The sequence below is a fragment of the Lissotriton vulgaris genome, chromosome 11, assembly GCF_964263255.1.
Source record: "Lissotriton vulgaris chromosome 11, aLisVul1.2, whole genome shotgun sequence".
Classification (NCBI taxonomy): domain Eukaryota; kingdom Metazoa; phylum Chordata; class Amphibia; order Caudata; family Salamandridae; genus Lissotriton; species Lissotriton vulgaris.
The window spans coordinates 624811989-624884077 of record NC_141699.1 but is presented as its reverse complement, the minus strand read 5'-3'; the positions used below and the strand labels follow the sequence as shown (position 1 = coordinate 624884077).

Here is a 72089-nt window from a genome sequence, read left to right as displayed (position 1 = left end):
ATGTGTATGTCGGAGATGAAGAAATAACTGTACAAGAAGATAGTAACTTGCCATCTGGACAAATTAAAAAAGTAGATGTGTCCCGAACTGAAGAAACGAACATTACAGTGTTCATCCATTGCATTCCAAAGAAATGATGGGACATGCTTTAGAGTTATTTCAAATGAAAGAAGCAAAAGGAAGTCCCTTTAGTGTATGGGAAAAAAGCTTGGAAGCTTGTTGTTTCCCTCAGTTGTTTCCTACAGGAAAAGGTGGACGATATGATGAACGACCTGTGCAGATTCCTGCAGCTGAAAACCGGACATCAAGATTATATGTAGAAGATCCAAGATTTCGACAATGTATTCTGTATTTGTTTCATCCTTTGTTTGACCGCGATTTGTCTGGACTTTATTATGCAGTAAACCATATATTGAAAACAGGTGTATATCTGGAAAATGTTTCGGCAGAGGTATTTATGGATAAAGTACAGCAGAAAGATAATGTTTTGGAATCTCAGCTGATTAATTCGATGGCATGTCAGCATGGTACTAATGAGTACTGGTACCTTCGTCATGGAGAACTCAAATGTATGCTAAGGAACTTATGAACTCCTATATGGTTCCTTACTCTGAGCTGTGCTGAATATGATTGGGATGATTTACTTCAATTTCTTCGAGAGGCAAATCCAAATAAAATAAATATCGAATACAAGACACTTGGAGAATTGTGCTCTTTGGATCCTGTTAATGTATGCAAGTATTTCATTCATAGATTCGAAGCTGTGATGTCTTTTATCACCAATAAAAAAAATCCTCCTCTTGGAGACGTTCTGGATTTTTTTTGCAGAAAGGAGTATCAAGCAAGAGGTGCTCCTCACATACATATGCTATTATGGATTAAAGATGCTCCCAAAATTGGAATAGACTCAGATGATACTGTGTTGTCTTTTATTGAAGAATATGCTACATGTGAAGTACCCAAAAGTACACAAGTTAAGGACTTAAGACAACTAGTCTCACGATTCCAAAGCCATCGTTGTGGGAAATACTGTCGTCAAAAGTACAAATCTAAGGACAAATTCTACAGCAAATGCCGTTTTGCATTTCCTCGACCTGTAATATCAAAAGGAAGAGTGAACAGTTTTATGTCATTTTTGCGACATACTATCACAAGAAAGTCTCCTAAAAATGCCTACAACTTAAAAAGAAATGAAGAGTCAAAATACATAAATGACTACAACCCAGTCATTTTGTCCATGTGGAATGCTAATATGGATATTCAATATGCTGCAGACAATTCTATTGCTGTTGGTCGATATGTGACATCGTACATAACAAAGTCAGAAAAGACAGAATTGAAGGAAATGTGGGAAGAGATTTCCCATGAGAAGAGTCTAAGTAAGAAATTATACAGTTACAGTTTGAAGATGTTATCTCATCGAGAAATTGGAGTGTATGAATGCTTGGATCGCTTATCATCTGCAAGTCTGTACTCTAAATCTAGAAGAATCATTGGGTGAGTCTAGGTCTTGCTGCAACACGAAACCGAGTTCTTAAATCTGTACAAGAAATTGAATATTTAGCTAAAAAAGAGCCAGGGAGTACAGATATTGTGAAAACAAATATGTTGGATACAAATGATCCAAATAGAAGTCATCATCTTGAGAACATTTCTCTCTATGAAGTGCGGCAAAACTATATTTTTAAATGGAATATTAACGTGATTGGTTCCGAAGGATGTCTGGTGAAACAAAGAAAAGGAAATTTGATTAATCACCGTAAACTGAATTGCAAAACACCTGTCAAAAGGAAATTTTACTATTTAGCTCTTTTGCAACTTTTCAAGCCATGGCGTTTAGAATTGGAATTACTTGAAGTTTTTGAGAGCTATGAAGATGCCTTCAATGCAATTAAAGATACTATAGAACCGGGGTCTCCAACCGGTCGATCGCGAGCTACCGGTAGCTTGCGGAGACCCCGGGAGTAGCTTGTGTAGCCCTTCATGGGCTATTTACTTTTCCGGCTGCATTTGCCCGCTCTCACCCAAGCCAGCCGCTCAGATTGGAGCATAGCTGAGGGTGGGGGCGGGTGAAGAGGATGATGCTCCTCTCCTGGAGCTGCAGACTCTTCTCGTTAGAGTCTGACTCCTGTGACGTCATTGATGGCAGAACGGCAGGAAAAACAATGTAAACAGAGGGCAGAAGGGCACGAAAAACAAGTGGAAAACGAGTGAAACAGAGGGCAGAAAGGCAAGAAAAACAAGGGAAACAGAGGGCAGAAAGGCACGAAAAACAAGGGGAAAACGAGTAAAACAGAGGACAGAAGGGCACGAAAAATGAGGGAAACAGAGGGCAGAAGGGAACGAAAAACGAGGGGAAACAGAGGGCAGAAGGGCACAAAAAACGAGGGAAACAGAGGGCAGAAGGGCACAAAAAACAAGTGGAAAACGAATGAAACAGAGGGCAGAAGGGCACGAAAAAGGAGGGAAACAGAGGGCAGAAGGGCACGAAAAACAAGTGGAAAATGAGTGAAACAGAGGGCAGAAGGGCACGAAAAATGAGGGAAACAGAGGGCAGAAGGGCTCAAAAAACGAGGGAAACAGAGGGCAGAAGGGCACGAAAAACAAGTGGAAAATGAATGAAACAGAGGGCAGAAGGCACGTAAAAACGAGGGAAACAGAGGGCAGAAGGGCACGAAAAACGTTTGAAACAGAGGGCAGAAGGGCACAAAAAAAGTGGAAAACGAATGAAACAGAGGGCAGAAGGGCATGAAAAATGAGGGAAACAGAGAGCAGAAGGGCACGAAAAACAAGTGGAAAATGAAGGCAGAAGGGCACAAAAAATGAGGAAAATAGAGGGCAGAAGGGCACAAAAAACAAGGGGAAAACAGATGAAACAGAGGGCAGAAGGGCACGAAAAACGAAGGAAACAGAGGGCAGAAAAGCACGAAAAACGAGGGAAACAGAGGACAGAGGGGCACAAAAAACAAGGGGAAAACGATGAAAACAGAGGGCAGAAGGCCACAAAAAACAAGAGAAACAGAGGGCAGAAAGGCACGAAAAACAAGGGGAAAACGAGTGAAACAGGGCAGAAGGTCACAAAAATAGAGGGGAACAGAGGGCAGAAGGGCACAAAAAACAAGGGGAAAACGAGTGAAACAGAGAGCAGAAGGCCACAAACAACAAGGGAAACAGAGGGCAGAAGGTCAAGAAAAACTAGGGAAACAGACTGCAGAAGGGCCCGAAAAACAAGGGGAAAACGAATACAACAGAGGACAGAAGGCCACCAAAACGAGGGAAACAGAGGGCAGAAGGGCACGAAAAACAAGAGAAACAGGGCAGAAGGGCACAAAAAACGAGGGAAACAGAGGGCAGAAGGGCACAAAAAACAAGGGGAAAACTACTCAAACAGATTGCAGAAGGCCACAAAAAACGAGGGAAACAGAGGGCAGAAGGACGTGAAAAACGAGGGAAACAGAGGGCAGAAGGGCACAAAACAAGGGGAAAACGAGTGAAACAGAGAGCATAAGGCCACAGAAAACAAGGGAAACAGGGCAAAAGGGCATGAACAACAAGGGGAAACTGAGAGAAACAGGGCAGAAGGCCTGAAAGAACGAGGGAAACAGAGGGCAGAAGGGCACGAAAAACAAGGGGAAAACGAGTGAAACGGAGGGCAGAAGGGGACAAAAACAAGGGGAAAACGGGTGGAACAGAGGGCAGAAAGGCACAAAAAACGAGGGAAACAGAGGGCAGAAGGGCACAAAAAACAAGGGGAAAATGAGTGAAACAGAGTGAAACAGAGGGCAGAAGGGCACAAAAAACAAGGGGAAAACGAGTGAAACAGAGTATAGAAGGCCACAAAAAACAAGGGGAAAACAAGTGAAACAGAGGGCAGAAAGGCACAAAAAACGAGTGAAACAGAGGGCAGAAATGCACAGTATGGGCTTTGATGAAATTAGGCTTAAAGTCAATGAAACTGGGTGTGGAGGGGTCTCTCGGAAAAATGTAAGAGTTGCTTCGGGTTCAGTGGCTCACAACGATTTTCACTGGCCAGAAGTAGCTCTGACTACACAAAAGGTTGGAGACCCCTACTATAGAATGTCCTGTTTTTGCTAATTATGTGAAAATGTTGAATGACAAAATTGAGCAAGAAGCTACAATTGCAACTGAGATTGCTAGAGACAGTTCTCAAGACAGACAAACTTCTGCTCCATTGAGTCAGAACCCATTAGGAGAACCAATTGAAGCAGCAACTGCGATGGAAGAGGTGGAAACAGCAATGTATCAACGTCAAGAAGATGTAACAAACTTAGGAAACTTGGAAAAACAACTAAATCTTGAGCAGAAAAAAATATATGAGCAAGTGCTCATCATTTGAACCTATCCGTATGTATGTGAGTGGACAAGCTGTAACAGGAAAAAGTTTTTTAATTAAATGAATCACAAGTTTTCTACAGAAAAGAACTAAGTCGCATTTGTCTTCTGTTGTCTATGCTCCAACTGGATTAGCAGCTCACAATATTAAAGGAATTACTTTTCATTGTTTATTAATGCTACCAGTAGAGCATGACAACAAATTAGAATACCATAAGCTATCTGGAGAAGCTTCTTGTGAAGTTTCAAGAGTGTTGAGGAAAATGAAGCTTCTCATTATTGATGAGGTAAGCATGGTCTCAAACGTAATGCTTGCCTTTGTGCATTTAAGAACGAGCAAATTCTTAAAACAGAGTATGACGTATTATTCGGAGGAAAACACGTCATCGTTTTTGGAGATATTCTACAACTTACTCCTGTAAAAGGACAGCCAGTGTTTAAAATACTGGTACATGAAGATACTAGAAAGCCTTTGGGAAGTATTGGCAATGTAAACATTTGGTCATATTCTCAGTATAAGGAACTTACTACAAATATGCGACAGGCAAATGATGTTGATTATGGAACTATTCTTCAAGATATAAGAATTAGAAAATTAAACAAACATGGCAAACAAACTTTACAGAGACGAATATTTTCCAATTTGTTTCCAAATGCAAATATTGTAACAAAGAAAATAAACATGAGAACTGCAGAAAACAAATCTGTAATCCGCTTGATGCCAACACTGAGTGAATGTTCTATATTCAATGCAATAATTTTTCAACTTCATGAATTACAATTGAACATAAGGTTGTGCACCAGTCCTCATTTATCCTTCTATATTCAATGAACAAATGTTAAAGTTGGAAAATGAAGAAATTGGAAAATTGGAAGCAATTGATAAAATAGAACATGAAGGAATCAGTATTATTTTGAGTGAAAAGTGAAAGAGGAAATTGGATTGTTTAGCGAAATCGATAAGTAAAACTGCTGGTTTAGAAAAGAATTTATATGCATGTGTAAATTGTAGGGTCATTTTGCAATGTAATTTGAATGTGGAAAAAGGTTTAGTAAATGGAGCAATGGGTAAAATTGTTGACTTTGTTAATTATGGAAATAGAGGTGGGATTGAATTTTTTAATATAAAATTCGATGAAATTGCTGAAGTACATCTAGTTAGTCATTGTGCAGCTCGTTTTTTGCTTGTAAAAGATTTGTATGTCTGCAGAAAACAGTTTCCTGTTTGTTTGGCATATGCGGTGACCATTCATAAATCTCAAGGTTTAAGTGTAGTTTGTGCTTTAGTGAATATTGTAAGTACCGTGTTTAAAGAAGGTATGGCATATGTTGCTTTGTCTCGAGTCAGAAATTTATCTGGATTGTACTGATTGATTTTGATGAGACAAAGGTTTGTGCAGATGCAAATTGTGTGAAAGAGTATAATTGGTTAAGAAGAGAATATGCACCCAATTTAGGTCAATATCCAGTAGTTGAAAAGCGTGTGGTAGGTAGAAAAAAAAGATTTGAGAATATCTGTTGTGAAACTGTAGAGAAAGAAAAAAAACATGATGAAGTTGCGCTTGCACGCAAAAAGAAAAAGGACAGTGTTGAAGAAAATGTTAGTTATCGGTTTGAAAATAGTTGTGGTGTCAACTGCTATGCTAATTCAGTTGTTAATGTTGTTTTTTTTCTTGCAAATTATAGAAAATCGGGACAAAAGATTCTGTTCATTCTGTTTATGAGAAATGTAGTAGTGATAAAAGTAAAATACAAAGTGTTTCTGATATTCGAAATGTTTTGGACATATGTTCTGGATGTACTCAATTTACGCAGAATACACTGAGAAATTCATATATTTGACTTTACCTGACTGTAAATCAGTGGGGCATATTATCAAGCCCGGGCGATAAAATTATCGCCGCTTTATCGGCAGGAAACTGCCGATAAAGTGGCGATAATGGGCTTGATAATATGTTCTATGGAATTCCAATCGAAGCCCATGTTAGATGTCTATCACATTTAACATGAGCTTCAATTGGAATTCCATAGAGCATATTATCAGGCCCATTATCGCCTCTTTATTGGCAGTTTCCTGCTGATAAAGCGGCGATAATGTTAACACCCAGGCTTGAAAATATGCCAAAGTGTCTTTTAACAATCTAATTAGAGAAGCAAGTCAAAACATGGAGTGTAGCCAATGTAAATCAGAAATGTCATCAACATTACTTATACAAAGATATGGACAGTATGTTATTTTAATGCTGCAACATTGTAGAGCTGATGGAAGAAAATTGAAAACTTTAATTACAAAATGTTGTAGCTGGTCAATGTTCAATATCAGGAAGAACTTTTGTAGCTGTTACTATTATTTTTCATGATGGACCTTCTACCACATCTGGACATTACATTGTTTATTTAAAATGACTGAAAGGTTGGATACATTGCAATGATACTCAATTAGTTTTTAAGCAACGTTTGCCCAAAGAGTTACCAAATTCTTACCTAATATTTTTAAAGGCAAAATTTTAAGATCAAAATTTGCCCATCAGGATTACTGCTGTTAAATAGATTAGTCTGGTGTTATAGAGTATTTTGTAAGCGAGGGTAAGGAGCATGAATGTGATCCTTTTGTTGATATTGAGGCAGTGTAGGTGTATCAGGTGGTGGATGATGTGGGTGCAGCTGGAGACATTGATGATCACTCAGGTGGTCTTTTGGATTTTTTGTAGTTGTTGTAGGTGTTTGGCTAGAATTCATGTGCAGAGAGTTTTGCCACAGTGTAGTCTGCTGCTGATGAGGGCCTGTGTCACTGTTCTTCTTCTTTTGGTTAGGATCCACTTGTAAATGTTGCGGAGCATGTGGAGGGTGTTATAGCAGTACGAGGAGACGGTGTAGACTTTGTTACACATGGAGAGGGATGAGTTGAGGTTGAATCCTATGTTGTGGACATGGTTGGTAGGTGTTGGTACTGTTCACAGTGCAGTCAGGTAGCAGGAGTTGTCTGAGGCTGACGGGGTGGGTCTGAGGATGAGTACCTTCATCTTGTGTCAGTTTGTGTTTACAGTGCTGCTCTTTATTTAGTTGGTGACATCCTTCATTGTGTTGTGGAGGTTGCTTTTGGTGGTATGTGGCTTCTTGGTGAGGAAGAGGATGAGGTGGGTGTTCTTTGTTTAGGAGATGTTGTTGAAGTTGTGATGGTGAGCTACTTCTGTTAGAGTGGCCATGTAGAAGTTGAACAGCGTTGGACTGATGGATGAGTCCTGTGGGACCCGTAGATGATGTCGGTGGTTTTGGATCAGAAGGCTGGGAGGCGGACGTTCAGGATTACTATTGAACAACTTCCAAACAAAGGACTTGATGTATACTATTTGGCCATAAGGAAAAGTGTGTGAGACCATTACGGAGTTTTTGCTGTGTAGTTTGTCAGCATATATTTGTAAGTAACATTATTTGCAGTGTAAGAAAATTAATCATAATGTTTTGTTATTTTATGATTGTTTCAGATGTGTCATATTTACGTAAGATATTGCTCTTAGAAAAAAACATTTAAGATATGTTTTATCCCTATTTTTTTATTGTTATTGAGAATGTTGACTGTTTTTTTAAAGATATCCTTATGGATTGTCTTTTTTTTGCCCGCTGTTATGTGATGAGTACTATTGAACTCACTGTTTGTAGTGAAGTTCAATATATTCTGTGAACAGCAAAAAAGGCAAATGAAATGTTTTACAAATTATTTTGTGTTGTAAAATATATATTGTAACTATGTTTTTTTGTATCTTCCACAGGTGATAATTTTATGATATATCATTTTTTTATTATTTATTATGCTTAAGGTAAGTACAAGTAGCTGACTCAGCCGCGGCCCATGGATGGAGTAGTGGTGGGGTAGGCAGGTAGGGCGGGGGTTGTAAACAGCGGAATCTGGATGATTGCAGGTAAGTAAACAGTTAAATTAATAAAATGAATTTCGTATCCTGCGGCCTGCATTACAAAATTGGATGCAGGGCACGGAACGAAGAGGGATATTATCAACAAAAGGCGATACATTATCTGGTCTTGATAATAGGGCCTTGGAACTTCCCATAGCAGCCCAGGTTCTGGTGTTAACTTGGGCTGTTATGGGAATTCACAAGGGCCTATTATCAAGCCCTTTATCGCCGCTTTATCGGCAGTTTTCCTGCCGATAAAAGCGGCGATAATCTAATATGCCCCATAGTTTTACCACGTATTCTTTTACAAGTACTATCCATTTACCACGCATAATCTTAATAATGTCTTTGTGTTGATGAACCAACACTATAGGTTCAGAATGTTTCTACCCTGCCCCCTTTCCTTATTTCTCAACTTTGTTTTACTATTTTCTCTCGTGCCAAATAAGATGGCTGTCAACACTTCCTGGTTTGGAGTATTCACAGCCAATCAGCATTCAGCTCCTGCTCGTCATTGTACGGATTTCCGTACACGTACACCGCGATTTGTCTTTATATAAAAAAAGTAGAGCCCAAACATCCATGTAGGACCCCCTGAGCAAGCCTAGAGGTTCAGAATGTTCCTAGCCTGCCCAATTCCCTTATTTCTCAACTTTGTTTTACTGTTTTCTTGTGTCTCGGTTCTACCGAGGCACAAGATGGCCGCCAACACTTCCTGGTTTCGAGTGTTGACAGACAGTTCACAGCCAACCAGCATGCAGCTCGCGCTCGTAATTGAACGGGTTTCTGTACGCTTGCTGAACTCCATCTCTAGATATGACTATGATTTTACTTGCAATTTTCTCTGAAATTACTGAACGGATTTACACCATTTAACAAAAAGGACAATCTGCTTACTCACACAAAACCATTGAAATTTCATATATAGTTAGTTGCACTAACTATATATCGCGCACCCGCAATCCACTGCTGATCATGTCACATATTACATCATTCATGACATGATCAGTGACATCACTGATGACATCACTGATGACATCACTGATGACATCTCAAATGGTTTTGTAAATGGTAATTCCTAACTATAAATGGTCTATAACCTATAGTTTTTTCAGTGAATTACAATGGTTTTTTAATAGCAAATATCAAAAGCTTTAAAATGTCAAGTACGTGGTAGGTAAAAACATTTTCGTGTTTATGCACGCTGATGTGCTTTGAACGCTGCCCCCCCCCTCCTCTTTTCTTTTAGGAGTATTCTCTCTTTGCAGATAGTGAAGGGTAGGTAACGCAGGCCTTTGCCCCCGTTGTAATCCGTCGTGCCTGCTTCCCTCTCCATTTGATTGATTGTTATCCTAGCATTTATTGTTTTGGAATTGGTTCTCTTTGGTTCATTCTCTATTTACAAACAAGCACAGAGTCGCAATACTCTGTTTAGTCTTTGTAGATAGTAAAAAATCGTTAAAAAAATAAAAGGAATCAAGCAAAATCAGTAGGCCACTAATGGGATCTCTTTTTGACCTCGCTAAAATAGAAACATTATGAACAACCCCTCATGAGAAATACGATACTAGTGAGAGGAACTGAGCTCGACACCATGATGGCTGCAAGACAGCTCGGCTCCGCCGCCCACCCCACCCAAAATAACGACAAACCCTATGCAAATATTATAAATATATACAACACACCAGCAAAGTAACAGGGTAAAACGTTTTATTAAATAACTATTTACATGGCAGCCTGCTGCAACATCGATCCAAACAAGCCTTTGTATTTGGGGCTCAAAATCAACAAGTAACAGGGTAAAACGTTTTATTAAATAACTATTTACATGGCAGCCTGCTGCAACATCGATCCAAACAAGCCTTTGTATTTGGGGCTCAAAATCAACCATCAATAGTAAGATTTTCATAGGTGAGTGTAGGTCATGGTTTTCCATCCACAGACTAAAAGCCTGGAGTGGGAGTGAAAGAACAATAACTAGGTAAGAAGGAAGTCAGAGGCTGTGGGAAGGACTCTGGATATGGTATGTTGCTTGGTCCCTGAGATGCTTCGATGTCACTGCCTTGCACAAATGGCATAAGTCCTGGATGTTGGGTGCCATAGTTGAGGGTTCCGAGCAGCGCTTGTAACACTGTCTGAAGCTTATTTGCACCTGCTGCAGCTTCACTATTCTCAAAGTAAGTGGGGGCTATTTGTGGACCTGACTGCATTGGAAAACAATGTGATGCGGTGCCTCCCTGAACCGCTTGACGGAGGCCCCCGAGGGGCGGTGTGATGGCGCAGACTCAGAGGGGGCGCTTGGCTCCTGCCCCCTCCCCAAGTCTTGTTGCCCTGGTGTGGCCTAAGATCGCCCCGACATAGGCGGCCGGCTACCGGGGTCAGGCAGAACTTTTTGCCTTTTAGTGACTCTTCCATTCTGGACCTTGTCCCACAATCCGTTTGACCTGAAGACACGTCCTGCGGTGCCCTAGTCCGACCATCATATATTCCTGTGCCAGGAGACGGCGTGGGGTGCACTAGAAGGGAGAGGCGGCGCAAACGAGCCTCCCCCACCTCCCCAGGTGGAGGTTTCTCAGCTACACCCCAGCGCTTCACGCAACCAGCTGACTTGCGCCCGCTCTTCCGGAACAGTGCCTCCCTCGCCCAGCTGAATTGCGCCTGCTCCACACCTTGTCCCACAATCCGTTTGACCTGAAGACACGTCCTGCAGTGCCCTGGTCCGACCATCACATATACCTGTGCCAGGAGACGGCGTGGGGTGCACTAGAAGGGAGAGGCGGCGCGAACGAGCCTCCCCCACCTCCCCAGAAGGAGGTTTCTCAGCTACACCCCAGCGCTTCAACCGACCAGCTGACTTGCGCCCGCTCTTGCGACACAGTGCCTCGCTCGGCCAGCTGAATTGCGCCTGCTCTTGCTATTACAACGTCTCACCCGCCATCCAACGGAATTGCACCCAATCTTGCGGTACAGCGACAGACGGCTGCTACGGAGCTCACGAAATGGCGGTCGGCTCCACAGACTTGGTCCTGGCCTGCAAGGATGGCTCTGGGCAACCGTGGAACTCGGACGCTTGACTGCTAGGGCATGGGCCCCATTCCCAAAAGAGTCCCCTCAGCCTTGAAGATTCTACAACAGTCACCGGGACCCCCGACTCCCGCAGACTTCCGGTGGGGAGCGACTGCCATGATTGCTCGCGGAATGGCCACGACGTATCCACGGGGTGCTATCATGCTGATGCCAGCTTCAGTCTGAAACATCCAGAAACACTGTAGACTACCAATTCGATCAGTTCCGGTGGAGCCCCAATGTGACCCGGTAGAGAAGAACTTGCCCTCCCCTCTTTGACTGATGGTTCTTGTTGCCTGTCCCTTCTGTTGTCATTTAACAGAACTTTTTGGACTGCTGAAAGGGGTTGTGTTCCGACCGCTGGTTGGTGGAGACATTTTGACTATATTCTGGACCTGCGTTGTCGCGTAATGCGTCATATGACGCGCCGCGTTAGCGCAACCGGAAGTGCTCCGGTGTGCGAGGCGCAGCTTACCGGAAGCGATCCAGGGCGCGGTGCGCAGCGCGTAACGTAAGCATAACAGGTCATGTGACTTGTTAATAAAACTTTTCATTGGGTCATTTTACTTTTGTTTTTCTAATGATGGAAGGCTTGGTCATATGACCTAAAAATAACACTTTTCATTGGTTTAGTACATTTTTTTTCCCAAATGATGAAAGCCCCACCTTTTTTTCTCTCACTCTGACTTGTAAAGAAAAGGAGGTTGAAAAAGGTCTATAGCCAAGTATTCAAATCTCATAAAAACAGTATGATATTTCTTATGGTAAATTTCCAGTGTTTAAGTGAAAAAGTCACCCAACAGAGCCAATTTAGAAACAAATTATTTCATTTATTTATTATTGAAGTTAGTTTCAGAAATATATATATCTTTTTTTGTAGTGTTTTTGTTGTTTATAAAAATATTTTTTTTCTCTTATTTTTGTATAACAGTTAATTATATCATTGATAAATCATATACATTCATTCTTCAAGTAGTTATAAACAGACAGTGAATGGAAAGAGACAAAAGATATTAGCAATACGGCAAGGTGGATCACAAGACAAAAGATGTTAGCAATACGGCAAGGTGGATCACGACGCGCGTTTCGGCCAAATAGCCTTCCTCAGGTGGCCGTGTATTGCTCTGAAATTTTAGAGAAATATTATACGTAAGACTCAGACACTATAAAACACTGGACAATATAATACATACAACTATTTACATTATCTCATTAATACCACGCAGTTTATGTACATTTTTTTTAAAAACACAGAGATATAAATATACAGTTATATATTATCCACAATAGGTGCATTACATCATTACATCATAGCATCGTATGTACAAGTGCAGTTATTGTATTCGTATTCAGGGGCATATATTCGACAGTACCATCCCAGATAACATTGCAGAATATTTTTATAAAACTTCATTTTGGCACAACAATTCTATGTGTCACCATATTACCCTCTATATCAAGATTTGTTAATTTGACATAGGTTCTCTTTACCACTCTTTCATGCCTTATAGTAAGACAGATACAGTTGTTGGACTTTTTAATGATGGAGGTGATTTTGTTTACTCAACCAAAGTAATCTGCATCAGGGTACTTACCCTGAGATGGATTGTAAATGTATGCAGAAATTACTTACTTGGAGGCTATTTTAGGGATCTTCAAATAGCCACACTTAGCTAATAGTCGTGTTTTCTAGGTTTCTGTCTTAGATTGTATACCTATTAATAAGAGAATAAAAAGTTGCCATGTAATGACTGGATGTTGAACAATGTCAATTACAAAGGAAAAGGACCATTGGCCATAAGGAATCTACCTATGATATCACGAATCTGCCAGATTGTATGAAGATAGCTGTCCCAGAGGTAAGTTTCCGGATAGAGTGCTGTGAATAGATATAAAGAGAGGATACTTAAAATGTAACTGTGATGAGGGTTACTTCACATAGTTGAATAATATTGGTCACTAGTTTTTACCTGTTTTATATTGTGTACGCTTTCTGGGATATCTTTTATTGTGGGTAGCTTCTCTTTGTGGATAATTTGTTCGTAGAGATAACTTTCATTGACAGCAGTCTGTTAGTTTGTTCGGTGAAATTACTTTCTTTAACATCGGTACTCTAGGTATAATACCAGATAGGAAGCGTTAGGGGTTCACTAGGTAATTTGTAATACAGTTTAAGTACAACATGGCCAGGCTAATCTAGTTTGTTGTTGCTACTTAAAAGCCATTGATATTCTCTAGGTGTCTAGACAGATTCTGAGCGAGAATTCTATCGATAATAAACGATCTATTATCTAGTTCTTTGATAAGTATTTCACAATATTACATTATCTGATCTTTCATGTGGTAAAGGGAGAAACAAGCCAACGGTACGGTCCTACCGGCTATTTGGTTCTAGGTAAAAGTCGGCAACACTAAGTGCTATGTGGCGTGCGACCGGATTGAAGGTGGAAGCTTATTATATTTACCTAGATAGGCAGTGATTCGGTCGGACAAGAGGCTCGGTTCTATCTTTAAGGGTCCGTTTCTTAAACTACGAAGAAAAACATATGTGGAGGGGTACGTTAATAGTAGGTCGACAATTATTTAACAAACATGCACGATCGCGGAGGGGAGGTCTTACCGATTCGCAGTGTTGGTAAATGGCGGGAGCCTCTGAATTTAATGCCGCATCTCGGCGGGTCCGGCGTGATGTGTTGTTGCTCGCTGGATGTAAACAATTGTCGTTCCAGCGGCGCCTATTATATATAGGTCGTTCTGATTGGGTCATACATCGGTGGAGCGCCAGACAATAAGAGTGGACTAAAGTCGCGTCTGTGTGACGTGGCTTGGACGTGTTCACTTCGGTAATAGATAACGGACTATCAATTGGTCAATAAGATCAAAACTTGACGCGCCTGATCTATGGAAATAGAAGGCGGGCTGAAAAAACGGGTTTTATTACAAGAATAAAGACCGCCAGGCTGTTTCTTTGTAAATTTTAATTAAAGTCTTATTAGATGTATGATGGCAGGTAGTACATATAAGGTGCAGTTTAGCCCAGTACCAAACTGCTCCAGCGAGGCCTAAAAAGGCAGCCCCTTCAGAGAGAGCTGTCATTGGTTATCTGCCAGCCTTAGTTGTACATAATTGAAATTAGTAACGCTGAAAGCTAAGCGTCTTGTATTTTGTTTAAGATCAAAACTGTTTCTTTTTGGATCAGAAGGCCGGCCAAATCAATGATGGAACGTTACAATAGAAGAAGTGCCATTAACTATAACTTATGTAGCCCCACCTTTTTTTCTCTCACTCTGACTTGTAAAGAAAAGGACCCAGATGCATTTACAGTTTATCACTAACAATGTTCCAGGCTAATGTATTTTCCCGGTAAATTTACAACTGTCCTGCAAGTAAAATATTCCTATTTCGAGAAAAAGGGCGTTTCTTCGTCCCATGAGGGAGCCGTTGGACAAAAGAGGCTCGACCTGCTGTCTTTGTCGCTGATAGGCATGAATATCGGATTCTTATCGATCACTTTATGTTGCAGGAGTGGAAAACACAACAGCCCTTGACCATTTATCTTTACTGCTTTCCTGCGTATTATACCTTTTAACCGTCATGTAATCGGGCTGCTTTATTTCACTTGCCTTTTACTGATTCGAAAACAGTGGATATTATTCAAAACTTTACTAATCTAGGTACTACTACCATGTTTTGTTTTAAAAACCTTTATTGTGAAAATGTCAGTATACAAATATGGGTCTATAACCACGTGGGCCGGCCACGGAGCAAACTGTAATCGTATATGATGAGGGGATATTTACACTGTAGAAGAACGTAAAGGGCGGGCCATTAGGTTGCAAGAACTAAGGTGTCTAACAGTTGCGGAATCGGTGGACGTACATTTTATAATTAAAGTACGACAGGGCCAGTTACAATAAAATTATCTAGATATACATTTGCGGGCAAGTACCATGGGTGACGTTAATTCGAACTTTCAATAGTACAGTAATCAATAACACATCAGAACTTAATATCAATAGGGATGTCCAAATGTTCAATCAGTACTCGTCCCCGCCCGCCATGTGCTTCAAAACTGCATACGTATCTCGTGATATCAAGGCTGGGCAACCAGTACACAACAAGGAGTTACGAGTCCCATTTATACCGGCGCCATTTTGGGCGAGGCTGGGCAGGTCCAGGATATAGTCAAAATGTCTCCACCAACCAGCGGTCGGACCAGAACCCCTTTCGGCAGTCCAAAAATGTTCCGTTAAATGACAACAGAAGAGATAGGCAACAAGAACCATAAGTCAAAAGAGGGGACGCTTTCGGGAATAGGGCCCATGCCCTAGCAGGCAAGCGTCCGAGTTCCAAGGTGTCCCAGGGCCATTTTAGTGGACCAGGCCCAAATCCAAAGAGCCGGCCGCCATTTTGAGAGTCCTGTTGCAGCCTCCTATCGCTGCACCGCAAGAGTAGGCGCAATTCAGCTGGATGGTGGGCGAGACGCTGTAGCCGCAAGAGCGGGCGCAACTCAGCTGGATGGCGGGTGAGGCACTGTGCCGCAAGAGCGGGCGCAATTCAGCTGGATGGTGGGTGAGGCACTGTGCCGCAAGAGTGGGCAGAACTCAGCTGGATGGAGGGTGAGGCACTGTGCCCCAAGAGCGGGCAGAACTCAGCTGGATGGCGGGTGAGGCACTGTGCCGCAAGAGCGGGCGGAACTCAGCTGGATGGCGGGTGAGGCACTGTAGCCGCAAGTGCGGGCGCAACTCAGCTGGATAGCGAGTGAAACGCCAAGGGGCGCCCCACTGCAGCTGAGGAGCCTCCACCTGGGGAGGTGGGAGAGGCCCGTTCGCGCCGCCTCCCCCCCCCTCCTGGGGCACCCCACGCCGTCTTTCGGTGCAGCATTGTAGGATGGCCACACCAGTGCAACTTGCTGGACACCACCTCGGTGCCATCCGGATCTCGGCGCGTTGTGCTGCCTTCGGCCTATTCGCACATCGGTCCGCTACTGACGCCGCCTCACAGGCCAATGGATTTTGTAGGCTTTTTATAGCCCAAAGCCGCATAACAGGTCATGTGACTTGTTTATAAAACTTTTCATTGGTTCATTTTACTTTTGGTTTCCTAATGATGGAAGGCTTGATCATATGACCTAAAAATAACACTTTTCATTGGATTGGAACATTTTTTTTTCCCAAATGATGAAAGCCCCACCTTTTTTTTCTCACTCGGCAGTCCAAAAAGGTTCCATTAGATGACAACAGAGGGGACAGGCAACAAGAACCATCAGTCAAAAGAGGGGAGGGCAAGTTCTTCCCTACCGGGTCACGTTGGGGCTCCACCGGAAGTCATCGAATTGGTAGTCTACAGTGTTTCTGGATGTTTCAGACTGAAGCTGGCGTCAGCATGAGAGCACCACCATCTCATGGCTCCGTCGTGGCCATTCCGCAAGCAATCATGGCAGCCGCTCCCCACCGGAAGCCTGTGGGAGTCGGGGGCCCCAATGACTTTTGTAGAATCTTCAAGGCTGAGGGGACGCTTTCGGGAATGGGGCCCATGCCCTAGCAGGCAAATGTCCGAGTTCAAATGTGTCCCAGGGCCATTTTAGTGGACCAGCCCCAAATCCGAAGAGCCGGCTGCCATTTTGAGAGTCCTGTGGCAGCTGCACCGCAAGAGTGGGCGCAATTCAACTGGATGGTGGGCGAGACGCTGTAGCCGCAAGAGCGGGCGCAACTCAGCTGAATGGCGGATAAGGCACTCTGCCGCAAGAGCGGGCGCAATTCAGCTGGATGGCGACTGAAAAGCCAAGGGGCGCCCCACTACAGCTGAGGAGCTTCCACCTGGGGAGGCCAGTTCGTGCCGCTTCCTCCCCCCCCGGGGCGCCCCACGCCTTTTTTCGGTGCAGCATTGTAGGATGGCCAGACCAGTGCAGCAACTTGCTGGACACCAGCTGGTTGCCGTCCGGATCTCGGCGCGTTGTGCTGCCTTCGGCCTATTCGCACAACGGTCCGCTACTGACGCCACCTCACAGGCCGATGGATATTGTAGGCTTTTTATAACCCAAAGCCGACTAAAAGACAGACCAAAGCAGCCCATTGTTGCTACTCCGGGGAAGGAGGGGCAAGGACAGTATCAAGCGGACGGTGAATGCTTTGAGATGGATGTTGCAGCAGGCTGCCATGTAAATAGTTATTTAAAATGTTTTTTTAACGTGTTTACTTTGTTGGAGCGTTGTATATATTTATAAGTTATTAAAGTGTTATAATCCTACTACTTTGTTGGAGTGCTATATATTTTTAATGTGACACATAATTGTGAAGACTTTGATCTACAAAAAGGCATCCCTGGAATCTTCCGCTTCAGGCTCGGTCCCACACACCCTTACAGTGAGAATCCCCTCCCCAATCACAATACAGGATTGTTATCAGATAGTAGTAACGCGTGTGGTGTGACGGATCTCATGGGGTGGGGGCCTTGATCTACTGTAACTCCTTTGAAGAGGGGTGATTCTTTACAGTTGGGGCCATAAACTACATCCGCAGGGCTAGGTGATAGCCTGGGACCGGCCTGGACAATTGGACACAGAGGAAGAGGAGTGTCAGAGGGTGCGGTAGTGAATAGAGTAAAAGGGAGGTGTCGGGCGGGCACAGGGTGTGATTCTCAGGGAAGAGCAGCGCAGATGGGGGGAGGTTTATGGCCCATGCATGAGAGAGAGAGCGTGGGTGACCAGTGCGTGGGGGAGATGCTTGCGAGGGTGGGGAGCCATGCTGAGGATCGGCGGCGTGCAGAGAGTGGGTCTGGTCAAGGCATCTAAAATGGCTGCCGTGCACGACAAAAGTGTGGCATTGGAAAAAAGGCAAGATGGCGCAGACAATGTTTATCAATACGGATTAATTTATAACAATTATTTTTAACAATATATTTACTCGCAGTGACAAAATGGCGGTCAACACTTCCTGATTTCCTTCAAATCGAACGTTAACAGATGTCACGCAGCAAAATATAAAAATCCGCTCACGCGCAGCCGCTGGAAGACATGTATCAACATATATGAGCATCCTCAGCCACCCTCAGAAAACATAGGGGGTCAGGATACGTCTCCCGTACCCCCTTATACCCATTTCCCACATTGTTTTTCCTCCATCTTGTAATTTAATTGAAACGAAACACAAAATGGCGAATTCCCGTTTCGCTACCGGTTCGCGACCCGGTTCGTGAACCGGGAAGCGCTTCTACCGCGAAAAATCAAATTTTTTTAATTTGCCCCACGGGACCCTTTAATAACCCCAACATCATTCCTAGGGGGGCAAGAGGGGTCTACCTTGCCCCCTTTCATTAAATTCCCCCTTCGTTTTTCTCCTCCTCTTGTCTCTCGATCCTACCGAGAGACAAGATGGCGGCTGTTCCGGACTGTTTAGAATGTTGACAGACACCGGAGAGCCAATCAGCTTCGCTTAGCAAAGTTCCGTTACGCGAAAAGTACGCGAACCGGAGCGCTACCCGGGACGCTGTCACAGATATATCTGTTTTTTTAAAAGGTTAATTTCTCAAAATCCACTGGAGCACATATATTGAGACCTAGCAAAGGCATATCGGGCTAACAGTGCCTACAATTTTGCCAAGTTTCGTGCAAATCATTCAGCCGTTCGAGCTAAAAGTGAGGCCAACCGCCCTATTGAAAAATGAATGGGAAAAACGTGTTTTGGGACCCCCCTTTTTTCTCGGCCCCCCCTTGACGAAACCCCCCCAAATTTTAATGGGCTGCTCAGAAACAAAATGTGCAATTTTCCTGAAAATTTCAACCGATTCCGTCCACAAACGCCAAAGTTATTGGACATAGAATTTTCAAAAGTCCCATAGAGAAAAAATCCTAACTATATATACCTACTGGCGACCGCCAGTAGGTAATATATATATATATATATATATATATATATATATATATATATATGTATATATGTATATATATATATATATATATATATATATATATATATATATATATATATATATATATATATATATATATATATATTCACTGAAAAAACCATAGGTTTTACACACGTTATAGTTAGGAAATAGCATTTAAAAAACCTATGAAATTCACTGAAAAAACCATAGGTTTGACAACAGTTATAGTTAGCTGGAAATTTTACTGACATAAAACCAATGAAATTCCACGTTATAGTTAGTTGGACTCACTATAACTTGCGCGTGTAATGCACTGCTGATGACATCACATATTACATCACTCATGACATGGTCAGTGACATCACTCATGACATCACTGATGACAGACCTCCTTTAAGTGTAATGTAACCCTTAAAACACATATTGGAAAATAGAAATTAACATTTTCAAAAAAATGGAGATACTCATACCAGTTACAACAACCAATTCAGTAATTCCACCATCTATATACACATTCTCTCATTCACCAACTGTTCTATATATCTTTCACTTAGCTAACATTCACAGAAAACAGCATTGATGTAAAAAAAAAGTGACCTTCAAGAAAAGCTACTTTTTTGATAACTACTAAGCAATATTTAAGTGACTAGACTCCTAGAAAATTTATCAAGTCATTCTGCTCCTCTCCACTGCATAGCCGGCAACCTAATTCTGTGGAGTTGCTATACAACTGGCAGTGCTGCGCCGTTTCCTTTTCCATCTTGGTAAATTCAAAATGGATGTCCCTCCTGCCTTCGCAAACGAGCCGGACCACTTAGAACTATTTCGACAGAGAATACTTCTGTACTACGGCACCTTAGCACTCTCAACTTTGAATACTTCATATCGATTATCATTTTGATATTCGTATTTCACCTGGGTGCAGCCTGTATTTCATTGCCTGAGCTGTGATTTCACATGGGCCCTGGATTTATGTCTCTGCAATTTGGTACCTCCTGAACCGAATTACAATCACCTCATGAATCCGTTACTTGATCATGAACAGCTTTGTTACAACGGAGGGTTTATGGCCTTTGCAGCGATACAAGGAGTTCTGGGTCATTGGAATATTTTCGCAGCTGCGCAAGATTTCCTAACAGAGAGCTACATCGAAAACCCACCGAGCTGCCCAATGATGGTAAAAGACGCTCCAATAATGACAGATCATGAATGCTCCTTTGATCTTCTCAATTGGATGGCTGACATGTTTTCAGATGATAACAGTGATTTCCTGTTAGAAGCACTTGCCGCCTACTTTGCCTACACAATGGACGGTTAACTCTTTACTAACAGAGAACTACATCGAAAACCCACCGAGCTGCCCTGTGATAATAAAAGAGGCTCCGATTTTAACAGATCATGAGTACTGCTTTACTCTTTTCCATTGGATAGCTGACATACTTTCAAATGATAAAAGTGATTTCCTGTTACAAGCAAAAGCTACCTATTTTGCCTTAACAATGCTTCAATAACTCTTATACAAACCATTGACGTCCTCATTTCCTTTTGCTTCCCTATATTCTTCACGTTCTTTTCCATATTTTCTTTTGAAGAACAGACCTATTGGCTTTACTAACAGTGGACATTATGATTTCGTGTTGTTTAAATTTTGATCTTTTATGTGGACTACATTTGTTTCTTCAGCTACTCGATTTTCAACTTTATTTTTTTACAGTCTAATCTCAACAATTCTATTGCATATCTTATGTAAGGTTACTTCAAACGTACTTGATGCAAAACTCGCTAATATATGCTACACGTACCCTAATTAATGTGTAAATTTTAAACAAGTTTTTTATAACTGTAAACGCCATTTCGCATCTCAACTGCTTATTTCCATGTATTCCATGTACTACTGACAATACCAGTTACTGTGTTTTTTGCAATTTCTGTACTCATATTACATAATGATTTGCCTTTAAAACAGTGCATTTCTAAATAAACATTTCAAATATTCACGGTTTCTCTTTTAATCCATAATCTCAACTGAAATGATTTCATATTGAAAAACTATTCATGGGTTCCACATAACCTTAACTGTAGACACTGAGGACCTTATTTATGAAGACCTTGCGCCGCCGGTGCGTCATTTTTTAAAATGAGAAAAAGTGACGCACCGGTGGCGCAAGGCCTTCATAAATAAAGTCCTGAATGTTTTCTTTTCTCGACCTCACTTACTGATACTAGAACCTGCAAGCCAATTACGGCCCGTGAACTCTTTCTTAGTAGGTCGCGCACCGTACAGACAGTTATACCACTGTTAAAAAAATTTTTTTACTGTTACCAAGCACCGCCACAGTTCCGCTTCACTCAGACTTAATCACTGCTCCCACGCTTCTACAGGCCAGACGCTATGTCGTATTTCTCTCCTTATCACCCTTTCATCTCCACAATAACAAACAGTTCTCCGCCAGCCACCAGAGAACAGACTCAGATGCAGAGGCACCAAAGAGTGAACCCATCACCAACTGCCATCTCCGGCTGTTTCCATGGTTACACCTCATTCTGCACCTTGCTGAAGGCACGGGTCAAAAGTTCATGTCTCAACGTTCTACAACAAACTAAGAAGACTATTTTCCCTCCAGAAACACCTGCCAATCCACAGCTCTGTTACATGTCTTGTTTTTTCACACCCAATAGTACTTTTCGTTTAACATAAACATTAACATGCAACGTACTGTTCAATCTCCACTTATTACAATCAACCAATCATTTTTATTTTTTTAACCACACCCAGCCTCTTCCTTTTTCTTTATTTAGAATTTCAACTTCTAACTCCCATTCCACTTCCAGAACCGATCGGAGGACGACTACAAATCCCTTGAAAATGAAGGTCTGGCTAATAGGACACAGTTATATTCACTAGAGTGAAAAATATGCAGTAAGCAGACGAATTTGCAACCTCGGCTTACCAAATGTACACATAACATGGATTGGCAAAAGAGGATTGAAATGTCACCAATTGATTCCATTGGTGAAAACTTTTATGCATCTCCGAGAACCAGACCTTATAATTGTGCACTGTGGTGGGAACGATCTAGGCACAATCACTGGGGTAGGTCTGGAAATGCTTCTAAAAGACACCTTTCGACAATTGATGACACTTTTTCCTCGATCTGCCTTGGTATATTCCAATATATGCCAAAGACAGAAATGGAATTGGTCCAATCAACATTGTGCACAATTTGAGAAAGCAAGGAGACATGTAAATAAATCTGTTTCTGCTTTCCTCAGAGATTATAGCATGGGTTCTATTTACCACAACAACTTGCGATACCACATGCAAGACGTCTATAGGAGAGACGGTGTTCATTTCACGAATGAGGGAAACAGAATCTTCCTCTGCAACATCAGGCTCTGCATCGGTACTTACTTATAAATGCAGAAAACACTCAATTAACACAAGGGCTCTTTTCAGAGCCACCTTATATATAACCACTCAAACTTCTGATTTATCTCCATTTTCACACTCTTGTAAATAGGTGTGCGCGACCGGGTGCGCGCACCCCGTATTTTTTTTCGGGAAAAAATTATATCTTTTTGCGTTTAACGCCCTTACTGCACACCCCGATAAAAGCTACGCAGCAAAACAATCTCTACCTTCTCCCCTTTCCATGTTTCAACGCTTTGAAATGAACAATAAATTTACTCACAGTGACAAAATGGCGGACAAAACTTCCTGATTTCCTTCGAATCGAACGTTAACAGACGTCACGCAGCAAAAAAAAATTCCGCTCACGCGCAGCCGCTCGAGTGCGCGCACGCGTGCGCGCCTATAGATATATAATTGACTTTAACTTTAATTTTCTCAACAACTACTGAACGGATTTACACCATTCTGAAAAAAGCGTAATCTGCGAACCGGACTCTACAGTTTTGCCAAATTTCTTATAAATCCATTCAGCCGTTCGACCTGTAGCCGAGTCTAAAGGTCCTATGGAAAATAACATGTAGAAAACATGTTTTGGGACCCCCTTATATCTCAGCCCCCACTTGACCAATCCCCCCCAAACTTTCAGGGAAGGAGCGCAGCGGACCGAGCCATCTTTGCTAAGATTCTTCAACCAGGGCCAAAGTTATTCCAAATAGAATGTTGAGGATTTCCTATGGAAAACAATCCTAACTATAACTACCTACTAGCGACCGCCAGTAGGTAATATATATATATATATATATTACCTACTGGCGGTCGCCAGTAGGTATATATAGTTAGGATTTTTTCTCTATGGGATTTTTGAAAATTCTATGTCTAATAACTTTGGCGTTTGTGGACGGAATTGGCTGAAATTATCAGGAAAATGGCACATTTTGTTTCTGAGCAGCCCCTGACAATTTGGGGGGGTTTCCTCAAGGGGGGGCCGAGAAAAAAGGGAGGTCCCAAAACGCGTTTTCCCCATGTTAATTTCCATAGGGCGGTTGGCCTCACTTTTAGCTCAAATGGCTGAATGGATTTGCACGAAACTTGGCAAAATTGTAGGGACTGTTAGCCCGATGTGCCTTTGCTAGGTCTCAATATATGTGCTCCAGTGGATTTTGAGAAATTAACGTTCAAAACAAGATATATATCTGTAACAGCGCTCCGGGCTGCGCTCCGGTCCGCTTACTTTTCGCGAAACGGAACTTTTGCGATGCGAAGCTGATTGGCTCTCCGGTGTCTGTCAACATTCTAAACAGTCCGGAGCGGCCGCCATCTTATCTCTCGGTAGGATCGAGAGAGAAGAAGAGGTGAAAAACGAAGGGGGAATTTAATGAAAGGGGGCAAGGTATACCCCTCTTGACCCCCTAGGGATGTTGTTGGGGTTATTAAAGGGTCCCGTGGGGAAAATAAAAAAAAAATTATTTTTCACAGTAGAAGCGCTTCCCGGGCCGCGAACTGGGCCGCAAACTGGTAGCGAAACGGGAATTCGCCATTTTGTGCTTCGTTTTAATTAAATTACTAGGTATAAGGGGTTGCGGGAGACGTATCCTAATCCCTTATGTTTTCTGAGGGTGGCTGAGGAGGCTCATATATGTTGATATATGTCTTCCAGCGGCTGTGCGTGCGCCATCTTGTCTCTCGGTAGGATCGAGAGAGAAGAAGAGGTGAAAAACGAAGGGGGAATTTAATGAAAGGTGGCAAGGTATACCCCTCTTGACCCCCTAGGAATGTTGTTGGGGTTATTAAAGGGTCCCGTGGGGAAAATAAAAAAAAAATTATTTTTCACGGTAGAAGCGCTTCCCGGGCCGCGAACTGGGCCGCAAACTGGTAGCGAAACGGGAATTCGCCATTTTGTGCTTCGTTTTAATTAAATTACTAGGTATAAGGGGGTGCGGGAGACGTATCCTAATCCCTTATGTTTTCTGAGGGTGGCTCAGGAGGCTCATATATGTTGATATATGTCTTCCAGCGGCTGTGCGTGCGCCATCTTGTCTCTCGGTAGGATCGAGAGAGAAGAAGAGGTGAAAAACGAAGGGGGAATTTAATGAAAGGGGGCAAGGTATTCCCCTCTTGACCCCCTAGGAATGATGTTGGGGTTATTAAAGGGTCCCGTGGGGAAAAAAAATTGATTTTTCACGGTAGAAGCGCTTCCCGGGCCGCAAACTGGTAGCGAAACGGGAATTCGCCATTTTGTGTTTCGTTTTAATTAAATTACTAGGTATAAGGGGGTGCGGGAGACGTATCCTGAACCCTTATGTTTTCTGAGGGTGGCTGAGGAGGCTCATATATGTTGATACATGTCTTCCAGCGGCTGTGCGTGAGCTTTTATTTTTTTTTGCTGCGTGACGTCTGTTAACGTTCGATTCGATGGAAATCAGGAAGTGTTGACCGCCAATTTGTCAGTGCGATAAAATATTTTGTTATAAATGAATCCTTATTGATAAACATTGTCTGCGCCATCTTGCCTTTTTTCCAATGCCACAATTTTGTCGTGCACGGCAGCCATTTTAGATGCCAGGCCGGTCCCAGGCTATCACCTAGCCCTGGGGATGTAGTTTATGGCCCCAGCTGTAGAGAATCCAGACATGCCAACCCTCCCGATTCAGGCGTGAGACTACTGATTTCAGTGCTAGTCTCCCGCCTCCCGATTTCTGCAAGCAAAAACCTGGGGGCATATTACCAACAACTAGCGATAATTTTTGTCTCTAACTTGTTTAGAGACAAAAATTATCGCCGCACATCGGCGATTTTTATCGCAGATAAACCTTGCTATTAGCAAGGTTTATCGCAAATGCGATAAAAAACGGCCGCAATGCATGATTATCGCTGAAAAGTCAGCGATATTCATGCATTATCGAGCAAATGCTCTTAGCCATGTTATCCACCTCCCATTGGATAACATGGCTAAGAACTGCTCAGGGCAGGTGTTAGCTTTTGGAGATATTCGCGCTTAGCGCGAATATCTCCAAAAGTTGGTAATAGGAGATAGCGATGTTAGGGACTGTTTCCAGTCGCTAACATCTTGGCACGCCCACTTTGCATGTCATTAGTGATAAATATCACTGACATGCAAAGCGGGGCCCAAGATGGTCGCTATCTCCTTTTAGCTGTCACTAACTGGTGTTAGCGACAGCTTGGTAATAGGGAGATAATTTTATCTCCGCTTTCTTGGCTTTTAAAGCCAAAAAAGAGGAGATAAACCCCCTTGATAATATGCCCCACGATTCCTCGGGGGTTTCAGCTGACAGGGCTTAGTATTGTGTTACGTGCTAATTCTTCCAGGAAACGTCAGAGGGTCGATGCAGGGGCTCTAGAAGGGGTGATAAACCATTTAAGCCTCATGAACAAGTGCATGGTCTTTTAAAGATCTGTGAAGTACTCGGGGCGGCGGTGTGTGTGTGCCCTCTTTCAGGAGCGGGCGGGGGGGGGGGGCACTGCCAGCAACTTGCCAGGCCAGGCAGTGTTCAACACTTGCATCACCCTTTCTCTGCCTGCTATTGCGCTCCATGCTTCGGAAAGGTAAGAAAAAGAACGTGCATTTGAGTTTGAAATGTCCGATCCTGTAGCAGTACACTTGCAAAGCCCACACATGACAATACCCCGATTCAAGGCCCCATTCACCCGATTTTTTAAAAATATATAGCACTCCAACAAAGTAGGATTATAAAAATTTATTAACTTTTAAATATAACGAACGCAACAAAAACTGTAAATACATTTAAACATTTTTTGATAAAAAAAGCAACAATGGTCAGAAGCTGTCTTTTGTGCGAATAGTCCCAAGGCAGCACAACGTGCTGAGTTCTGGACGGCACCCAGGTGATGTCACCTGGGTGCCGCACTGGTTTTTGGTTTCCTACAATGCAGCTCAGAAAAACAGCGTGGGGCGTCCCGGGTGGTGCGGGGGGAGGCCTCGTCAGTAGCGGTCTGTTGTGCGAATAGTCCCAAGGCAGCAGAACGCGCTGAGATGTGGATGGCACCCAGGTGATGTCCAGTAAACTGCCGCACTGGTTTTGGTATCCTACAATGCTGCTCCGAAAATTGGCGTGGGGCGGCCCGGGGGGGGCGTGGGGGAGGCGGCGTGAACGGGCCTCCCCAGGTGGCGGCCATCCAGCTGAGTTGTGCCCGCTCTTGCGGCTACAGCGTCTCGCTCACCATGTAGTTGACTTCCGCCCACTCTTGCAGTGCAGCGATAGGCGGCTGCCACAGGACTCTTAAAATGGCGGACGGCTCTTCGGTTTTGGGCCTGGTCCACTAAAATGGCCCCGGGACACCTTAGAACTTGGACGCTTGCCTGCTAGGGCTTGGGCTCCATTCTCGAAAGCGTCCCCTCAGCCGTGAAGATTCTACAAAAGTCTTGGGGGCCCTCGACTCCTGCAGGCTTCCGGTGGGGAGCGGCTGCCATGATTGCTCGCGGAATGACCACGACGGAGCCACAAGATGGTGGTGCTCTCATGCTGACGCCAGCTTCAGTCTGAATCATCCAGAAACAAGGTGGGGCTTTCATCGTTTGGAAAAAAAAAAAATTCTAAACCAATGAAAAGTGTTATTTTTAGGTCATATGACCAAGCCTTCCATCTTTAGGAAACCAAAAGTAAAATGAACAAATGAAAAGTTTTTTAAACAAGTCACATGACCTGTTATGCGGCATAGGGCTACAAAAAGCGTAGAAAATCCGTTGGCACGTGAGGCGGCGTCAGTAGCGGACCGATGTGTGAATAGGCCGAAGGCAGCACAACGCGCCGAGATCTGGATGGCACCGAGTTAGTGTCCAGCAAGTTGCTGCACTGGTGTGGCTATCCTACAATGCTGCGCCGAAAGTCGGCGTGGGGCGCCCCGTTGGCCTGTGAGGTCGCGTCAGTCAGTGGGGGCTGTGCGTCTCCCCCAAGATGGAGGCTCCTCGGCTGCAGTGGGGCGCCCCTTAGCGTTTCACTCGCCGTCCAACTGAGTTGCGTCCGCACTTGCGGCTACAGTAGGCCGAAGGCAGCACAATGCGCCGAGATCCGGATGGCATCGAGGTGGTGTCCAGCAAGTTGCCGCACTGGTGTGGCCATCCTACAATGCTGCGCCGAAAGACGGCGTGTCCAGCTGAGTTGCGGTCACTCTTGCGGTACAGTGACTCGAACGCGCCGAGATCCGGATGGCACCGAGGTGGTGTCCAGCAAATTGCCGAACTGGTGTGGCCATCCTACAATGCTGCGCCGAAAGACGGCGTGTCCAGCTGAGTTCCGGTCACTTTTGCGGTACAGTGACTCGAACGCGCCGAGATCCGGATGGCACCGAGGTGGTGTCCAGCAAGTTGCCGCACTGGTGTGGCCATCCTACAATGCTGCGCCGAAAGTCGGCGTGGGGTGCCCCGTTGGCTTATGAGGTGATGTCAGTAGTGGACCGATGTGTGAATAGGTCGGAACCAGCACAAGGCGCCAAGATCCGAATGGCAAGTCCTGGATGTTGAGTGCCATAGTTGAGAGTTCTGAGCAGTGCTTGTAAGACTGTCTGAAGCTTATTTGCCCCTGCTGCAGCTTCACTATTGCCCTGGTGTGGCCAAAGATCGCACATGACATAGGCGGCCGGCTCCCGAGGTCCGGCGGAACTTTTTTCCTTTTCCTTTTTGCTTCTTGTCCCACAATCCGTTTCACCTGAAGACACGACCAGGTCCCTGAATGTGTGCAGGGGGACGTTATTGATTGAATCAAAATGGCGGCTTCACACAAAGCTGACTCAAGCGTTGCTGTTGATGCTATACAGACAAAAATTGGTTTTCAGTTTGTACATTCTTCAGGATTTTTTTTTCCATCCAAGGCTGATTGAGAGTTTGTAGAAAAATGGCTTCAGATTTTCCGCATACTACTCTTCAACATTCTTCCTAAATGTAACAATGTGAGACTCACTAGGAGAACGGCTGTTTATCGTTCCTTTCAAAATGCTGCCAACAATATTTTCTGAATGGAAGACACCATCTTGTAGCATAAAAGGCCGAAATGGGTTCTGGTCTGGCCGATGGTTGGTGGAGACATTTTGACTATATCTTGCACCTGCCCGGCCTCGCCCAAAATGGCGCCGGTATAAATGGGACTCGTAACTTCTTGTTGTGTACTGGTTGAACAACCTTGATATCACGAGATATAAATGCAGTTTTGATGCTCATGGCGGGCGGGGACGAGAATTGATTGAATATTTTGACATCCCTATTGATATTAAGTTCTGATGTGTTATTGATTACTGTAGTATTGAAAGTTCGAATTAACGTCACCCATGGTACTTGCCCGCAAATGTATATCTAGATGATTTTTTTGTAAGTGGCCCTGTCGTAATTTAATTACAAAATGTACGTCCACCGATTCCGCAACTGTTAGACACCTTAGTTCTTGCAACCTAATGGCCCGCTCGTTACGTTCCTCTATAATGTAAATGTCTCCTCATCATATACGATTTCAGTTTGCTCCGTGGCCGGCCCACGTGGTTATAGGCCCGTATTTGTATACTGACATTTTCACAATAAAGGTTTTTAAAACCAGACATGGTAGTAGTATTTACATTGGTAAAGTTTTTACTTTTAGTCACTATTTTCGAATCAGTAAAAGGCAAGTGAAATAAAGCAGTCCAATTACATGACGGATAAAAGGTATAATACGTAGGAAAGCAGTAAAGATAAATGGTCAAGGGCAGTTGTGTTTTCCACTCCTGCAACATAAAGTGATCGATAAGAATCTGATAATCAGGCGTATCGGCGACTAAGACAGCAGGCCGAGTCTCTTTTACTCAACGGCTCCGTCATGGAACGAAGAAACGCCCTTTTTCTCGAAAAAGGAATATATTTTACTTGCAGGACAGTTGTAAATTTTCCGGGAAAGTACATTAGCCTGGAATATTATAACATATATGTTTAAAAAAAAAAAGTTCGAAATCAATAAAAAGCGTATTTTTTAGGTCATATGACCAAGCTTTTCATTATTAAAATAACAAAAGTAAAATGAACCAATAAAAAGTTTTATTAACAAGTCACATGACCTGTTATGCTTACGTTACGCGCTGCGCGCCGCGCCCCGGATCACTTCCGGTTGCGCTAACACGGCGTGTCATATAACGCATTACGCGACAACGTAGGTCAAGAATATAGTTAAAATGTCTCCACCAACCAGCGTTCGGAACACAACCCCTTTCAGCAGTCCAAAAAGTTCTGTTAAATGACAACAGAGGGGACAGGCAACAAGAACCATCAGTCAAAGAGGGGAGGGCAAGTTCTTCTCTACCGGGTCATGTTGGGGCGCTACCGGAACTGATCGAATTGGTAGTCTACAGTGTTTCTGGATGTTTCAGACTAAAGCTGGCGTCAGCATGAGAGCACTACCATCTCGTAGTTCCGTCGTGGCCATTCCACGAGCAAACATGGCAGCCGCTCCCCACCAGAAGCCTGCGGGAGTCGGGGGCCCCCAAGACTTTTGTAGAATCTTCACGGCTGAGGGGACGCTTTCGAGAATGGGACCCAAGCCCTATCAAGGAAGCGTCCGAGTTCCAAGGTGTCCCAGGGCCATTTTAGTGGACCACGCCCAAATCTGAAGAGCCGGCCGCCATTTTGAGAGTCCTCTGGCATTCGCTTATCGTTGCATCGCAAGAGCGGGAGCAACTCAACTACATGGTGAGCGAGACGCTGAAGTCGCAAGAGCGGGCGGTAAACAGCTGATTGGCGGAAGAGGCACAGTGTAGCAAAAGCGGGTGGAATGGCAACTAAAACGGTAAAGGGGCGCCCCACTACAGCGTGTCTTCAGGTCAAACGGATTGTGGGACAAGGTCCAGAATAGAAGAGTCATCAAAAGGCAAAAAGTTCCGCCGGACCCCGGGAGCCGGCCGCCTATGTCAGGGACGATCTCAGGCTAAACCGGTGCTATAAGACTTGGGGAGGGGGTCGGAGCCAAGCGTCTTCTCCGAGTCCGTGCCATCACACCGCCCCTCGGGGGCCTCCGTCAAGCGGTTTAGGGAGGTACCATATCACATTGTTTTCAAATGCAGTCAGGTCCACAAACGACTCTCACTTACTTTGAGAATAGTGAAGCTGCAGTAGGTGGAAATAAGCTTCAGACAGTGTTACAAGCCCTGCTCAGAACTCTGAACTATGGCACCCAACATCCAGAACTTATGCCATTTGAGAATGGCAGTGACATCGAAGCAACTCAGGGACCAAAACCATTAACGTACTTTCACGTATGAAAATCTTACTTGGGGAGGGGGCAGGAGCGAACCGCCCCCTCCCAGTCCGCGCCACCACACCGTATGTTGAAAATCTGAAGCCATCGTTCTACAAACTCAACCAACCTTGGATGGAAAAATCTAGAAAAATGTACAAACTGAAAACCAGTTTTGGTCTGCATAGCATCAGTAGCAACGCTTGCTATCAGAGTGCATGAGTTTCATGCTCGATCGATTGAGCTAGCCGGATCGGGCAATAAAAAGTATAAAATAGTTATGTAAATAGTTATTTAATAAAATGTTTTACCCTGTTTCTTTGCTGGTGTGTTGTATATATTTTTAATATTTGCATAGGGTTTGTCGTTATTTTGGGCGGGGTGGGTGACGGAGCCGAGCTGTCTTGCAGCCCTCATGGTGTGGAGCTCAGTTCATCTCACTATTTCCGTATTTCTCATGAAGGGTTGTTCCTAATATTTCTATTTTAGCGAGGTCATAAAGAGATCCAATTAGTGGCCTACTGATTTTGCTCGATTAATTTTATTTTTTTACACGATTTTTCACGTTTTTTCACTATCTGCAAAGACTAAACAGAGTATTGCGACTTTGTGTTTGTTTGTAAATAGAGAATGAACCAAAGAGAATCAATTGTAAAACAGTAAATGTTTGGATAACAATCAATCAAATGGAGAGACAAGCAGGCACGACGGATTACAACGGGGGTAAAGGCCTGCGTTAACTACTCTTCACTATCTGCAAAGAGAGAGTACTACTAAGAGAAAAGAGGGGAGGGGGGGGCAGCGTTCAAAGCACATCAGCGTGCATAAACACGAAAAAGTTTTTACCTATCACGTACTTGACATTTGACAGCTTTTGATATTTGCTATTAAAAAACCATTGAAATTCACAGAAAAAAACATAGGTTTTAGGCCATATATAGTTAGGAATTTGCATTTACAAAACCTTGAAAATTCACTGAAAAAACCATTGGTTATAGACCATATATAGTTAGGGATTAGCCTTTTCAAAACCTTATTTTACTCACACAAAACCATTGAAATTTCATATATAGTTAGTTGCACTAACTATATATCGCGCACCCGCAATCCACTGCTGATGATGTCACATATTACATCATTCATGACATCACTGATGACATCTCAAATGACATCACTGATGACATCTCAAATGACATCACTGACGACATCTCAAATGACATCACTGATAAAATCACTGATAACATCTCATTTGACATGACTGATCACATCACTGATGATATCATTCATGTGATAATACCATGAACCTCTTCAGACTCTAATATAACCTTAGATACAATCAGTGTAAACAGACAGTCACAGACTGTCACTCATCCATGGAGTTACTCACACACCTAGTCAGTTATGCAAAAAATCAATCACACCTCCATTTTCTCAACTATACAGTTATACACACCTTACTTATTCAAACATATACTAACACATATTTACTCTCTTATACAATCCCTGATACATGTTCACAATAATCCATACAGCCACTCACACATTCACTGGCTCTTATGCACAGTTATTTATATATGTCAACTCTCACATGTACTGTGTTTTACATATGTACTTACTTTGACATGTAGCACTGAGATATCCATTCACTCACTAATACACTCATGCACAGTCAACTGCCCATACAGCTGTTTCCACGTGCACTTTTGAACCCATACATATAGTGAATCAACTACTCACACATCTATGTACAGAGTCACACACCTCCCAGCCACCCATACACACACACTCAGTTTCCCATACAAATACTTGGACAACCAATGAATAACCCATACAGTTACTCATATAGCTACTGATCAACATATGCAGCAGTTTGTAGAACAACAGATATAATGATGCACAAATTAAGACAGTTTAGTCACTAACCCATGCACTCAGTGAGACACATTTAATCACTCACTCATACAGTCAGTCATGCACCTACTAAATCCTTCATCCAGACACTTATACATCCACTCATTCTTCAATATGTAAGACATATTTTAACTTTACAGAAACATACAGTCACTGGATGTTGTCATCAGTGATGTCATCAGTGATGTCATTTGAGATGTCATCAGTGATGTCATTTGAGATGTCATCAGTGATGTCATCAGTGATGTCACTAACCATGTCATGAATGATGTAATATGTGACATCATCAGCAGTGGATTGCGGGTGCGCGATACATAGTTAGTGCAACTAACTATATATGAAATTTCAATGGTTTTGTGTGAGTAAAATAAGGTTTTGAAAAGGCTAATCCCTAAATCCCTAACTATAAATGGTCTATAACCAATGGTTTTTTCAGTGAATATATATATATATATATATATATATATATATATATATATATATATATATATATATATATATATATATATATATATATATATATATATATATATATATATATATATATATATATATATATATATATATATATATATATATATATATATATATATATATATATATATATATATATATATATTCAATGAAAAAACCATTGGTTATAGAACATATATAGTTAGGAATTTGCATTTACAAAACCTTATTTTACTCGCATAAAACCATTGAAATTCCATATATAGTTAGATGGGCTAACTATATATCGCGCACCCGCAATCCACTGCTGATGATGTCACATATTACATCATTCATGACATGGTTAGTGACATCACTGATGACATCACTGATGACATCTCAAATGACATCACTGATGACAACATCCAGTGACTGTATGTTTCTGTAAAGTTAAAATGTGTCTTACATATTGAAGAATGAGTGGATGTATAAGTGTCTGGAAGAAGGATTTAGTAGGTGCATGACTGACTGTATGAGAGAATGATTAAATGTGTCTTAATGAGTGCATGGGTTAGTGACTAAACTATCTTAATTTGTGCATCATTATATCTGTTGTTCTACAAACTGCTGCATGTGTTGATCAGTAGCTATATGAATAACTGTATGGGTTATTGATTGGTTGGCCAAGTATTTGTATGGGACACTGAGTGTGTGTGTATGGGTAGCTGGGAGGTGTGTGACTCTGTACATAGATGTGTGAGTAGTTGATTCACTATATGTATGGGTTCAAAACTGCATGTAGAAACAGCTGTATGGGCGGATGACTGTGTGCATTAGTGTATTAGTGAGTGAATGGATATCTCAGTGCTACATGTCAAAGTAAGTACATATGTAAAACACAGTACATGTGAGAGTTGACATATATAAATAACTGTGCAGAAGAGCCAGTGAATGTGTGAGTGGCTGTATGGATCATTGTGAACTTGTATCAGGGATTGTATAACAGAGTAAATATGTGTTAGTATATGTTTGAATAAGTAAGGTGTGTATAACTGTATAGTTGAGGAAATGGAAGTGTGATTGATTGTTTGCATGACTGACTAGGTGTGTAAGTAACTCCATGGATGAGTGACAGTCTGTGACTGTCTGTTTACACTGATTGTATCTAAGGTTATATTAGAGTCTGAAGAGGTTCATGGTATTATCACATGAATGATATCATCAGTGATGTGATCAGTAATGTCAAATGAGATGTTATCAGTGATTTTATCAGTGATGTCATTTGAGATGTCATCAGTGATGTCATCAGTGATGTCACTAACCATGTCATGAATGATGTAATATGTGACATCATCAGCAGTGGATTGCGGGTGCGCGATATATAGTTAGCGCATCTAACTATATATGGAATTTCAATGGTTTTATGCGAGTAAAATAAGGTTTTGTAAATGCAAATTCCTAACTATATATGTTCTATAACCAATGGTTTTTTCATTGAATTTTCAAGGTTTTGTAAATGCAAATTCCTAACTATATATGGACTATAACCTATGGTTTTTTCTGTGAATTTCAATGGTTTTTAATAGCAAATATCAAAAGCTGTCAAATGTCAAGTACGTGATAGGTAAAAACGTTTTCGTGTTTATGCACGCTGATGTGCTTTGAACGCTGCCCCCCCCCTCCCCTCTTTTCTCTTAGTAGTACTCTCTCTTTGCAGATAGTGAAGGGTAGTTAACGCAGACCTTTACCCCCGTTGTAATCCGTCGTACCTGCTTGTCTCTCCATTTGATTGATTGTTATCCAAGCATTTACTGTTTTAGAATTGGTTCTCTTTGGATCATTCTCTATTTACAAACAAGCACAAAGTCGCAATACTCTGTTTAGTCTTTGCAGATAGTGAAAAATCGTGTAAAAAAATAAAAGTAATCGAGCAAAATCAGTAGACCACTAATTGGATCTCTTTTTGACCTCGCTAAAATACAAACATTAGGAACAACCCTTCATGAGAAATACGAAAATAGTGAAATGAACTGAGCTCCACACCATGAGGGCTGCAAGACAGCTCGACTCCGCCACCCACCCCGCCCAAAATAACGACAAACCCTATGCAAATATTATAAATATAGACAACACACCAGCAAAGAAACAGTGTAAAACATTTTATTAAATAACTATTTACATAACTATTTTATACTTTTTGTTGCCCGATCCGGCTAGCTCAATCGATCGAGCATGAAACTTATGCACTGATAGCAAGCGTTGAGAGTTTGTAGAACGATGGCTTCAGATTTTCTACATACAGTGTAGTGGCGCGAACTGGGAGGGGGCGTTTGGATCCTGCCCCTTCCCCAAATAAGATTTTCATACGTGAGTGTTCGTTCATGCTTTTGGTCCCTGAGTTGCTTCGATGTCACTGCCTTACACAAATGGCATAAGTCCTGGATGTTGAGTGCCATACTTCAGAGTTCTAAGCAGCGCTTGTAACACTGTCTAAACCTTATTTGCACCTGCTGCAGCTTCACTATTCAAAGTAAGTGGGGTCCGTTTGTGGACCTGACTGCATTGGAAAACAATGTGATACGGTGCCTCCCTAAACCGCTTGACGGAGGCCCCCGAGGGGCGGTGAGATGGCGCAGACTGGGAGGGGGCGCTTGGCTCCTGCCCCCTCCCCAAGTCGTGTTGCCCTGGTGTGGCCTGAGATCGCCCCCGACATAGGCGGCCGGCTCCCGGGGTCCGGCGGAATTTTTTGCTTTTGATGACTCTTCCATTCTGGACCTTGTCCCACAATCCGTTTGACCTGAAGACACGCTGTAGTGGGGCGCCCCTTTACCGTTTTAGTTGCCATTCCGCCCGCTTTTGGTACTCTGTGCCTCTTCCGCCATTCAGCTGTTTACCGCCCGCTCTTGCGACTACAGCGTCTCGCTCACCATGTAGTTGAGTTGCTCCCGCTCTTAAGATTTAACAGAACTTTTTGGACTGCTGAAAGCGGTTGTATTCCGACCGCTGGTTGGTGGAGACATTTTGACTATATTCTGGACCTGCGTTGTCGCGTAATGCGAAGTGCTCCGGTGCGCAAGGCGCAGCTTCCCGGAAACGATCCAGAGCGCGCCGCGCAGCGCGTAACGTAAGCATAACAGGTCATGTGACTTGGTAATAAAACTTTTCATTGGTTCATTTTACTTTTGTTTTCCTAATGATGTAAGACTAGGTCATGTGACCTAAAAATAACACTTTTCATTGGATTAAAACATTTTTTTTCCCAAACGATGAAAGCCCCACCTTGTTTCTGGATGTTTCAGACTGAAGCTGGCGTCACCATGAGAGCACCACCATCTCGTAGCTCCGTCGTGGCCATTCCGCAAGCAATCATGGCAGCCGCTCCCCACCGGAAGCCTGCGGGAGTCGAGGGCCCCCAAGACTTTTGTAGAATCTTCAAGGCTGAGGGGACGCTTTCGAGAATGGGACCCAAGCCCTGGCAGACAAGCGTCCGAGTTCCAAGGTGTCCCAGGGCCATTTTACTGGACCAGGCCCAAATCCGAAGAGCCGGCCGCCATTTTAAGAGTCCTGTGGCAGTCGCCTATCGCTGCACCGCAAGAGTGGGAGCAACTCAACTACACGGTGAGCGAGACGCTGTAGCCGTAAGAGCGGGTGGTAAACAGCTGAATGGCGGAAAAGGCACAGTGTAGCAAAAGCGGGCGGAATGGCGACTGAAACGATAAAGGGGCGCCCCACTACAGCAGACGAGCCTCCGCCATGTGCTTCAAAACTGCATACGTATCTCGTGATATCAAGGTTGGGCAACCAGTACACAACAAGCAGTTACGAGTCCCATTTACACCGGCGCCATTTTGGGCGCGGCCGGGCAGGTCCAGGATCTAGTCAAACATAACAAATGAGGCTGACGTCTCTGAAGCAGTTGACGCACAGCAGGACATAGCAAATAAACATGAAGTCTCTAAAGCTGTTAACTCACTGCAGGACAAAACAAGTGAACCTGAAACCTCTGGAATAATTGTCGCTCAAAAGAACAACACACAAAACTCTGTAGAGCCTGAAGAAAGAAAAACAGAAGGGCACTGTAGTTTCAGACACACTTAACACTAATGACTTAACAAAGATATCGTCTGTTTATGAAGCAGTTATCATGTTCACAGAATTGACAAAGAAGTGTGCAGACACCAATGCTATTAAGAAACACAAGGAAATCCCTAACGTATCAGCATTCTCGGAAGAGGTTGACACAGATAACATCTTAAGGAACAAAGAAAGACAAAATAAGGATGAGGAAGTTATCACTTTAGTTTTTAGGTCTCGCCTGTCGATGCGCATGCGCATCGAGCTTGCGAGACTATGGGGGCTTATCCACTCTTTAACCAACTTGCAAGGAATCGTGGCGATTCCTTGCAGTGCACGAGAAATGTAAGGTCAATGCGCATGCGCAATGAGCTTCAAAGCGCGTGCACATGGCCCCAGCCGCCTGCATTGCCTGCTCTCTCTGTTACAGCCTCCCCCAGCTCCGCCTCCTCACTTATTGATTGCACGGCCGTTAGGCCGTGCCTCCCCTACTCTCCTCCCCCCTCCTCCTCCTCCTACTCTCCTCTCCCCTCCTCCTCCTACTCTCCTCCCCTGCCTGCCGTGTCGCACCTCTCCCCGCTGCTAACAAAGACACATACCATTTACGAAAAAATTGGACCCGGAAATCAATTTTTTTTTTTATCTAGTTACAAAAGTTATGTTGCATAAAGAACGTTTTGGAAATAAATGCCCGCCTGCAGCCGCCTGCCTTGCATGTTTTTCACTTCAGGCGCATCCCTCCCACACACCCGCTCCGCCCCTCCCCTGCCTGCCGTGTCGCATTTCTTCTACAGCCTTCGACATCTGTTCCCCAACCCACAAAACGCCAGCACCTCCCCTCTTTCTTCCCGGACACAGCCAGGCTCGCAATTCCACTCCCCCTCACGACGCACCTCCGGATCCGCCCCCTCCCCACTTTCTCTACCACCACTCTAGCACTGCTTGTCTTCCGTGAAACTGTCTGGCACACGAAAGTCTTACCATTAACAAGACCTATTGCCCAGCAGAAATGACTTTCGTCTTCAACTCTAACTTGCCCAAATCTATTTTTTGGGACAATGAAACATACTTATTTGTTAACAAACTTTTCTACAGCCTTCGACATCTCTTCCACAACCCACAAACGCCAGAACCTCCCCCCTCTGTTCCCGTACACAGCCAGGCTCGCAATTCAACTCCCCCTCCCCAGACGCCAGCACCTCCCCTCTCTGTCCCTGCACACAGCCAGGCTCTCAGAACACAATAAACGAAAGACTTGAAACTGAAATCGTCGACAAAAAGAAATAATGACAGACGCATTACAAGCTACATCGCCTTGTACATTCCCCAATCAGCAGGCCTACTATTCCCACCCCTCCCTCTACAGCGTGCTACGCAAAAAATAGCGATAGTATGTATAGCATTGCACCTAAAAAACAGTTAATATTACAACCCACAAACGCCAGCACCTCCCCCCTCTGTTCCCGTACACAGCCAGGCTCGCAATTCAACTCCCCCTCCCCAGACGCCAGCACCTCCCCTCTCTGTCCCTGCACACAGCCAGGCTCTCAGAACACAAAAACGAAAGACTTGAAACTGAAATCGTCGACAAAAAGAAATAATGACAGACGCATTACAAGCTACATCGCCGTGTACATTCCCCAATCAGAAGACCTACTATTCCAACCCCTCCCTCTACAGCGTGCTACGCAAAAAATAGCGCTTGTATCTATAGCATTGCACCTAAAAAACATTTAATATTTTGACATGTTTATAAACGAAATGAAACACACAGAGTCAGTCCAATTCAACGGGCCTACTATTTCCCTCCTCCGACACAGCGTGACATCACAGAGCCTCTAGCACATCCACGTGACTAAACAGTCCTCGCAACCCGCCCTAACCCCCAACAATACGCCGGACCTGCTGGGACCATTCTTTAATACCATTTACATGAACACACAGCCAGGCCACAGACTCCAAGGCTTTCGTCAACAAAACTACAGGATGCTAGAGTACTTTAAGCGCCGTCGTCAAGATAGTAATCACTTGTGAAGTTCCTTTGGGGATGTGCTAATTTAGAACAGCAGGATGCGAGCCGGGTGTTAGCTCGAGAACAACAACAAACCCAAAAAAAAAAAAAACCACTGAAAGAAAATACTAACACTAGAAACGTGATGCATTTTCGCAAAACTTAAAAAATCCCACTGAAAGAAAATAGTAACACTAGAAACGTGATGTTTTTTTAACAAAACTTATTTACTTTACATAACCATGCCTACTATTTCACAACTTCCCTCTACAGCGTGGTATGTAAAATCGGGCTATTCTACGTCGACGCTTGTACAGACTAAAGATTTCCTATGTTGCCTTCAGTGAAACATTTCCGATGTTGCCTTCTTTTGGATAACCACCATATTTCTCATACACACACATTAAGGGATGCATCCGCAGCAGCCTCACCCTCACTCACCCTCACCCTCACTCACCCTCAACCCCTCATGCCATTTTGAAGGGTAACTTGGAGCAGACAGTTCAAATCGAATTACAGTAAGGGAGAAAATGGCGTCTGGAAACGTTATGTTTTTATAACAAAACTCCTATAGTTTACATACCATGCCGTACACACACACCAACAACAATCCCAGCATTTAAAATTACCCACAGACACATTCAAGGGCCGCATCCTCAGCAATGCTCACGATTTTTATAGTAAAAATAACAACACAACTTTGATGGCAAATACATCAGCTCATAACATTTCGCCACACCTGTCTCTACATTTATGTATTGCCAAACAAAATTATCTACCATCTTTCTAATTCGCCCACTGTATTTTAACGTTGCCACACACACATTAATGGAGGCATGCTCACCCTCAATCACCCTCACCCTCAACCCCTCACCTACCCTCACCCTCACTCACCCTCAACCCCTCACCCTCACTCACTCAACACCTCACCCTCACTCACCATCAACATCTCACCCTCACTCCCCCTCAACACCTCACCCTCAACACCTCACCCTCAACCACTCACCCTCACACTCACTCACCCTCACTCACCCTCAACCCCTCACCTAGCCTCACCCTCACTCACCCTCAACCCCTCACCTAGCCTCACCCTCACTCACCCTCAACCCCTCACCCTCACTCAACACCTCACCTTCACTCACCATCAACATCTCACCCTCACTCACCCTCAACACCTCACCCTCAACCCCTCACCCTCAACCACTCACCCTCAACCACTCACCCTAACCCTCACTCACCCTCCCTCACCCTCAACCCCTCACCCACACCCTCAACACTTCACCCTCAACCCCTCACTCACCCTCAACCCCTCCCCCTCACCCTCACTCACCCTCACTCTCACCCTCACTCACCCTCAACACCTCACCATCACTAACCCTCAACCCCTCACCCTCAGTAACTCTCAACCCCTCAATCACCCTTACCCTCACTCACCCTCAATACCTCACCCTCACTAACACTCAACCCCTCACTCACCCTCACTCTCACCCTCACTCACACTCAACACCTCAGCCTCACCCTCACTCACCCTCACCCTCACTCACCCTCAACCCCTCCTGCCATTTTGAAGGGTAACTTGGAGCAGACAGTTCAAGTCGAATTACATGAAGGGAGAAAATGGCGTCTGGAAACGTTATGTTTTTTTAACAAAACTCCTATAGTTTACATACCATGCCGTACACACACACCAACAACAATCCCAGCATTTAAAATTACCCACAGACACATTCAAGGGCCGCATCCTCAGCAATGCTCACGATTTTTATAGTAAAAATAACAACACAACTTTGATGGCAAATATTGCATCCAGCCTCTGACCCATTCAGCACCATACATCAGCTCATAACATTTCGCCACACCTGTCTCTACATTTATGTATTGCCAAACAAAATCATCTACCATCTTTCTAATTCGCCCACTGGATTTTAACGTTGCCACACACACATTAATGGACGCATCCGCAGCAATGTTCAGTATTTTCATACTAAACATAAACGCCACAACTTTGAGCCTGTATATTACAAGAGTTGTAGGTTTAAAACTGAAACTTTGTATACTTTGGAAGCTTTATATATGCCATTTTTAAGGGTAACTTGGAGCAGACAGTTTAAGTCGAATTACACTAACGAAAAAAAAAAAAGAATGCCCTTTGCTTTGTCAGTTGCGAGCGAACTCTTATGTGCGCTTAAGGGAGTTGCCCAGGGAAGTCTACTGTCGCGCCAATGTCGAAACTCCATCTGCATACACATTCAAACATTCACACTTCCAAGTCGCGCACATCAGCTAGTGTGACTTTTCCTTGGGGCAAGGGAAGGACTAAAAGCTTTGATCCTTTCTTAAACCAAAAACAAAAAAAAAAGTTTCTTGCATCGTTACCCCCTATTTAAGCAGAGGGACGGGTCACTTTAAGTCATACTCTGTTTTTACCTGCGAGGACAGAACTTGGACTTACAGAACGACGCTGTACTTGCTGCTATCGACCAACAGCCACTGAAAAACTACGCCATTCAATCTTAGAAAGTAAGTGCATGGAACTTTTATTTCTATACATCTAAGGGACAGTATTGATAAATTTACTTGCGTTTATTAGAACGGTTACTATATCAACATTGCACCTGTGTTAAATTATTGTGCTACATGTTCGTTGGGAAGACTACATTTTCTATGGTAATACTTAGCAAAGGACTACGTAATTTCTCAAGCAGGTCATACCTTTGTTTAAACCTACCGATACATATTTCTTTTTTTTTTATCGTTATATCTTGTAGGTTATTCGTACGCTTTCAACATTTCCTTGATAGGGGGAAAGAAACTGCGCACCAACATATATCATGTAAGTACAGCCAACTGTTCACTCTGCTACACAATTTGTCCTTCCGTTCATAACACTTCGACTCGCCACACAGAACATTTCTTCCAATAATTCAAGGCACAACATAAGTTTGACACACACCCTCTCGTACATCTCCTTGTGTTACCTTTTCACGCACACACAACTAACAAGACTTACTAAATTACAAGCACGACATATTGATTGCAAGCACAACTTCAGGTTACTTGACACTATCAACAAGATCAACAGTACCCACAGCTTCAGCTTGCACCTAACACACAAAAGCGCACACACATTATCACATTCACATGCATAGCAACAAACATCCCCGTTACACCATGCGAACTACTTTCGATACTTTAAAAAAAAAAAAAACACTCGACACACACTTTCGGAACATTCGGCCGCAGTCTCATATCATAACACTTCGCCACACTCCCAGGAACATTTCGTTCACAACTTCAACTACATACATTACTTGCACACTAACTGGGTACACTTTCAATATTACACGCAAACCACATTCATTCTCAGATTTAATGCAACACAGTAACTACTCCAAGTTACAAGATGACACATACACACCTTTTTTTACGTCTGTTACTATTACCTTTTCACGCACACACGGTTAAGAACACATACTATATAACAAGCACGCCGAATTGAGTGCAACCACAACAGAACACTCATTACGCTTTTAGTCACAGCTTCACAGCAAGACAGTAAACAGGATGATCGGACTCAACAGTGAACAGAGCTGCAGCTTACACTAATCACACACACCCTGTCATATTATCTTTCAATATTACACGCATACCGCTTTCATTCTCAGATTAAATGCAACACAGTAACCAGTCCAAGTTACAAGATGACACATACACACCTTTTTTTACATCTCTTAGTATTAACTTTTCACGCACACACGGTTAAGAACACATACTATATCACACGCACGCCGAATTGAGTGGGACCACAACAGAACACTCATTACGCTTTTAGTCACAGCTTCACAGCAAGACAGTAAACAGGATGATCGGACTCAAGAGTGAACAGAGCTGCAGCTTACACTAATCACACACACCCTGTCACATTAGGCAAAACACTGACTGCCACCCTTATACAGCACGTGCGACTCCAACGCAATCTAAGATCATAGCACTTCGCCACTACAGCACCAAACTTTCAGTCAGAACTTCTAATTGCACATTTATTTGCACGCAAACAGGCTACACTTTACAACATTCACGCGGAATGCATTCATTCGCAGCTTTACTGGCACACAGTAACTAATCCAAGTTACAAGCTGACACACGAAAACAGCCGCTCGTACAACTACTAGTATTACCTTTTCACAAACACACATCCAATAACACATTAGCCAGGATTAGCTGCCTACAAAAATAAACACTTGACCTTACACTTACTACACTATTCACAGGCACACTGTAACATTAGGGGGAATAGTACAGCCATAAACTGTTCGCAACACTTCGCCACACCACAACAAACTTTTCATACACACATTCCACGATCAAGGGGACTTTCACACACACCCTCTATTACATGGCTACTCACAATCTTTCTCTCAGGGGCCACATTTACTGTTTGGTTTGTGTCCAAGGGCCGCATCGGTGGGGGCAGGGTCAGTGGGTAAGGGTCGGGGCTACAGCAACAACATAAAACTGACCATGAGGTTAATCACAGGACCCTGCAGCCGAAGGCTTCGTCCACTGAGCCCTCCCGGCATACACATAATTTTCTCTCTCTCTTTCTCTCTCGGTCTCCCTCCCTCTCTATAGCTCTCTCTCCCTCCCTCTAGCTCCCCCTCCCTCTCTCCTGTCTTCCTCTGTCTCACTCTAACTGTGTTCCTCCCTCTGTCTCACTCCCTCTCTCTCCTTCCTCCTCTCTCTCCCTCCCTCTCTCCCTCCCTCCCTCTCCGTCTCCCTCCCTATCACTCTGCATCTCACTCCCTTTCCCTTCCTCTCCCTCCATTTCCCTTCCTTTCCCTCACTTTCCCTCCCTCTCTGTCTTTGTACATAACTCTCCATTTCCCTCCCCTTCACTCCCTCTCTGTCTTTGTACATTACTTGCACACTAACTGAGTACACTTTCAATATTACACGCACACCGCATTCATTTTCAGATTCAATGCAATACAGTAACTAATCTAAGTTACAAGATGACACACACACACCATTTTTTGTACGTCTCTCACTATTAACTTTTCACGCACACACTCACTCCCTCTCCATCCCCAACAACAATTCCAGCATTTAAAACTACCCACAGACACATTCAAGTCCCGCATCCTCAGCAATGCTCAACTATTTTCCTAATACAAATAACGACACTACTTTAAGGGGGTCGTTATTTTTGCAGCCTCACACACACTCACCCTCACCCTCACTTACCCTCAACGCCTCACCCTCAACGCCTCACCCTCAACACCTCACCCTCACCCTCACTCACCCTCACTCACCCTCAACACCTCACCCTCACCCTCACTTACCCTCAACGCCTCACCCTCAGTCACCCTCAACACCTCACCCTCACTCACCCTCACCCTCACTCACCCTCAACCCCTCACCCTTCCTCACCCTCACCCTCACTCACCCTCAATGCCTCACCCTCACTCACCCTCACCCACACTCACCCTCATTCTCACTTACCCTCAATGCCTCACCCTCACTCACCCTCAACACCTCACCCTCACTCACCCTCACTCACCCTCAACCCCTCGCCCTCCCTCACCCTCACTCACCCTCACCCTCACTCACCCTCACTCACCCTCACTCACCCTCACCCACACTCACCCTCATCCTCACTCACCCTCACTCACCCTCACTCACCCTCAACCCCTCACCCTCACTCACCCTCAACCCCTCACCCTCAACCCCTCACTCACCCTCAATCTCACTCACCCTCAACCCCTCCCCCTCACCCACCCTCACTAGCCCTCAACCCCTCACCCTCACACCCTCAACCCTTCTCCCTCAACTCCTCACTCACCCTCACTCTCACTCAACACCTCAACACCTCAGCCTCACCCTCACCCTCACTCACCCTCAACCCCTCACTCACCCTCAACCCCTCACCCTCATTCACCCACACTCACCCTCATCCTTACTCACCCTCAACTTCTCACCCTCACTCACCCTCAATCTCTCACCCTAACCCACCCTCACTCACCCTCAACACCTCACCCTCACTCACCCTCACTCACACTCACCCTCACCCTCACTCACCCTCACTCACCCTCAACACCTCATCCTCACTCACCCTCACCCTCACTCACCCTCAACCCCTCACCCTCACTCACCCTCACCCTCACTCACCCTCAACCCCTCACCCTCACTCACCCTCACTCACCCTCAAACCCTCACCCTCACTCACCCTCAACCCCTCACTCACCCTCCCTCACCTCACTCACCCTCACTCACCCTCACCCTCACCCACCCTCAACACCTCATCCTCACTCACCCTCACCCTCAACCCCTCACCCTCACTCACCCTCAACCCCTCACCCTCAACCCCTCACCCACCCTCAACCCCTCACCCTCACTCACCCTCAACCCCTCACCCTCACTCACCCTCACTCACCCTCAACCCCTCACCCTCACTCACCCTCACTCACCCTCACCCACCCTCACCCACCCTCACTCTCACTCACCCTCAACCCCTCACCCTCAATCACCCTCACCCTCACCCTCACTCACCCTCAATCCCTCACCCTCAACCCCTCACCCTCACTCACCCTCAATACCACTCACCCTCACTCACCCTCAACCCCTCCCCCTCACCCTCATTCACCCTCACCCTCAACACCTCACCCTCACTAACCCTCAACACCTCACCCTCACCCTCACACCCTCAACCCTTCACCCTCACTCACCCTCACTCACCCTCAACACCTCACCCTCACTCACCCTCACCCTCAACACCTCACCCTCACTAACCCTCAACACCTCACCCTCACCCTCACACCCTCAACCCTTCACCCTCACTCACCCTCACTCACCCTCAACCCCTCACACTCCCTCACCCTCACTCACCCTCACCCACACTCACCCTCTCTCTCCCTCTCTCTAGCTCCCCCTCCCTCTGTCCTGCCTTCCTCTTTCTCACTCTAATTGTGTTACTCCCTCCGTCTCCCTCCCCCTCTCTCTCCCTCCCTCTCTCCCTCCCTCTCCGTCTCCCTTCCTATCACTCTCCGTCTCACTCCCTTTCCCTTCCTCTCACTCCATTTCCCTTCCTTTCCCTCACTTCCCCTCCCTCTCCCTCACTCTCCCTCCCTTTTACTCCCTCTCCATTTCCCTCCCCTTCACTCCCTTTCTGTCTTTGTACATTACTTGCACACTAACTGGGTACACTTTCAATATTACACGCACACCGCATTCATTCTCAGATTCAATGCAACACAGTAACCAGTCCAAGTTACAAGATAACACACACACACATTTTTTTACGGCTCTCAGTATTAACTTTTCACGCACACAGTCACTCCCTCTCCATCCCCCTCCCCCTCCCTTTTCCTCCCACTCCCTCTCTCTCCCTCTATCATCTCACCCTGCCTGTGTGCCAGCCGTGGCGCACACACTCACAGCAGCACCAGAGCTCTTAACAGGTCTTTAAAAGACCATTTACATGCTAATGTGGCCTTTACGGGAAAAATTAAAAAAGATATATTATAACCCTTATTTTTTTTTTCTCCTTTCAGATTATTAAAACAACAACAAAAGAAACAGAAGTTAAGGTAAATACTACTTTGCCAGTTAGTGGAAAAATTGTCAAAAGTTCATACCTTACAGTCCCCCAAAAAATGTGTTACTTGACAAAGCTTCTTAATTTACATTTGTTGATAAAAACATTTTAGTATAACATATAAGATGCAGAGATGCTTGAAAGCAAGTTACCATCAAGGGAATAGCAAATTTAATAGCAAATCACAAGGTAAGCAATGCTTACCAAATAGTGTTTTTGCTGTCTTGCACAATTTATGCAAGCCAGTAACTACTTGGAACTCTAATGATCTGCATTATATAATGGACCGTGGGGACGCTTTATATCTACAAATGCATTCTATTAACAAAGAAACACTTATGCATCCAGATGACCTGCCAAGGTATATAGACCACAATCAAGAGATATATTCACTTTTGCTACGGAACGCTTACTACGGTGATGTCCTTAAACGTTTTGATAAAGCCTACCCAGATATTAGCACAGCATTAAATGTTACTATTAATAAGCACTGTGGTGTTATACTTTGTATGAATGTTTATGTTATAGCTATTTTCAAACATATGCAATCATACTTTGTATTTGATTCACATAGTAGGGACCATGAAGGCATGCCTCATTCAAACGGAACATGTGTTACAATTGCATTTCATTCTTTTGAAGGGCTGATTCAATATGTTATGAAACTAGCATATAACTTTACACATCAGGCTGAGCAATGTGTCCAATTTGAATTAACACCAATAGATATAAAAGTCATTAAAAGGAAATCATTTACAAAAGCACTTACTATGCACAAAAAAATTGTCACCTACCGCAAGAAAGAAAAATTTGGGTACATACTACTGAATGTACTCCTAATCAGACTATAACATCAACAACAATGTCTTCAGATGATTTACAGAATAAAAGTAAGGGAGGGAATAGCAATACTAATCATTTAGCACAATTACCAGGGAATAGTAAATCTATACAGGGAACAAATAAACAGTCTCTGAAAAGAAAAAGGGATTCAAGTACATGTCCAACTAAAGTTGTACAAAGAAAAAAAGTTAATACAGCTGAAGAAGACATTACCAACAGTCAGCTAAGTGCTATTGATAATAACAGACCAAGATTCACGCAGGGCCAAAGACAGAAACGAGGTAAACAAATCCATACAATCATTCGCAAATTCCACCGTGAAATATTGCATGGCCCAGAGTACATTTGTACTCTTTGCAATCAATTGTGGCATAAAGAAACGTTGAAAAATATACGCAGTGTTAGCCAATCCGAAATTTTCAAAAAGTGTAACATTAGTAACAAGAAAACAAATTTTATTTGTAGGACTTGCTATTATTACATTCGCAAAAACAAAATACCACCATGTTCTATTGTAAATGGCATGGGGTTCCCAAATGTACCAGTTGAATTAGAATTATATGATTTAGAAGAAAGATTAGTTTCACCTAGGATACCATTCTTACAAATTCGGAGTCTGCCACGCGGTTTTCAAAAATCATTATCAGGTGCAGTAGGTAATGTACCTGCAGATGTTATGACAACTGTTACCATTTTACCAAGGCAAATTAATGACGCCATGACAATCCCAGTGAAATTAAAAAGGAAATTAATCTATAAATCATATACACATTATGAGAATATTAGACCAAATACAGTAAAAAAGGCAGCTACATGGCTAGCTAAAAATAGTACAATGTTTAATGAATATGGTGTTACTATTAACCCTGACTGGGAGAATATACCTCCAGAAATAGAATCTCACAATGAGACTTCTGAGACAAACAATTCATCTGATAGTTCAGACAACATAGAAGCTGGGAATTTGGATACTATGTTAACAAATGAAACAATTACTAGTAATTCGCTGAATGTGTTAAGTTTCGCTCCAGCTGAACATAACACGCCAAGAGGTTTATATGAGGATAAAGATTCAGAGTTTTTGGCTTTCCCTACTATTTTTTGTGGTGAACGAAGGCCTAACAATAAGGAAAGACACATACCGGTACATTATAGTACTATTTGCCAAGCAGAGTTAAGGAGTTATGATAGAAGAGTCGCTAAATCTATTACTAATGTGTTTTTTAAACTGAAGAAATTACATATTAAGCAGATCCATGGTAAAATCAACATTTTCATCAGGAAACATTTTACAGATGGTAATAAAATAACTGCTAAAGACATTAAATATAATATTGGCAATGTTTTACAGTTTAATGAGGGTTACAAAGTATTAAAAACTATACGCAGTTCACCTCCATATTGGGAAGGTTGCAAAAAAGATATTTTTGCAATGATAAGGCAACTTGGCATACCCGCTTTCTTTTTGACTTTATCTGCTGCTGAAACAAAATGGCACCATTTAATAAATATACTATTGAGAGTTAGAAACTTAAAGGAATGTACAGAGGAAGAATTCTTAAACATGTCTTGGGAAACTAAAAGTAAATTAATACAAGAAGATCCAATAACATGTGCAAGACAGTTTGACTATCAAGTTAGGAAATTCTTTAATTGTGTTTTGCTGAATGGCACTAATCCAATTGGGGAAATAGTAGACTACTTTTACAGAGTTGAATTCCAACAAAGAGGTTCTCCACATATACATGCATTACTCTGGGTAAACAAAGCACCACTGTATGGTGTTTCACCAGTGGAAGAAGTCAATAGCTTTATTGACAAATATATCACTTGTCATAAGTCTGAGAACACTGTTTTACAACCGTTAATAAATCTACAAAGGCATGGTCACACAAAAAATTGCAGACGTAAACAGCAACGGACATGCAAATATCAATATCCAAAATATCCAATGTCAAGAACGCTCATATTAGAGCCATTAACACTTGAGGAGACAAATAAGCAATGGCAAGATAATATGAAAATAATACATGAAGCTATGAATAATACTACTTTTAATACACTTTCTTTTGAGGAATTTTTAGACTTCATTAAAATGGATGATAAAGAATATATTACTTCAATACAAACTAGCTTACAAAAAACAACTATTTTTTTTAAAAGAACACCAGGCGAATGCTTCATCAATAACTACAATAGTACTCTTTTAGAAGCTTGGCGAGCAAACATAGACTTGCAGTTTATACTGGACCCTTATGCTTGTGCTGTCTACATTATCTCATATATCAGTAAATCGCAAAGAGGAATTAGCAAACTTCTAGCGCAAGCTGCTAAAGAGGTAACAAGCAATAGTAATATCAAAGATCAACTTAAACACATAGGAAACAAATTCCTCAACTGCACAGAAATTAGTGCTCAAGAAGCAGCATATCTAATTCTTCAAATACCATTACGGAAAAGCTCACGATCATTTGTATTTATTAATACTAGCCGTCCAGAGAAAAGAACTTATTTAATGCGTGATATGGAAAAGATTAATAACTTGCCAGAAAATTCAACTGACATTCAATGTGAAAATATTATTATTAAGTACTGCAAACGGCCACAATCATTAGAGATGTGCACGTTAGCAGACTATGCTGCTAATTTCAACTATGTGAAGAAAAAAGCACATGGGAGAGAAATCAATGATTGCGAATATTTACTTGCAGAACAAAACTTTTACAGCTCAGATGAGGAAGAATTAGAAATAGAATGTAGTAACGGAAATAAAGAACAACAGAAACAGAATTATGATTATGCTTTAAATAAGCGCAGACAAGTGAAAATAATACGCTTTTGCAGATTTAGCAAAAATAATGAACCAGAAGAGTATTAAAGAGAAATATTAATGTTGCACTATCCATGGAGGGAAGAACAAAAAATACTAATCAACAAGGAAACTTACTATGATAGGTATCTGGAAGTTAAAACATTTGTTGACACACAACTAAAAATCTATAACAAACAGCATGGCGAAGTTACAAACATTATTCATGAACAGTGTCATGAAAATGTAATTTCACCTCCTCTATCACCAACTGTTAATATACAGACAGAAGACCAAAATCCTGAAAATAATAATAGATATGATTTGGCTCTAGATTTAGGAATTAGAACTACAACCGAAGAACAAAGCTCAACTAACGTTATTTTACCCAATGAAAAATACCAACAACTTATGCAAAACTTAACGGAAGAACAACTTACATTTGTTTACCATCACTTGCATTGGTTTAAAACTACAAGCACTCCATGCTATACTTTTTGCACTGGAGGGGCTGGTGTTGGGAAAAGTTTTGTAATATCTGCACTATATCAAACTTTACTACGCTACTATAACACTAAGGCAGGTGAAAATCCTGATAATGTTTATATCTTACTTACTGCTCCAACAGGAAAGGCTGCCCATAATATTAATGGCAAAACACTGCATAGCACTTTCAAAATACCTGTGTCGCAAAGTTTGACTTATAAACAACTGAGTCATGAACATAGAACTGCTCTACAAATGGAAATGATGCATGTTAGAGTTGTTATTATTGATGAAATTTCAATGGTAGGACACAATATGTTAAATTTTATACATATCAGGCTTCAAGAAATAAAATCATCTAATGAACCATTTGGAGGAATTTCTATTTTAGCCATTGGTGACTTTTACCAATTAAAACCTGTATTTGACAGATACATTTTTCAGGATTCTACACAGATGTATGGTCCTTTAAGTGCTAACTTATGGAAAGAACATTTTAAAATTTTTGAATTAACAAAAATTATGCGCCAAAAAGAAGATCTTCAATTTGCTCAATTACTAAACCGGTTGAGAGAAGGCAAGCATACTGAAGAAGATATTTCACAAATTAAGCAAAGGGAAATACAACCTGATGAGAGTTTATTAGAAACAATTCCATATATCATGTCAACTAATATAGAAGTTAATGAAATTAACAAAAAGGTTTTGGAAAAACATTGCAAAGATTATCCAGTCTACATAACAGTAGCAAGCGATACCGTCAGTTCTGATTTGTCTGAAAATGTGAAAAAAACTATTCTTAAGCAACTGCCCAAAGATCCACAGAAAACAATGGGCCTTTCACATACATTACACATTGCCTTACAACTTCGTTATGATTTAAGTTGCAATGTGGATGTCAATGATGGTTTAACAAATGGCGCAACTGGTGTGGTACAATTAGTTGAATTGATTAACAATACACCTATTATTGTTTGGTTGTTATTTGACAATCCGAGTATAGGACAAACAACCAGACAACAATATAAACACTTATATCATTCACAAATACAAAATACATGGACACCAATACATGCTATAGCTAGACATTTTCAATACACTAAAAAATGTATTACCATTATACGGAAGCAATTTCCTTTACGCCAAGCATCAGCACGCACTATACATCGCACACAAGGTGCAACTCTCGAACCACTTTATATACACTTTAATAACAGCAAGATTCATCATTTGCATTATGTTGCTATTAGCAGGGCAAAATCAATACAAAATGTATATGTACACAATTTTGATGAAGGTAAAATTTTAGTACATCCACAAGTTAATGAGGAAATGCACAGATTAAGGACAGAAATGCCACTTGAAATACATATCCCACAGTTACATACATACAGTGCACATTTCAATATCATTGCACACAATATAAGATCACTACAGAAAAATTTTACATCTATGATAGCGGATAGGAATATATTAGAAGCAGACAGTATTTGCTTAACTGAGATCAACACTACAAGAAATGCTACAGCTACATATTTTACGATAGAACAATATCATCACATTATATTTGATAAATTTCATACATACAACACAAACCATGGAATGATTATGTACTACAAAAAAGATTTATTTATATTGCCTATTTATGAGACACATGAAGGGATAGACATTTTACATTTTACTCTACATATTTATAACACGGATTACCTTATTATTATTTTATACAAACCACCCCAAAAAAGTATAACTTCTCTTTTTGATTTTATCACAAATATTACGGATTTTTACCCCACACACAAATTGATTATTATAGGGGATTTCAATGTGGATGTATCTCAACAAAATGCAAACACCAAGCAATTACTTGGATTCTTTGAAGCAAAATTACAATGTCAACAACTCATTAACAGTTACACAACTAACTACCAATCCATTTTAGATCATATATATACAAATGAACAACTACACAACTATGGTACTTTAGAATGCTATTACAGTGATCATAAAGCAATATGGGTTTGTATTTAACATGTTATAACACATTTTCTATTTCAGATGATGTCTATTGAAGAAATCATGAACATTAATACCGATGACAACAAACCATATCAGAAACCCATAAGAGTTAATGTCATCAACTGCTCAGGGAAAACTACTTACAAAAATGCAAAACAAGAACAGAAAATTCTATTTCATTTGGCTCTAGCAGATAAAACTGGAACCATGAAATGTACTTGTTATCAAGAAAATTTATATGAGCAAACTAAAAGTAACTGTGGACTACTGATACGCAACTTTATTATCAAAAACAAAACAATTTTAATTACAAAGCAAACTAAAGTAACAAAATTTCCCGCTATGACAATTGAGGAGGGCCTGATCCAACAAGCAAAGAACATTTTGCATCCGCCTGCACCATCGGCTTCTCCCATTAAGGAAATAAAACGTGCAAGTCTAAAAAGTCTTATGACCGTTTCAGGGACAATAATTGCCGTAAGTATGAACGCAAACATGTCATCATGTCTACTAAAAAAATGCATAGTTGGCTTACACACACATTACACCTTTAGTAACTTCACTAACAAGCTCAAAAAAGGTAGCATTATACACTCTTTCACACTATGTAGAAAGTACGAGTTTTGAAAACTATAATATGCCAGTGCTTTGGTGTATACTACAAATACAAGTACTCTCTACAAAGCCATTTTTAGCAATAAATAATGCAATCTTTTAGAAAGGATGTTCATTTGGGTCGTTAAATATGATACATTATATTGCCATTCATACAACGCACTAGTACTATGTGTTTTTACAGTCACTATTTTATACAATGCTTACTTTTTGTTTAGGAAGAGGACGCAAAGACTGTGTTTACCTCAATGCCTCACCCTCAGTCACCCTCACTCACCCTCAACCCCTCAACCTCACTCACCCTCAACACCTCACCCTCAACCCTTCACCCTCAATGCCTCACTCACCCTCAATCTCACTCACCCTCACTCACCCTCAACCCCCCCCCCTCACCCTCACTCACCCTCACTCACCCTCACTAGCCCTCAACACCTCACCCTCAAACCCTCAACCCTTCTCCCTCAACTCCTCACTCACCCTCACTCTCGCTTAACACCTCAACACCTCAGCCTCACCCTCACCCTCACCCTCACTCACCCTCAACCCCTCACCCTCAATCCCTCACCCTCACTCACCCACACTCACCCTCATCCTTACTCACCCTCCACGTCTCACCCTCACTCACCCTCAATCTCTCACCCTCACCCTCACTCACCCTCACTCACCCTCAACCCCTCACCCTCACTCACCCTCACTCACACTCACCCTCACCCTCACGTAACACCTCATCCTCACTCACCCTCACTCACCCTCAACCCCTCACCCTCACTCACCCTCACCCTCACTCACCCTCACCCTCCCTCACCCTCAACCCCTCACCCTCAATCACTCACCCTCACCCTCACCCTCACTCATGTCATCATGTCTACTAAAAAAATACATAGTTGGCTTACACACACATTACACCTTTAGTAACTTCACTAACAAGCTCAAAAAACATAGCATTATACACTCTTTCACACTATGTAGAAAGTACGAGTTTTGAAAACTATAATATGCCAGTGCTTTGGTGTATACTACAAATACAAGTACTCTCTACAAAGCCATTTTTAGCAATAAATAATGCAATCTTTTAGAAAGGATGTTCATTTGGGTCGTTAAATATGATACATTATATTGCCATTCATACAACGCACTAGTACTATGTGTTTTTACAGTCACTATTTAATAGAATGCTTACTTTTTGTGTAGGAAGAGGACGCAAAGACTGTGTTTATCAATGGGCAAGATACCCCACTCAAATCGATTACATTAAAAGATGCAACAGATGACATAAAAGTGACACTGTGGAGAGAAGCATCACTATTTAAAATACATCTTGGCGAATATGTTACCCTCACTCACGTAACTGTCCATGAATTCAATGCACAAAAAATATTGAATACAACGCGCCATAGCAAAATGGAGGTAAGCACAACAAACCAAACATTTTGGGAATATCTCTTTCAGCCACTCTTGGCCTTTCACCCACTCTGGGCCTTGCACCCACTCTGGCCCTTTCACCCAATCTGGCCCTTTCACCCACTCTGGCCCTTTCACCCACTCTGGCCCTTTCACCCACTCTGGCCCTTTCACCCACTCTGGCCCTTTCACCCACTCTGGCCCTTTCACCCACTCTGGCCCTTTCACCCACTCTGGCCCTTTCACCCACTCTGGCCCTTTCACCCACTCTGGCCCTTTCACCTACTCTGGCCCTTTCACCTACTCTGGCCCTTTCACCCACTCTGGCCCTTTCACCCACTCTGGCCCTTTCACCCACTCTGGACCTATCACCCACTCTGGACCTATCACCCACTCAGGCCCTATCAACCACTGTGAGCCTTTCACCCACTCTGTGTATTTCACCCACTGTGTCCCTTTCACCCACTCTGTCCCTTTCACCCACTATAGGCCTTACACAAAACATAAAGTATAAAAATGTACTAACTAATTGTTGCATTTGTTTTCTCTCAACAGGTAACAGCCCCACCACAGGAAAAGATGGACATTCAAATTTATGGCGTCGAAAGCACCACAGATGAAACTAGTATTATCACAATAAGGGTGACAAACACAGACGAATATCAATCAATGCCCATCGAAAACGAGATACTAATTAAATGGTTTATGTTAGATGATGAAGTTGACAACATCGGGGATGCCCTTGTACATTTTTTGCCGCAAACTTTTGAAGTGGTGTTTTGTAATGGCAAAATCATAAATATTCTTAAAGAAAAAGACGATGACATATGTTCTGACTAAAATTCGCATGTTGCCAGGCTATCATATTTTTGTACAAAGTTAAAAAATAAATATTTGTGTCTTTTTCAAAAATAAAAAGGTGTGGAATACAAATGTTAAACCTCTATGGTAATTTTTTCACTACAGAAGGGAAATTATAACTAATACACTCCATTAATACAACATAGTCACACCCACATACAACATTCAGCCAATCCATCTCACATTAAAAAAACAAATACAAAATACACACACTCTTTAGCTTGCACGCACTACAGTAGTATGTATGAATGAGACTGTTGGTGTGCTAAATACGCCTGTGCTGGTGCAGAGTTATGCTGTGTTGTTGCTCAATGTTACTGTGGGGGTGCTGAATGATAAGGTGGTATTGCTGCGTGTTGCATTGGTGGACATCAGTGATGACGTTGTTGGGAGAAGTGCAACTGTTGTGGTGCTGAGTTATGCTGTGGTGGTAATAGTTGAACACTAACACAGCACCACTCATCATCAACACAGAACAACACATCACAACAACAGCATTACTAAGCACCACACTAACATCACTCAGCAACACACCAACATCACTCTACACCACCACAACAGCATCATTCAACAACAACAACATACAAAAACACAAACACACATTACATTAAAATAAACATTCACACATGCAAAACACTCACATATGCCAATCACACCCTCACTCACACTCACTCACCCTCAACTCCTCACCCTCACTCACCCTCAATCACACTCACTCACCCTCAACACCTCACCCTCACTCTCCCTCAACCCCTCACCCTCAAAACCTCACCCTCACGCTCACCCACCCTCACTCACCATCAACACCTCACCCTCACTCACCCTCAACACCTCACCCTCACTCACCCTCAACACCGCACCCTCAACCCCTCACTCACCCTCACTCTCAATCATTCTCAATCACCCTCAACACCTCACCCTCACTCACCCTCAACACCTCACCCTCACTCACCCTCAGCCCCTCACTCACCTTCAGCCCCTCACCCTCACCCTCACTCACCCTCAACACCTCACCCTCACTCATCCTCACTCACCCTCAACACCTCTCCCTCACTCACCCTCAACACCTCACCCTCACCCTCACTCACCCTCAACATCACTCACCCTCAACACACTATCACACTACAACCACACACAAACACTTACCACCACAGCACCACTTCACTCACCCTCAACACCTCACCCTTAACCCCTCACTCACCCTCACTCTCACTCATCCTCAATCACCCTCAACACCTCACCCTCACTCACCCTCAACGCCTCACCCACACTCACCCTCAACCCCTCACTCACCCTCAGCCCCTCACCCTCACTCACCCTCAACACCTCACCCTCAATCACCCTCAACCCCTCACCCTCACTCACCCTCACTCATCCTCACTCACCCTCACTCATCCTCACTCACCCTCACTCACCCTCAACACCTCACCCTCACTCACTCTCAACACCTCACCCTCACTCACCCTCAACACCTCACCCTCACTCACCCTCAACACCTCACCCTCAACCCCTCACTCACCCTCACTCTCACTCATCCTCAATCACCCTCAACACCTCACCCTCACTCACCCTCAACACCTCACTCACCCTCAGCCCCTCACCCTCACCCTCACTCACCCTCAACCCCTCACCCTCACTCACCCTCACTCACCCTCAACACCTCACCCTCACTCATCCTCACTCACCCTCACTCACCCTCAACACCTCACCCTCAACACCTCACCCTCACCCTCACTCACCCTCATCCTCACTCACCCTCAACACACTATCACACTACAACCACACACAAACACTTACCACCACAGCACCACTTCACTCACCCTCAACACCTCACCCTCAACCCCTCACTCACCCTCACTCTCACTCATCCTCAATCACCCTCAACACCTCACCCTCACTCACCCTCAACGCCTCACCCTCACTCACCCTCAACGCTTCACTCACCCTCAGCCCCTCACCCTCACCCTCACTCACCCTCAACGCCTCAACCTCACTCACCCTCAACCTCACTCACCCTCAACCCCTCACCCTCACTCACCCTCACTCACCCTCAACACCTCACCCTCACCCTCACTCACCCTCACTCACCCTCATCACCTCACCCTCATTCACCCTCACTCACCATCAACACACTATCACACTACAACCACACACAAACACTTACCACAACAGCACCACTCATCACCACTACAGCATTACTCAGCAGACAAAGGTCATACAATAAAACATGTACACTTTTAACAGTCACACACACAACAACAGCTATCAATTGGCACTTTCACCAGGCATACACACACAACAGTCATCAGTACTGCAGTAGTATGTATAAATGAGACTGTTGGTGTGCGAAATACGGATGTGGTGGTGCAGAGTGATGCTGTGTTGTTGCTCAATGGTACTGTGGGGGTGCAGAAAGATAAAGTGGTATTGCTGCGTGTTGCATTGGTGGACATCAGTGATGGCGTTGTTGGGAGAAGTGCAACTGTTGTGGTGCTGAGTTATGCTGTGGTGGTAATCATTAAACACCAACACAGCACCACTCATCACCAGCACAGAACAACACATCACAACAACAGCATTACTAAGCACCACACTAACATCACTCAGAAACACAACAACATCACTCGACACCACCACAACAGCATCATTCAACAACAACACACTATCACACTACAACTACACACAAACACTTACCACAACAACACCACTCATCACCACTACAGCATTACTCAGCGGACAAACATCATACAATCAAAACATGGCCGCTTTTAAGAAGCACACACACCAACAGCTATCAATGGACTCTTTCACCAGGCGTACATACACAACAGTCATCAGTACTGCAGTAGTATGTATGAATGAGACTGTTGGTGTGCTAAATACGGCTGTGGTGGTGCACAGTGATGCTGTGTTGTTGCTCAATGGTACTGTGGGGGTGCAGAATGATAAAGTGGTATTGCTGCGTGTTGCATTCGTGGACATCAGTGATGCCGTTGTTGGGAGAAGTGCAACTGTTGTGGTGCTGAGTTATGCTGTGGTGGTAATTATTAAAAACCAACACAGCACCACTCATCACTAGCACAGAACAACACATCACAACAACAGCATTACTAAGCACCACACTAACATCACTCAGCAACACACCAACATCACTCTGCACCACCACAACAGCATCATTCAACAACAACACACTATCACACTACAACCACACACAAACACTTACCACCACAGCACCACTCATTACCACTACAGCATTACTCAGCAGACAAACGTCATACAATCCAAACATGTACGCTTTTAACAGGCACACACACCAACAGCTAGCAATGGACACTTTCACCAGGCGTACACACACAACAGTCATCAGTGCATCCTTTCACCATGCATACACCCACACAAACAGGCATCAGTCCACGCTTTCAACAGTCACACACACCACCAGCCGGAAGTGCACGCTTTCTAACCACTTTTTTTACGTAGCACACACAATTACAGCTATACAAGCATGCTTTGGTGCTGTACAGTACTGCAGTAGTATGTCTAAATGAGACTGGGGGTGTGCTAAATACGGCTCTAGTGGGGCAGAGTGATGATCTGATGTTGCTCAATGGTACTGTGGGGGTGCCGAATGATAATGTGCTATTGCTGCGTGCTGCATAAATGGACATCAGGGATGCCGTGGAAGAGAAAAATACCAAACACAAGGCAAGTGCGACCGAAAAACACGTACGGCAAAACGGAACTCAATCCATGGCAAAAAATAAAACTAAATAGCAGCCATCGATAAAATACAAAACACACTCTAAAGAAAGGAGCCAGACAGAAAGTAAGTGCGAGCAAAGCAAGACCGAAAACAATAATTAGATTAACATCACAATAAGGAAATGCATAAACAAAAGTATAACAACTCACAAAGGCACTCTTTAATAATATGAAAATAAAATTGTCATTACCTGTCGATCGTAGCAGCTCATTCCCTGAAATGTAGAAAATATAAAAAAAACACACACAAAGAGAACATAAACAGTGCATACATAATACTTTTAACTACAACAATCAACAAACAAAAAAAAAAAGCATAGCGGCGAAACAAGTCACATACGGGTCCAAACAACACAAAAAAAAGCCAAGTCGGAGAAAAAATAAACATCAGAGTGCGACCTCAGGCGAAACGAAACTACAGGAACTACATACCAGGAAGACACTAGCAAAGATTAGTCAATGTATGGCGAACAATCAACTTAAACACGAGCCAGCATTCGCATAAATAACAATAAAAATGCCAAACACAAGGAAAGTGAGAGCAAAATTACAACGCTCGCAATTTAAAAGACATAACACATACAAAAAAATACATTGCTTTATGTAACATTTATAAACATTCCCATTATTAAAGCATCTATCTTTTACAACAGTACTAAAGTATATTGTAACTCAACAGTCGAAAATACACAAGGCGCAATACAAATAAAACACTCATACATCCTAATAAAACATTACTACTAATACGTATATACACACAAGTAATAATACATTCAAATTCATGTACTCAATGTTAAAAAATGTACATCTTACCAGTCAAACGACGCAGCAACAACCACGGAGGAATAACACACCTTTACCGCACGAACATTCACACCAATCTAGAAAACGCCCCGTTGACGCACGTCAAATGCAACGCTACGTCACACAACGTAGCGCTGCGATTGGCTAAAAATTACGTCACGCTAAACATTACATCACCATCACCAAAAAAAATAGAACGCTAATATCCCTTACATAACAAACGTAAAGGGAATACATAGCGTACTACACTTTACCAGAACACAAATAAAACACAGTTTAACTAAATGCACTAAACACTTATAAAACCAATACACATACAAAAAACAAAAAGACACATTACATTATAATCAACATTAACACATGCTAAAGACTCACATATGCCAATCACACCCTCACTCACCCTCATTCACCTTCACTCATCCTCAATCACCCTCAACACCTCACCCTCACTCACCCTCAACCCCTCACCCTCACTCACCCTCAACACCTCACTCACCCTCAGCCCCTCACCCTCAACACCTCACCCTCACTCACCCTCACCCTCACTCACCCTCAACCACTCACCCTCACTCACCCTCAACACCTCACCCTCACTCAACCTCAACACCTCACCCTCAACAACTCACTCACCCTCACTCACCCTCAACACCTCACCCTCACTCACCCTAACTCACCCACAACACCTTACCCTCACTCACCCACAACACCTTACCCTCACCCTCACTCACCCTCACTCACCCGCACTCACCATCAACACCTCACCCTCACCTTCACTCACCCTCACCCTCATTCACCCTCAACACCTCACCCTCAACACCTCACTCACACTCACTCTCACTCATCCTCACTCACCCTCAACACCTCACCCTCACTACCTCACCCTCACTCACCCTCAACACCTCACCCTCATTCACCCTCAGCCCCTCACCCTCAACACCTCACCCTCACCCTCAACACCTCACCCACAATCACCCTCCCTCACTCACCCTCAGCCCCTCACCCTCAACACCTCACCCTCACTCACCCTCACCCTCACTCACCCTCAACCACTCACCCTCACTCACCGTCAACACCTCACCCTCACTCAACCTCAACACCTCACCCTCAACAACTCAATCACCCTCACTCACTAACGCTCACCCACCCTCACCCTCACTCAGCCTCAACACCTCACCCTCACTCACCCTCAATGCTTCACCCTCAATCACACTCACGCACCCTCACCCACCCCCACCCTCACACACCTTCACACCCTCAACCTCACACATCCTCACTCACCCTCACACCCTCACACACCCTCACTCAACCTCATGACCTCAACCACACCCTCACATGCCCCCACCCTCACACACCCCCACCCCCACCCTCACACACACCCGCACTCACACACTCTCACACATCCTCACACACCCACACACATTCTCAATAAGCCTCACACCTTCACCCTCGCCCACAATCACTCACCCTCACCCTCACACCGTCACCCTCACACCATCATCCCCTCACCCTCAATCACCCTCAACCTCACTCACCCTCACTCACCCGCACTCACCCTCAACACCTCACCCTCACCTTCACTCACCCTCACCCTCATTCACCCTCAACACCTCACCCTCAACACCTCACTCACACTCACTCTCACTCATCCTCACTCACCCTCAACACCTCACCCTCACTACCTCACCCTCACTCACCCTCAACACCTCACCCTCATTCACCCTCAGCCCCTCACCCTCAACACCTCACCCTTACTCACCCTCACCCTCAACACCTCGCCCACAATCACCCTCCCTCACTCACCCTCAGCCCCTCACCCTCAACACCTCACCCTCACTCACCCTCACCCTCACTCACCCTCAACCACTCACCCTCACTCACCCTCAACACCTCACCCTCACTCAACCTCAACACCTCACCCTCAACAACTCAATCACCCTCACTCACTAACGCTCACCCACCCTCACCCTCACTCAGCCTCAACACCTCACCCTCACTCACCCTCAACGCTTCACCCTCAATCACACTCATGCACCCTCACACACCTTCACACCCTCAACCTCACACATCCTCACTCACCCTCACACCCTCACACACCCTCACTCAACCTCATGACCTCAACCACACCCTCACATGCCCCCACCCTCACACACCCCCACCCTCACACACACCCGCACTCACACACTCTCACACATCCTCGCACACCCACTCACATTCTCAATAAGCCTCACACCCTCACCCTCGCCCACAATCACTCACCCTCACCCTCACACCGTCACCCTCACACCATCATCCCCTCACCCTCAACACCTCACCCTCATTCACCCTCACTCAACATCAACACACTATCACACTACAACCACACACAAACACTTACCACCACAGCACCACTCATCACCACTACAGCATTACTCAGCAGACAAAGGTCATACAATCAAAACATGTACGCTTTTCACAGTCACACACACAACAACAGCTATCAATGGGCACTTTCACCAGGCATACATACACAACAGTCATCAGTACTGCAGTAGTATGTATGAATGAGACTGTTGGTGTGCTAAATACGGCTGTGGTGGTGCAGAGTGATGCTGTGTTGTTGCTCAATGGTACTGTGGGGGTGCAGAATGATAAAGTGGTATTGCTGCGTATTGCATTCGTGGACATCATTGATGCCGTTGTTGGGAGAAGTGCAACTGTTGTGGTGCTGAGTTATGCTGTGGTGGTAATTATTAAACACCAACACAGCACCACTCATCACTAGCACAGAACAACACATCACAACAACAGCATTACTAAGCACCACACTAACATCACTCAGCAACACACCAACATCACTCTGCACCACCACAACAGCATCATTCAACAACAACACACTATCACACTACAACCACACACAAACACTTACCACCACAGCACCACTCATTACCACTACAGCATTACTCAGCAGACAAACGTCATACAATACAAACATGTGCGCTTTTAACAGGCACACACACCAACAGCTAGCAATGGACACTTTCACCAGGCGTACACACACAACAGTCATCAGTGCATCCTTTAACCATGCATACACCCACACAAACAGGCATCAGTCCACGCTTTCAACAGTCACAGACACCACCAGCCGGAAGTGCACGCTTTCTAACCACTTTTTTTACGTAGCACACACAATTACAGCTATACAAGCATGCTTTGGTGCTGTACAGTACTGCAGTAGTATGTCTAAATGAGACTGTGGGTGTGCTAAATACGGCTCTAGTGGGGCAGAGTGATGATCTGATGTTGGTCAATGGTACTGTGGGGGTGCCGAATGATAATGTGCTATTGCTGCGTGCTGCATAAATGGACATCAGGGATGCCGTGGAAGAGAAAAATACCAAACACAAGGCAAGTGCGACCGAAAAACACGTACGGCAAAACGGAACTCAATCCATGGCAAAAAATAAAACTAAATAGCAGCCATTGATAAAATACAAAACACACTCTAAAGAAAGGAACTAGACAGAAAGTAAGTGCGAGCAAAGCAAGACCGAAAACAATAATTAGATTAACATCACAATAAGGAAATGCATAAACAAAAGTATAACAACTCACAAAGGCACTCTTTAATAATATGAAAATAAAATTCTCATTACCTGTCGATCGTAGCAGCTCATTCACTGAAATGTAGAAAATATAAAAAAAACACACACAAACAGAACATAAACAGTGCATACATAATACTTTTAACTACAACAATCAAGAAACAAAAAAAAAAAGCATAGCGGCGAAACAAGTCACATACGGGTCCAAACAACACAAAAAAAAGCCAAGTCGGAGAAAAAATAAACATCAGAGTGCGACCTCACTACCTCACCCTCACTCACCCTCAACACCTCACCCTCATTCACCCTCAGCCCCTCACCCTCAACACCTCACCCTCACTAACCTCACCCTCAACACCTCACCCACAATCACCCTCCCTCACTCACCCTCACTCACCCTCAACACCTCACCCTCACCCTCACTCACCCTCAACACCTCACCCTCACCTTCACTCAACCTCACCCTCACTCACCCTCAACCCCTCACCCTCAGTCAGCCACACTCACCCTCAAACTCTCACCCGCACTCACCCTCACCCTCACTCACCCTCAACACCTCACCCTCACTCACCCTCAACCCCTCACCCTCACTCACCCACAACACCTTACCCTCACCCTCACTCACCCTCAACACCTCACACTCACCTACACTCACCATCACCCTCAACCTCACTCACCCTCACTCACCCTCAACACCTCACCCTCATTCACCCTCACCCACACTCACCTTCATGACCTCAACAACACACCCTCACATGCCCCCACACTCACACACCCCCACCCTCACACACACCCGCCCTCACAAACTCTCACACATCCTCACACACCCACACACATTCTCAATAAGCCTCACACCCTCACCCTCGCCCACCCTCACTCATCCTCACCCTCACACCATCATCCCCTCACCCTAACTCACCCTCAACATCACTCACCCTCAACACCTCACCCTCAACAACTCACTCACCCTCACTCACTAACGCTCACCCACCCTTACCTTCACTCACCCTCAACACCTCACCCTCACTCACCCTCAACACTTCACCCTCAACACCTCACCCTCAACACCTCACCCACCCTCACTCTCACTCATCCTCACTCACCCTCAACTCCTCACCCACACCCACCCTCAACACCTCACCCTCACTCACCCTCAACACCTCACCGTCACTCACCCTCAACACCTTACCCTCACTCACCCACAACACCTTACCCTCACCCTCACTCACCCTCAACACATCACCCTCACCTACACTCACCATCACCCTCACTCACCCTCAACACCTCATCCTTAACCCCTCACTCACCCTCACTCTCACTCATCCTCACTCACCCTCAACACCTCACCCTCAACACCTCACCCTCACTCACCCTCAACACCTCCCCCCCTCCCCCCCTCCCCCCCTCACCCTCAACACCTCACCCTCACTCACCCTCACCCTCAACACCTCACCCTCAATCACCCTCCCTCACTCACCCTCACCATCACTCACCCTCACTCACCCTCAACACCTCACCCTCACCCTCACTCACCCTCAATCACCCTCAACACCTCACCCTCACCTTCACTCAACCTCACCCTCACTCACCCTCAACGCCTCACCCTCAGTCACCCACACTCACCCTCAAAAACGCAACCGCACTCAGCCTCACTCACCCTCACCCTCAATCACCCTCAACACCTCACCCTCACACACCCTCAACACCTCACCCTCCACCCCTCCCCCTCAACGCCTCACCCTCACTCACCCTCAACACCTCACCCTCACTCACACTCAACACATCACCCTCACTCACCCACAACAACTCACCCTCAACCCCTCACCCTCACTCACAACACATATTATGTTACAATTGGTATCACATTGGCAAAAGATAAAACTATTGCCATTGGAAATAACAAACATATTAATTCGCTATTTTCAAAACAAGCACATAAATAAAAAAGCTGTCCTTTACAATACCAATAGCACAGACTTTCCAAATGCAAGACCTATTGCAACACACATCCACAAACGGCAGTCACCCACTCTGCTTCATTCACCCACTCTGCTTCAGTCACCCCCTCTGCTTCAGTCACCCCCTCTGCTTCAGTCACCCACTCTGCTTCAGTCACCCACTCTGCTTCAGTCACCCACTCTGCTTCAGTCACCCACTCTGCTTCAGTCACCCACTCTGCTTCAGTCACCCACTCTCCATCATTCACCCACTCTCCATCATTCACCCACTCTCCATCATTCACCCACTCTTCATCATTCACCCACTCTGCATCATTCACCCACTCTGCAAATTTATGAATGTTATGCCTTTTTTATACAAATAAACAACTTTTAGGACGGAAAAAGGGGGTCTACGGAGTAGTGCATCAGAAACGTTATACACAAAATATACTTCCCAAAAGTGACCTACAGCATGCAAGGATGTTAATCAGGCTTCGGCCCAAAAAGCAAAAAAAAATCGTACAATATTACAACAATATTACACCAACAAACCAAATACAAATATGTGCCAGGAAGCGAAGGCGAGGATGTACAAAGACAAAAGTGAAACAGCCAACTTTTTCTTGGGGCAATAAACAAGCACTATTCATCCGGAGAATGGGACGGATTAAAGACAATGGTCAACAGTTACACAAAAAGCCGTACGCATAGAACAATAGCAGTTATTCACACGGAATTACATCTAATATAAGAAACATATTACGAAAATACAACTATTCTGAAACAGCCAACTTTTTCTTGGGGCAATAAACAAGCACTATTCATCCGGAGAATGGGACGGATTAAAGACAATGGTCAACAGTTACACAAAAAGCCGTACGCATAGAACAATAGCAGTTATTCACACGTAATTACTTCTAATATAAGAAACATATTACGAAAATAGAAATATTCTTTCACAAAAAGCAAAAAAAAATATCATTACATCACTGTACATCCACTTCATACATTGCTAGGAATAATAAAGTCAGCAAATACACAAAGTTTCCTTTCATACATCAAGTACGTCAATAACATATAATCCGGCTACTTCAGCATCACAAGAAAAAATAATGCAAACACAACTTACATCAATATATTAAAAAATAATTAGCACTTCAAAGTTCGAATAACAGCTTTTGTACGTCAAATAACAAAAAACAGCAAAAAATACATTACATTACAGTTTAACAAAACATATGCATTACATATCAACAATAAAAAACAAAACTTTCCGTTACATTACAAACATTTACAAATATTACGATCGAAAAAAATACATTTCTCAAGTCTTTAACTTAAACATAGTATATATACTACATTACATTACATAATAACAATCTTTAGAATACATTCTTATCTGTCAAACGACGCAGCAACACCACAGGAACAAGAACATGCCTTCCGCGCACCAACATTCTCGATCTCTGGGGAATTCCACCGTTGACGTAAGCAAATCGGAACGCTACGTCAAAAACGTCGCGCTCCGATTGGCTAAAAATAAACGTCAAAAAAAGTAAACACTCACAACACAAAAAAACTAGACCGCTAAACATAGCAAACGTCGAAGTGACGCATTGCGTCGGCCATTTAAAAAAAAAAAAAAATACGGGACTCCACAAACACGTTAAACACATAACACCACACAGTTAGTACAACACATACACAGTTACATTACATATAAATATACACATAAGACAGAAGAAATACAAAGGGAACATCTAACACCTTTTGTAAAACACAACACATATTACTTAATTAATATTAACATACACACACTCATAACATCACCCTCACACACCAAAACTATCACACTCCTTCACACACCCTCAATAACCCTAACACAACATCTCCCTCATACACCATCACACACCTTCAGCCTCACACCCACTTACTCACACTCACACTCACACTCACACACACTCACACCCACTCACACTCACACACACTCACACACCCTCACTCCCCTCAAAAAATAACACCCCTCACAACAAGCTCACACTCACTACACCGGACAGCCGCACCCACTCACACCCCTCACACTCTATCACCATCAACACCCCTCCGCCTCACACAGCCTTAGCCTCATCCCCTCACCCTCACACACACACAATAACCCTCACACCATTACCCTCACACACTCTAACTCTCAGCCGCAACAACTCACTCACACTCATACTCCCTCGCTCACCCTCACACTCACACACTCACACCCCCTCACCCTCACACCCCATCACCCTCACACCCCCTCACTCACACTCACTCACACTCACTCACAATAACTCACACTCAGACTCACACACCCTCACGCTCACACACCCTCACACGCCCTGTGCCTAACAACACCTCTCACACCCTCTTTTTTTTTTTTTTTTTTTTTTTTTCCCGTTTTATAATTTTTTATTCAGGCATAATAAGTAGGATATCATTACAATAGTACATCAATTCAGAATTAACTCAAATAATACAGTATTATGAATACATAAATCGCAGGGTTTGAAATTCACAGAAGTGGTTAAAAAATCAACATAAATAAAATTTTAGAAAAATAAAGATTATACAACAATACAAACAAACTCTAAAGTCAATTATAAATATAATCACCGATCATCCAATACCACCAGGGACAATGCGATTTTTCCATTCAGTTATTGGACACCAAAGCATATCTCCTCTTATTTTAGATCTTATCCCTCTTGTTTTAAATATTGCAGATTCATATCTTTGAGCTGCCAAAAGGTGTGCTAGCCACATCTGAAAACTTGGAGGCTCTACATCTTTCCAACTTGCAGATAGAAGTATCCTGAAAACAGCCATGCCAATAAAAACTAATCTTTCTTCGGATTTTTCCAAATTTAAGGTATGGTCATGGCCAAAGAGAAATAAGGTTTCGGATTCTGGTATTATATCTCCGAAAATTTCCTCCCAAAAAGAATTTATCATACTTTTAACTAATGTCAATTTAGGACAAGTATAAAACATATGGGTAAGGGTTGCCGGCCCTTGAGTGCATCTTGGGCATAAATCATTCTCACGTTTACCCCATGTAAATAATTTAGCAGGGGTAAAGTAAAGATCAAAGATAGTTTTATACAATTGTGCCTTAAGATTACTTGCCATCAATAATTTTTTACTCATATTTAACACCTGGTTTAGATCCACATTTGGATTATTCAGTTTTAAGCACCACTTTTTTTCCATTTTATCGAGATCATCATTCTTCATACTTAATAAAATATTATATAGGGTTCCAATTCTAGTGTTTGTTCTAAATATTACATCCATAATTTCATGCTTATGCAAGCAGATTAGTGATTCCTTAGCTTTTAGTGTAGCAAATATCTGTGCGAACTTCAGAAAATCCCCATTCGGTAGTTTATATTTAGTTTTCACATCTAGAAAAGTTGTGTCATAGTCATTTATTAGAAAATCACCTATTGTCTTAATTCCTAACTTAGCCCATTGTTTTAAAAAGGCATCTGAATCCTGTCCTTGAATAATATTAGAACGAAAAAGTGGTGTATAACGATTAATTTTCTCAACTTGACTATATTTAGAAATTTTACTCCAAATTTTCCAAACATCAATCATAATTTCACCTTTAAAATCTTTATAATTTCTTGTCTCAGTTTTCCGCAATAACAAACCTTTTGCCTCCCGACCGACTATAAGTCCATATATTGACGGTATTTCAACATAGCCCTCTGAATTCTCTTCGCTATATCCTTTAAACAAAGGTGTAAACTGTTTTAGTTGTGCTGCCCAGTAATATAAGACCATGTTAGGTATAGCAAGGCCGCCTTTATCAATAGGAAGAGACAATAGTTCAATAGATCTCCTAATTTTCCCATTCTGCCATACAAACTTAGATATAAGTGAGTTAATCAAAATTAAAGTCTCCTTTTTAATTGCTAGTGGTATTGATCTAAATAAATAGAGACATCTGGGTAGCGTATTCATTTTAACATAATTTACTCTCCCTATAATGGATAGATGAAGGCTATTGACCCTTTCAAAATCATTCTTGATTTTTTTCAGTAATGGGTCGAAATTAATTTGTGAGATTAGTTTAGTGTTTGCACAGAGTTCAATGCCCAGGTAAGTAGTTTTTTCAACTCTTCGTGGATCCATACAAACTGTGTCGGGTGTACTTATTATAATCGTCTTTCCTTTGTTGAGGGAGTACCCAGAATAAGTCCCGAATTCAGAAGTAGTTGCCTCTATTTCATGAATGGCTTCTGTTGGATCGGGTGTGACGATCGCAATGTCGTCAGCATATGCCAGTACTTTAGTTTCAAACTGATGACTGACTACTGGTTTAATATTAGTGCTCTCTAATAGTTTCAAGATAAGAGGGTTGATGTATAGGGCAAATAGCAGAGGCGAGCACGGACAGCCTTGCCTAGTACCTCTTGTTATATTAATGTATTCAGAAAATAGTCCAGCCGCGAGAACTTTGGCTTTGGGGCGGTGATACATTGATTTTATTGAGTTAATAAATTTGGGGCCAAAATTATTGCGTATCATAACTTCCCATAGAAACTTCCAGGTGACACGATCGAAAGCTTTCTCAGCATCCAGTAGGATCATTGACATACGCTCCCCCCTGGCTGTCACAGCATCAAATAAGGCAATTGCCCTGCGGATGTGATCAGTGGTTCCTTTGCCAGGGATGAAACCGTGTTGCCAAGGAGAAACGAGCTGTTCAATGATCCCACTGAGCCTGAGTGCTAAAATTTTTGCATATAATTTAGAGTCTGAATTGATAAGGGATATAGGACGATATGACGTGAGAAGTTCTGGGGATTTTCCCTTTTTTGGAAAGACGATTATATTAGCTTCCTCCCAAGAAATTGGAGGTACACCATTATATTGTATTCCAAGAAACAAATCATGTAGAATCGGTAGTAACTGATGGCTAAGTATCTTAAATAGCTCAATCGGTATCTTATCTGGACCTGCTGCTTTGCCAGAAGCTAGTAATGATAATGCGGTCCTAACTTCTGCAATTGTTATTTCTTTTTCAAGATCCTCCCTTGTATCATTGTCCAATATTTTCGTAGCCTCGGAGTTACTAAGAAAATTGTTTATGAAGGCTTTTGTTTCTATCTCAGACCTCTTAGTATCCTCTGTGTATAGCTTCTGATAATACCTCTGGAACTGGGAATTGATTTCAGCTGCATGAGTGAAGGTCTGCCGATTTTCTATTATAGTAACTATATCCCTTCTTGTAATTTTCTGACGCGTGCTAAGTGCCAGTTGTCTGCCCACTTTCTCTCCGCTTTCATAGACTTGCTTCCTGTGTGATTGGTATGTCTCAGCAGCTTTCTGACTTAGTTTAGAGTTTAGTTCTGATTTTAATATGGCTACCTGCATCATCACCTGACTTGCGTCTTGTCTTTGCCTAATTTTACTGATATGTTCTTCTTCGGCTTTAGCTAGCACAGCTATTTTTGCTACAAATTCTTGTTTTTCGGCGTTCTTAATTTTAGCTTGATACTTAATAGTTTCCCCTCTTAGAGCGGCTTTATAAGTATCCCAAACAATATTTCTTGAAGCACTAAATCGATTCATGCTAAAAAATTCCTCAGTCCAGACTTTAATAAAATCAATATATTCTTGGTTACATAGTAATTTCCTATCAAAGGACCATGTTGTTTTTTGAATATAATTAGTATTATAATCAATTGATAGTAATAGGGGATTATGGTCTGATAATGTTTTTGGAAGTTTCTTTATATGTGAAGAGTATGTTAAATCTTTAGATGTGAAAATGTAGTCTATCCGTACATACTTTTGATGGGGGTGTGAGTAATACGTATAGCCAGAATCTGTTGGGTTATTTTGCATCCAGATATCAGTTAGCCCAAGGCTACAAATTAAATTACTAATAGCCCGATAAACCTTTGGTTTCCGGCCAATATATTTTAATCCAGTTACATACGGTGACAAGGATGGTACTAAAGAAATATTAAGATCGCCGCAAAAAATGAGTGGACCTTGCCACGTGGCTAATTCTGCTTCTAATTTTTCAAAAATCATAG

General features: G+C 43.1%; 1 protein-coding gene across 1 annotated transcript; it reads left to right on the top strand.

The window, feature by feature from the left end:
- The first annotated feature begins 42065 nt into the window (after window positions 1–42065).
- LOC147683250 (uncharacterized) lies at window positions 42066–55921 on the top strand. The gene is made up of 5 exons (XM_086944814.1): window positions 42066–42124; window positions 46842–46877; window positions 53079–53516; window positions 54846–55061; window positions 55611–55921. Exons 3-5 carry the CDS (start codon window positions 53079–53081, stop codon window positions 55893–55895), a joined length of 939 nt encoding a protein of 312 aa, XP_086800940.1. The 5' UTR covers window positions 42066–42124; window positions 46842–46877; the 3' UTR covers window positions 55896–55921.
- Window positions 55922–72089: the final 16168 nt, after the last annotated feature.

Coding starts and splice junctions, on each gene's coding strand:
- LOC147683250 (XM_086944814.1), top strand. CDS start 53,079: ATGATGTCTATTGAAGAAATCATGAACATTAATACCGATGACAACAAA. Junction 53,517..54,845: donor TTTCAGGGACAATAATTGCC/GTAAGTATGAAC, acceptor CTTTTTGTGTAG/GAAGAGGACGCAAAGACTGT. Junction 55,062..55,610: donor CGCGCCATAGCAAAATGGAG/GTAAGCACAACA, acceptor TTCTCTCAACAG/GTAACAGCCCCACCACAGGA.